The 60,948-nt window shown below is 36.7% G+C and overlaps 1 protein-coding gene across 3 annotated transcripts; it reads right to left on the minus strand.

Moving 5' to 3' along the window:
• Window positions 1-9,109: 9,109 nt before the first annotated feature.
• Window positions 9,110-59,567, minus strand: LOC134541739 (ubiquitin-protein ligase E3B). 3 transcript variants are annotated; one of them, XM_063385390.1, is made up of 19 exons: window positions 59,551-59,567; window positions 58,920-59,086; window positions 58,627-58,767; window positions 58,214-58,541; window positions 56,545-56,733; window positions 55,230-55,421; window positions 49,534-49,811; window positions 48,408-48,556; window positions 43,245-43,416; window positions 42,101-42,219; window positions 39,975-40,147; window positions 38,594-38,739; window positions 35,434-35,570; window positions 29,809-29,972; window positions 27,818-28,080; window positions 20,256-20,385; window positions 17,681-17,845; window positions 16,724-16,835; window positions 9,110-15,013 (listed from the first exon to the last, which is right to left on the minus strand). In XM_063385390.1, exons 2-19 carry the CDS (start codon window positions 59,075-59,077, stop codon window positions 14,841-14,843), a joined length of 3,189 nt encoding a protein of 1,062 aa, XP_063241460.1. In that variant the 5' UTR covers window positions 59,078-59,086; window positions 59,551-59,567; the 3' UTR covers window positions 9,110-14,840. The 3 variants fall into 3 exon arrangements, with proteins under 3 accessions (XP_063241460.1, XP_063241458.1, XP_063241461.1); XM_063385388.1 differs by lacking the exon at window positions 59,551-59,567 and adding an exon at window positions 59,310-59,437; XM_063385391.1 differs by lacking the exon at window positions 59,551-59,567 and having other exon boundaries at window positions 9,110-15,069; window positions 58,920-59,437.
• Between the last annotated feature and the right edge of the window lie 1,381 nt (window positions 59,568-60,948).

Raw genomic sequence — 60,948 nt, forward strand, 5'->3', positions numbered from 1 at the left:
TAAGGTTACAATTTGTTTGTAGGAAGTAATTACATACTGAGTTCAGTCATTTAAGCAAAAACATATACTTAGTGTTAAAATGTGTGTTTTGAAATGTTAATATTTTATTATTAAAAATTATACGTTAAATAGTTCTGTATAATAAGTGTATTTGCAATATGAGAACACTTGAATTTGCTCATTACAGTGGTTATATGTTACACATCTTTGGCAAGTACTTAAGATTCACTCATTTTTTTTTATAACTTTTTAAAAATGTATGTTTAGCTCACTTTCTTCCCATATACTTCCATTTAAAAGTACCTATTGTTCTGTCTTTTCTACCTGTGTTCATTTTTCAACATGTCAAGAAATGACTCAACATATTAAAGCACAAATTTCACTTGAAAAAAGTGCAGTACTGCAATCCCTGCAGACAGGAGGTAAGTTCCTTCATGTGACTTTGAGATCGTCATTATTTCTTTAAACATTATTGTAGAAATTTGTGGCATTGACAAAAAAATTGAAATACATTTCGCTGTATTTCTAGGTATTCTTCAGTATACAATACCACCCTCCTTCGTTGACATACTTTGTACATCGTAAAATTGCTAAATATTACTCTATTGTCATATCTCCTGAGCTCGCTGAATGATAGGGCCACTCATTTAAAGTCCTTTGGACATGTAATTGTAGATTAGAATTTTGCTATAGATTTTTTGTATTGTATAAAGCTTAGTTAAGTTTAACAAAATAAGTACATAATTTTTTGCTTATACTGAATATGATTCACTAAGAGTTCCCATGGTTACTGGATCTGTATGCTGATGATATTGTGTACACAGACGAACGAACTCCAAAAAAAATATTACAAAAACTATTTTTCTTGAAATATTTATCGGTATTTAATTACGTGACCTTGGCTTGATGTGAATGCTGATCTGTACTACAAGAACCTGCTCGCTAGTCCTCGAAAAAGCACGGTCATCGTCTACGACATTCACGATGGCTCAGCTGTATAGGCTACAGACCGTTACAAAATTACTGACTGAAGCTTGCCTCTGAAAGTTCTTCTCTGCAGTGAAACACGTCCGAACTACAAGTTTTCACCCACCGAGACGTTTGGTGTGTACATTATGTGGCGAGTAGTTTACAATAACCACCATCACATGTAACATACCTAGAAACTTGTCATTTTTTGAGGTGATTTTGTTAAGCATGTCTAATATCACACATAAAATAATCACCATTAACTATGTTAGATTACAGTGTTAAAATTTTGTAAACAAACGTTTTGAATACTACATGAACGAAGTCCAATATGAAGCACTTCTACTCCATGATTGTTAACAGAGTGAGCAGAAACTGTAAAACTATGAAGAAGAATTTTGAAAATAATTTAAATACCTATAATAGGCTACCTACTATATAATACCTACTCACAGACTTAAACATTCATTTTATGCCTTCTCTGAAGATGTAAATAACACATGAAAATACAAACCAAGGCATGTCTGTTTTTTTCTTTCATTGTCCTTTCCCATAAATATAGTTTAGAGTCATTCAAAAGTTTTAATAGAATTATTGTGTGAGAAAAATATAAATATTTACAAATTACATGATGCAGGCCTACACCGCTTGTTGAGTTCAAAAATATATTCCATCAATAAATCACTGCAATATGGTAGGAAACACGGTTGGGTATTATTGAGAATTGGACACTGAAGGTAAACAATAAAAACAATTGTATCCGTAAAACATTTTTATGTACAAAACCAATTGGTGCAGACAGTTCATTAAAAATTCACAAGCTCTAATTAGTTAACATATTTAGAATAATCACGTGAATATCATAGCCTTACACCATAAAAATTATATGATCTTCGGTTTACCAACTAGGAGGTAACATATTTGGTGTATAGCCTTGCGCAATACATTTTAACTAGTTTATTAATTGATGTACAAGGTATAAGATACTTCGATATGTACAACAGCACATTTGATAAATTAATTCATCAACTCGGCAGACATTTAAAATATTAATTACTGCTATTTTACATCTATACACACAATGACACTAGCTGATGAATCCTTGTTCAAACAAACATACTGCAATATACTTTACAGATTAAGCAGAACTGGAATGGCTAACAAAATTTACTAACTACTCTCACTAATAATGCAACACACAACACAATTGGTTAACTCAAAATATTACTTACAAAATGTTCTGAAATACCCTTCTTCCCTTCTAACTCATAGTCTAACAGAGGGCTGGAATTTTTGCAAATTAATTTGGTTACAAAATAGACTGTAAACATTTCTACTAATTGGACCATAATTATTTCAACATTCCCACTTACAACCATGGGCCAAATATTATTAGTTATCGAAAAAGTGAATTATTTCCTTCTCCAATAAAAGCACAAAACATTTCTTACAAAAGAAATCCGCTAATTGAAAAGCAAATAAGAGCAGATACAGACAACTGTAAATTTCATCCAGACACTAAATGAATCTGCTTAATTTACATAACTCTGTGCACATGACACAGACCTGAGTAAAAAGTTTCTGAGAAGTTGTGTAAAAAACACAAATTTTGAAAGAAAAGGACTCGACAGTTACTAAATCAACGAAACACAAACAAGTTTGTCATGTTTGTTGGCTTGCTTACGGACTGCTATTTAGGTTTAGTAGTACCAGAAGAACCCTGACAGCTGATAGAAAGAACAGGAGAGGAGGGGAAATAGCAGTGAGAGTCCCAACTCTTCCTTAACATACTTAGTTGGGATTGGTCACCTATAAGGTTTGGTCTTGCATGAATATTTATATTTCATTTTTTTGTCATTACTATTGATGGTGAAGGATTTCCTGTTAATAAATATTAATGATAATAAAAAAAAATAAAGGTGGCATGTGAGACATAGCCTTAAGTCCTTCTCATTACAAATTGTGAGCTTAACACCCCCCTTTGCGGTGGCATTTTATAATTTATTCAGCATAGTGTACAACTAGTTCAAGTGAGGCAAAGAAGAAAGGATATTTCCAAAATTCCTGCAAATGCTCAACAGCACCACAAATTATTTAAAAGTAAAACTAGTCAAAATTTAAGACAATAAACATATCTTAAAATTAACGCAAAAAATTATTATGAATGTTACGTATTTAATAGTACAAACATTTTTTTGTAATGATAATTTCATTGCAGTTGAAAGTGGTCTGTATCCTAGATGGTGGATTAAAGTTATTATTTGTATGTATAAACAGAAGTTTTCGCGGTCATAATCAGCATTCTTTATTTTGTATACCACTTAAACAATTTTTATGTGCCATAAATTATTCAAATGCTAATTTATTTTCTAGACAGATTGTAATATTCAAGAAGGTACTACACATCCAATTGTTACAAAACTTTTAGCCTTTTATTTTATTAAGAGATTGAAATAGAACTAACTTTAGTGACCAAAAGATAAATAATTATAGTTTGCTAGTAAACATGTTAAAGGAATCATTAAATAACAGGAATCAAGGTGACAAAAAATTCCTTTCGACACATCCTACAGGCATAGGAAGATTTTGAAGTACCTATTCCTTCTGAAAATGTTCTGGAAACTTCTATAAACTTTTGAAACATTTCACGAACATTACATATATCATATATGTTCTCCAATATTTCAAAATGATTGATTAAACCTTTTCTCATATTCCATGCAGCAAAAATAATTCGAATTATTTTCAATGAATGCTTCCAGCATTGAACAGCTTAAAACCAAATTCATATTATGCCTATTAAGGTAGTTATGCAAAATGTTTCACCTTCAAATGCTATTTTTCATCCCTTGAACTAAAAGGTGGTCAATAAATTTGCTTTGAACCTAGATTTATTATAATATAAAGATGGTTTAAAATAAATTTGAATGATTTTTATGGTAAGGAAGTTATGATTTTTTTTTACTTCAATACCTGTTTTTACAGAAATAGTTTGTCTCATCAAAAATGGTTTCAGACAAAGATTTTAGATAATGTTTAGGATTTTTACAATAATTTACAGTGGATTTAATAGCATACCTACCAAAAAAGTTATGATTTTTTTTTTCAACCTTGTTATTTTTCACCCCTTGAGTAATGGTTGGTTAAATAAAAAATCACTTTAGACAAAAGTTCTAGTTAATATTTATAAATTTAAAATAAATAAGAATGTATTCGATAGTGTACATAGTACGGAAGTTTTAATTTATTTTTATTCCAAACCCTGTTTTCTTCAAACCCAAGTAGTAATGGTTTGTCCTATCAAACCTGTAATTTTCCTTCCTACCAGTACTGGTTGGTTGCATAAATATAATTTCAGACGAAAGTTGTAAATAATATTTTGAGGTTTTATAATAAATACAAACTGATTAATAGTGTATATTGTATGGAAATTAATATGTAATAATGAAACAAACATCTTCAACCACAGCAAATTTTTTAATTTTTTCATTGGAATGATTGGGTGTCAACACCATTATTTTTCACATATTTTTGTGACATGTTACTACCCCCAATTATTTCAACGAAATAATTTTGCTACAGAGACAAAATTCACAGTGGTTGAAGAATTTCTTTCAATTAAACATAATCCAGATGCTCAAGTGTTCTACCTTAAATACTTTCCTTATTATTTACAATAATAAAGTTGCTCAGCCCCAACTTCAAAGACGTATACCAGCCTCGGGGAGAACTTTAGACAATAAGTCGACAAGTCGTATAAAGGTTTCAACTTAATTCGTCATGATGAAATTGCAGCTGAATTTTGTTAGCCGAATTCACTCTCATCCTGAATATAATTTTTTGAGTTGACAATGGTTTTGGTGTCCATGCACCATGAAACAAAAAACTATATAAATATTTTCTGGAAGTTGCAATATGGCAACGGCTACAAAGGTAGTCTTTCTTGGAAATCTACCTAAAACATTCTTCTGAGATGGACTACACAAACGGCATATCACAACATTTAAAACACACAGAAGAACTTCACAATTAAATGATTAGAAAAATAACATCTAATACAAGCTCGCAAACACAAATTTGCTCAAGTTGAGCCTAGATATGAGTTTAAATGTTGCAAAGTGATTCCCAATGAGAAATTAGGTTTAAAATGAACTTATTAATGTTTGTTCTGTGGTGAATATTAAGTGAATCAAGGGAATCTGAAAATTAAGTTTATATGCTTGATGGGATTTGTTAAAAAAAATATCATAAACTTATTAGGCTACGTATCATGAGACTAACAAAGTTTTCAATAATTTTCAATAGAACAAATATTACATATTTTAAATTTTTGTTGACTTTAATTTGCTTATATAATTTTCCTAGTTCATTGTGTAAATTAATTAATTTATCACTACCAAGTATTAATTTGCAAATTAAAATGGAACTTTCTCATGCAAGCCATGTGCAAGAAAATTACATATTTATGTTGAAATAAACCAAGGTATGATGCTTAATTTCTACAACTTTATTACACTTCCTGGAAAAAAAAAATTTTTTTTGAGAGTCATCTTTTGAAGTGAATCTCCCTATCATTTTAGGATAACCCAAGGTTTTTCATGTAATACAATAAAATCTGGATTAATATTTATATTATTTATCACACACATTACTGTTTAATATGACTACAAACATTTTTACTCATCTGGATAAAAAATGAATGGACGTAATTTAAACTGGAATTAGAATTTTTTTTATAAAGAAATACAACAAAGTTCCTGGAAAAAAACCACTTTCAACTAAAATTAACTTTTTCTCACATTTGCATTATATAAGAGTTTCTTTAACACAACTTTTTCTTAATTGCATGCTGAAAGAGGGCATCATTCTTTATTCACAGCAATAATTACAAACGTAAATATAAAAAATTTTGAATCTTTGTTTTATTCAATAATTTTTCACTTTGTCTGAAGAAGTTTAAACAAATTAAAATATTAATTACACATTTTTTTTACTTTATTTCCTGTGAGAAATCACTTCACAAACTAAACCATGCCAAATTTACTCATCAGTGTGTTTACGTCATTAAAACAATTACTATAAAGGAAACATTTTTTTAGTAGGTAGTCACAAAAATATGTACTGCATACACACAACATGGTACTTTTTTTTTCAGTGCTAGGATCTACATACCTTAAAACATATCACAGATATTTTCCTTACACCTCGCTTCTAACATCTAGGAAACATCAGGCAGATAAAACATATTTACTTGTTTATAGACATGAATTCTGTAATAAACATCCTTATAAATATTTACAATAAACACACAACAAAAAAATAATAATATTTTAGCATAATTCAGCATCTTGAATAGCAAACATTATCCATGCAGCACAGTCCAAGTGCCCTACAATTCACTTACTGTAAAAAGTGATACAGTAAAAAAGTTTATCTACAATATGTATATCCATTTACTGAGAGGTAATTTGCAAAATCATCTCAAGTTACAAGTTACCTCAGAGTATTATTTTTACACATTCTGTTGTTCTGTGTGTAAATAATGATCACGTTCATATGCTCACTAGCACAGCTATGCTATTCCTTTGATTTCATCATGTTGATATCTGTAAGTCATGGATTTAAATCAGTTCCCACAAATGATTTGTTCACTAATTTTACCTGCAAGATTCACTTTCAAGGGGCTCTGCACTCAATGTATAACAGGGAAACTTGAGTTCTATACACTACATACAGAGTAACATTGCATCACAATCCTCCATCGGGATATAAATGTCTCTGGCCTCAGACTAGCCATGAACATTTCTGTTAAGGAAAGTGTTATGCATACGAAAAATAAAAATTCAATAAAGACAAACAAAGTGTGGAACGAATTATACAGATTTAATTTTAACTAAAATATTTTATGACCTTTAAGCATTTATAATTTTGTCATTATTATTACTCATGTCATCAGTTATGAAAACTTTACCATGTTAATTAAAATATATATTTTTTTTATTTGTATACAAACTGTTCCCTTCAAAAAAATCAATTTGGATCATAAAAAAAAATTTGCCTTCTGTAAAATCTGAAACAAAATATTGATATAGGTATATACATAATATACTTACCAAAGGATGAAAATATATTTTCTTCAGGTAATTAAAAGCATTGCTAGACATGTCTTGCCCCTGAGGAAATGGCTACCTACATAAATATTAGGTTTCTTAAAAATAAATTATTTCTTTATTTCAGGTTAAAACCTGGTTTACCACTTTTAAATAATAATAATAAAAAAGCATGCAAATATATTGAACATGCACATTATTGAGTACATACTTTATATTCCTTTGTATTTCATGAATAAGTAATATAGTCCAGACAAAATAGACAAAAAAATATTCTGAGTTTGCATTGATTGCCAACAAGCTGGATTTTTGTACCTCATTACGAATGTTTTTAAAAGTCCCCATCGATCCCGCTTGTGCGTTGTTTTTTATTCGAGGTCAAAGGTCACCAATTTCTTCTGTTTTTTTTACGTGTATCTCTGAAACGATAAGAGCTACCGTAAAAATGAATCAAACAAAGATTGTACATAGCGAAATTCACTACAAAAAAGGTATCAATACTTTTTTCCTTATGAATCACCATTCTCGAGTTATCGCGATTTCAAACCTCGAAAATACTAATATGCACTCATATGCGGCCAGTATGCATCATAAGGTCTTCCATCTGAAGAAAAAAATATTGGAGTATTGGTTTTTGTGACACACACACTCAAATACAGGGAAAATATACCATTTTGAGTGGGTCAACTAACTGTCCCTAACTCCATTTGGTCTGTTGAACTTGAGCAACATCTGCTTGCCACACTCCATTGTTCGGGTAGAAACCGGCATATACCTGCTTTTTTCAAGGGACATAACTGTAGTAAATCCATTCAGTTTTGAACGGTTTTTCGTAGTGAATAGACTTGTTTGTAGATGATATTTTCATTTTAAACTGTGCTGTTACAAAATTTTATAAAAATGTCAGAAGTTTGTTTTATTTGCAGTGAATCTTTGACTGAAGGTGAAATTGTGGTTGTTGATCATGGAATGAAAACTTTGATCGATTCAAGTAATGAAAGGAGTGATGGGTTTGATGAGTATTTGAAAGACAAACAATCTGTAACAATCCATAAGCAGTGTCGTAAAGTGTACACCCGGAAGAGCAGCATTGCTGCAGCTAAAAGACAACGCAAGGTGGAAACAGCCAGTACATTTGGGATAAGTCTTCCTCGTACTAGAGCGCAAGGGAATGACTCTTCTTTTTTTTAAAAAAAATACTGCTTGTTTTGTGGCAATGAAGCAGATAAAGTGGCTGAAATAAAGAAAGTGCAGCATCTTCGGCGTAGAGTGTCCCAAGTTTCAACACTTTCATTTAAAAACGCCGTCTTGAAGGTAGCTCAGACTCGTTTTTATTAATAAAATATTGTCCCATCAAATTTCCTTGATCAAAATATATTGTGGGGTATTAATACTGGGGAAAACACGTTAAAAAAAGCGTCCAGTACACTACCTCATAGCGTAGTGCGGAAATATGTGCATATAATTGAAAATACAACATTCCTACGGTCTGAAGTCACAATATCTTGAAAGCGGTGCTTTGTAGGGAAAAAGTATTCATGCCTTTTTTGCAAAGAATTTCGCGATCTACCAACTTTATCTGATCCATTTTTACGGTAGCTCTTATCGTTTCAGAGATACACACAAAAAACAGAAATTGGTGATTTTTGACCTCAAATAAAAAACAACGCATAAGGATTGATGGGAACGTTTGACAAATCATTTGTATTTAGTAATGACGTATTCAAGACCTGTGCAAAAATCCAGCTTGTTGGGAATCAATGCAAACTCGAATGTCTATTTTGTCTCGACTAAAAATAGCCAAAGTATTACAATATACAGCAAAGTATAAAAAAAAGTGAAAATCTATATTACTTCAGCATTTTAATGAGACTGCAAAAAGTGCATAAAATGCAGCAAACTGTAAAATCAGGTCACAGAAAAAAGTTATTATATAATTCCTTGCAATAGCAAAAATGTTGTTTCCAAACTCCCTCCTAAAAAAATTAACAATTTTATGGGATACATGCATCTTCAGTTAATTGTGACTGCATTATTTTTTTTTTTTTTACTGATATCTTTGCAAACACAGTATTTAACACAACATTATCAAATTATATACACAACCCAGCTTACTCCATCATTAGGACAAATGTTAGCAATGGTCTAGGTAGACATTTTTTTACAAACTGTTCAGAGTAATTTGTGCAATAATTAATGACTAAAAATTCTAAATATGTATTTTTTCCCCCTGTAAAATAAAACTTTAAACACTTCTTCAAAAGACAGCTACATAATGTTAACCTATATGTAGTGTAAAAACATTCTGATGATTCATAATAAGTATTTAATAGGGGAAAAAAAAGGGGAATATCAAAATAAAAAACATTAAACATTAGACTTTTTTTTACATTGAACTTATTATCATCTTATAAAGAATCATATCTCATTAATACTTTAAAACATGAAGATCTGAATTAACCTAATAACTGAACTCTTTACTGAGGCAAGTTTACAGCAAGGAACCATTAATGTTCTGTACAAACAAATTAGCTAAGTACTCAAATAAATTAGCCACTGACAAAAATATGTATACTCTAGAGAAAAAAGTGATAAGAAACAAAACCTGTACGTACCTGCAATACTACTTAATTGTGGGACTAGGTATAACAATACTTCATTTAATGAAGTTAGCATTAGGTACTGTTAATGAGGATTAAAACTATGAGACTTAATTACACCAGTTTTTTTAGGGTGCATGAGTATCATTTCTTAATGTCGAGTCAAGTTGAGTATTATCAATCTAGTAGTCAGTTTAACTATTTATAAATATAAATATTTTTGCATTTTCTTTTTAAACTCTACTAACAGGGATTAGTGGCACAAAAGTGCACACTATATATAGTATCTCATGATGGTTTATAAATCACTATTATAATACTAAATGGATAATATCCTACAATGCCTATCAATAATATTTAGATTTACAAAATAATTTTATGTTATATTTCCATGTAATTTAGATATTTGATTTTTTCCTTAAAAAATTTTTTTTAAGAAACAAAAACCCACAAATAAAAAAAATAGAATTACAGTAACTCTTTCAAATTATATTATGAAGCACAAGGAAACTAAAATATGCTTGTCCAGTTACATTGCAATTAAAGACTTTAAATTTAGGCTGTTAATTTTTAACGTTAAAATTAAAACAATTTTTCACACCGATGTGGTGACACTATCATTTTATTGCTGTTTTAAATATTAAAATTTGATATTGCCCTATGCACTATACACCTAGTACAAGAATATTCAGGGTGTATGTACGATAATATTGTGCTTATGCTTGGTAGGTAAAGTAGCAGAACCGTAACATTTAAATATAAGGTTATTTACTGTAACTGTGGTGCATCTGTGGTAGTTATTTTTCATCTGTAGTAAATATGTTGCTTCTAAAGTAACTGTAGTTCTTTTATGGTACATGTGGTGCGTCATCCCTGTTTGTTAGTCACCCATTGTTCATTTTTTCTTTATGGTAATTGTTCCATATCACATATCCAAGGTTATCCCTTGATCCTGATGGCACAATCCTGTATACATTAATCCTGTGGTACATAATACTTGCTGTTTTAATTTAGTACGTCAAAAAATTCTGTAACAATGATTATGATCATAAATTAAATTGTGATATTAAAGTTTTCGGTTGGCCAGGATCTATTGACATACTAAATAAAACATAAGAAAATGTAAGCAGGATCATGCCATCAGGATCAAGGGATAAACTTGGATACGTGATAACGAACGTTTACCAACAATTGCAACTGAAGTGAATTCTAAAAAAATTTGAAGTATGACGCTTACATATAAATTATAATTTTTTGTGTTTGCATTATATATTTACATTAACAAAATTATGACGACGATGCGCTAAATGACAGCAAATACTACCAAACAAAAATGAAAATCATAAATGCAGTATGAGATTATGTAAAATCAGCCATCAAATTCAATACTTAACTATCTATACATTTGTTAGTAATAATGAAACAGCGGAAGAATATAAGCGTCAAGTTCTGAAGTACTTAAATTTTAACAAATATCTTTTTAATCAGCTCTGCATAAACTATTCATGTTTCCTACTGAACTGTGTTGTAGGAGTCTCACAATTACTAGGTATATAATACTAGATTAGGTACTCCAAGGTGTGTTAGTGGTGTTTTATAAGTGTTTTATTATTTCCGTAGACCAAACAGTGAACTACTCAAACTTTAATATAAGGCTTGAGTCGAGTACTTAAAACCCAACTCGACTCAAAATTTTGAGTACTCATGCACCTCCACCTGTTTTCTCAATACTTGACACTTATGTGAAAAATGTATTGACAGTTCTCGATACAAGATCTTCAAAACTCCACTACAACTACGGAATATCAATGATACTTGTGAGGAAAAAAAAGGAAATAAATTAATTGAAAAATTATTTCTTAAATAAGTACACCACAATCTGAACTAAAAACATGATTCAGAGATAAAAACACATACCTTTGTACTTAATTATGTACTTGTATTCTAACAACACTCAACCCCACTTTATGAATATGTATAAGATTTTTAGTTTGTATGAAATTTGAACACAAAATGAAAGTATATCTGATTCAAATAAAATTAATATAACAACACAACTACAAAATAACTACAGGATGTCCTGCAATCTGAAATTTAGCCATCCTGCAGTTCACTGTACACATATAGGAATACAGTATGGCTTGATGCAACAGGCACATTAATATATTAAAAATGGGTATGTAACACATTTCTGTTGTACAATGATCTCATAGTCGATAGTTGCATAAGGTGATATGAAACAGTATCACTATACTTCAAATAAAATCAAATATTTTTTAATTCAAAGAGAACTTTTTAAAATTTAATTGAATACAAATAATTAAATAATAATTTTTATGTTTGAAATTTCAAATCGCCTTCGAAGAATTTTTTTTTTAATTCAAATATTTGTGGCCAGCCACTGGCCTAATTAGAAGTTATTTACTACTATTAATGATTTTATAATCAGAGTACTGCTTTTGATAATTTTTTTATTTAATTTTAATTCATGTGCTATGGTTAATTTATATTTTAAATATTGTATTTAGTTAGTTAAATCATTCTTTTTTAAATTATTTAGCTAACTCCTTTTGTGGGTAGGCTTATATGCAGTTATGTAATTTTTATTTCTGTTAATAATTTTTTTACATCAATTTTAAATCTTGTGGAAAGAAAAAGAATTGTATGATAAATATGAATACTGCGGAGCGTGCAGGGGAGAGGTGGAAAACTTGGTTCAGTGACTAGAAACAACAGTTTGCAACACTGGTTCACTAAGTGCAAGGAAGACACATCTTTGCCGTGGCGCTGTGCTGTCGCGGACTCGTGTGCTGGGAGACAGTCTGGCGACGCGTGCGAGCAGAGCTCTGCGTAGGAGTCATCAGATCGGGGTTGTTGCGCGACCGTGGACGCAGTGGACTTAACTTGAGCGTGTGGCGTGTGTGCTAAGACTTTAACAAAGCCCGGATCAAGTTTGTTCGGGTGGGCGAGAGTTAGGTTTTAACATTAAACTGTGTTAAAACCTATTTGTGAGTGCCATGCCCTTTGGCGATATTTAGTGCCGAATTCGAGTGTTAAAGCTGAAATTGAAGAAAACTGTAAGTACTCTTTTGATGACGATTTTTAACACGGTTGGTGCAGAAAGCTTACTTCGCATGCGGACAGGTGTAACAGAAAAAGTTACTAAATTTGCTAACATACAGTTGCAATAATTTGTTATACGCATTTTGTTATGCAAAGGTGGAAAAGTGATTTGGACTCGCTTCAACGAATAAACAGATTTTTCGGGAACAATTTAATTAATTGGTCAGGTTGAGAACTGCAGCAATGAAGCATTCGACCGAGTGTAATGGCCGTTAAAAATTGTACGCAACTTCCCCAGTAAACAAGGTGATTTTTTAATAGAATGTTAAAGGTTCATGCAATTTTAATACTGTATTGTATTTTTATTGTAATTTAGGTGATTATTGAATTATAATTTTAGGTGTAAATCTTTTGTGAGCTAACTTGTTTATTTACCACTGGCGCCAGTAAGAGGATAATAACAACAACAACAACAACAACAACAACAACAATAATAATAATAATTCAGATAATCATTCTGTAATATTGTAATATTTCTTTTACTTGGATAGTATATATATATTATTTACTTTAGATTAATTTTGGAAATCTTTCTACAAGGATTGCTAAGAACCTTTGGTCGGTGATTGTACAGTTGAGCTCACAGTCTATAAAAAATAATTTTTAGGAAATTTTATAAGAAATAAAATTAGAGTATCATGTTAGTTAAAAAAAAGCTTTTGATTTAAGTGAATGCCCAATCCAAAACATCAATTTAGAATTTTTTTGCTAACTTTAATTTTTACCTTAGCACCTGGAGTTGGTTCACATGTATTACACATTTTGATATTAATTGGAATTTTTAAACGACATACTTGTAAGTTGCAAAGCCGCTGTGCTAAGATTGTGTGGCCGACTCTACAAGAGAAGAGGTCCTGCAGTATGCTTTAATAGATCATGTGCTAACATTTTTAAACTTCTTAGTACAAAATTTTTTTTAGTGGGATTTTCTTAAAAGGGTTTAAATGTAGTGATTTTAAAAGTTAAGACCATAAAACAGATCTAAGTACATATCATTTAATTTTTTAACTAACATATTCCAAAACACAAAAGGTCTATTACAAAAATCTATATTAAAAATGCAGTTATAACACATTCGCTAGCACTTTAGTTATCTAAATAGTATAGTACAAAGAATGGATCAAATGTTTCAGCTATATAATGATGGATGTAAAAACTTTAGATGCAAGTCATTTCAAAGTCAATTCTAAGTAGAGCAAGAAATATTTTGTTATTGAGCACTGTCAATACTTTTTTCAAGTAAGCACACACTACACTCGGTTCAAGATAAATAGAGATTCTTTGACTGGTAATTCAGCAAATCATATTTTGAGAGCCAAATACGTTTATATAATTATCAAAAACATTTTGATACATGATTACTAGTCCAGTGTTACACGAACCTGGGTATGTTCCATTTATAAGATCTCAAAATTCAACTGTCGAAAATCTGAATTTTCACTGAAGCCGACTGTCGTAGAAAAGTCTCGCATTATCTCGAAGAGTGTACTATAAAAAAAAACCTCGCATCATCTCACATCTGCAGATCATATCTATACATAAATAAATTCTCATATGGTTAAAATAAAAATATAGGCTAGCAGGAAATGAAGGTGTGATTTTTTTTTTGATGTAGTGTTTAGCAGGGGCGCAACAACAAAATTTCCAAAGGGGGGGCAATATAACTTTTTATAAAAAATCATCGATCCCCCCTATTTAAGCGGGAGGGGGGGGGGAGGTCCGGGGGTCCTCCCCCGGGAAGTGAAAATTTGTATTTCAAGGTGGAAAATGGTGCTATTTAAGCAGTTTTTATTATCTAAACATTGATTACACAGCACTTTCTTTGCCCCCGTTTGCCCCTACTTCAAGGTTTCAGAGGGGGGGGGGGGGGGGCAAAATACCATTCCCCCCCCCCCCTTTGTTGTGCCACTGGTGTTTAGAAGAGGTATGGAAGTGAGAACTCAGTTTGCAACAGTTCGGTCGAGGGTGTCGCTGTCTGAATGGGCGCGTGGATCGAGGGCAGCTCCCCGGGACGGGGGCCGGCCACCGGGCAGCTCCGCTACGACAGCTCGAAGCCGGTGTTGCTGGAGACGGCGTAGCGCAGCTTCTCCCTGAGCGTGGCCTTCTTCTGGTAGTTGGGCAGCTTCAGCAGGTTGAAGCAGGTGGAGGAGGTGGGCAGGCGGTTCTGCGGGTCCTTCTTGCGGATCGTGAAGAACCCCCGGATCACGCTGCCTGCTCCGCCCCAGGAACAATCCACTCACGCATCAGAGCAAGCCTCCACCAAAGCCCTGAATGTTTAGGAAGCAGGCACCACATCTACAAGCCAGCGATAGAAAAAAAGTAATACTTTTTCACGTGACAACGTCCAATAAATCGATGAACGCCGGCTGCACGCACGACAAAGTGTCCCGTTGCGCACGTTGTCCTGTTTCGCTCATTGCACGCTTACGCCGCATCTATCTCTCTTCCACACGATTGGAACAACCATCGATTTTACTTTTTCGAGGCACATTAAACTTGAAACACTCCCATTCGTTTCCTACTTTTCCTATCATTGTCCTATCCTTATCAGAATAACACAGATTGGAAGAAGTTAAATGGCAAACAGGTATAAAAGTTGTAGTTAAAATAATCTTTCCGTTAAAGTAATAAACATTATTTTAATTAATGAGTGCAAATAAAAGTAAATTTATCAATTAAATTGTAGGTTTCATTTCACTCCTTTTTTGTATCCATACAAAATAGTGATAATTCAATAAAAATGATTCAATTTTATTCATAAAAGTATGCAATCATTTCATCAATGTTTTGTTATGACCTTGTCACGTTAAACTATCGTTCGTAAACCAACTTTACAGACAACCAATTTTTTTTTGAGCAGATATATATATATTTTTTTTTAGATTTAATTTTAACATTAAAGTACTAAATAGTATCTGCATAGCAACTTGGAACGATATCAGTAATTAGAGTGAACTTCTTGCAATTTAAATACAGTCCCCATTTCTTGCACCCAGTCATTTTTGTACAGTATGATTTTCTAACAACAATGAAATGTTAAACGTCTTAGCAACCTGGCGCCTGGGATTTATAGAGCCTTGCAACAGAGAATTTGAATGTACATATATGAATATTCCAAATATAGGCTAACAAAAAACCATGCTATTAGTTCCAAAATTATTAAAAATATTTTCTGTATCTTGGGAAAAAATTTCCTGCACATATCCCAGCATTTTATTATGTTATGATAAAAAAAATAAGTGTTACATTTTTGACAGGTGCTTTAGTGAAAATTAACACTTTGAAAGCTGACAATTGTGACAAAATAAACACAAACAAAATCAGTTTCATGTAGAACCCTACTAGCTTATCAACTTATCATGTATCAATAACTATTTTATTTATGTACATCCAAGTCAAAACTTTCACTTAAGTTCCTTCAAAAAATGTTGCTCATATCTAATCTTGTACCAAAAATATTCTTTTGAAAAATTACCAAAATTAAGTGCATAAAAAGTAAGTACTTTAATTGACCAACATCAGATAAAAAAAATTATGACAAAGAACTATTTATTACCAAAGGAGACATGCAGTGCATAAATATGCGCTACCTCAGTTATTAGAATTTTAAGTGATGTAGGTAATTAACTTTCTTCATGTGTTCATCTTAACAGAAATTTCTGCAAGTTTCTTTTCATGTCTTTCATAAACTTTTTTATCTTGATTTCAAGATAACTTATTTCTTAGCCACCGTATTTACGGAAAGCTTTTTTTCTCTGTCTTCCTATCTTGTCGTCTACTCAAAGTAAAATAAGGTAATTCAATAATTTTGTCTAGGCAATTCAAATTAATACAACAAAATATGTACAATTACTTTAAACACATGTAATGGTTACTTTACCTTAAAATTTAGCACAACAATAATAATACAGTCATACTAACCTATTGTATCGCCCGTATCTTCGTCATCACCAACTTCTATACAACGGATCGAAAACGGTGGCTCGAGGTGGGCAAAACCAAGCAATGGTGGCTTCGAACAACTTGTAACAAACTACAGGGAAAAACAAAACACACACACACAAATAATTCAGTACATATTTACTACTCACTTTGGTACAAAAGTGCAGTTAGTTGTGCCTTTGTACTTGCGCATGTTGACTAGTCATCAGTTTTCAGTTTGAATACCTACATTAGGGATCGTCCATTAATCACGTGCAGCTCGAAAGAGGGGGGGGGAAGGGATTCGGGAAAAATCACGAAATATCACAAGGTGGGAGGGGGAGTGTAGAGAGATATCACGTGTATTAATTTTTTCGTGCAATATCTACTAAACCGAAAAGCGACGCGTGACCTGACTCGCCGTAGCCAGGCAACAATATCCCCGCCCGCCGCAACATGAACCACCCGGCTCGGCTTGCCAGTCGCCAGTAAGACTGTGATTTTGGCGCCAAATACATGCGTATATCACATATAAGCCTTTCCCTTATTATTTTTATGCCAGTGAGAATAAACCTGCAACCTTAATGTGTGTCTGGACATTTTTATCACTGTGCTTAATTTTCCAGAATTAAATTAGATCATACATTTATATAAAGATAATATTCTGAAATTTTTAAGAATATTTCGTACCAAAAAAATACACGTGATTTATTTGGGGGGGGGGGGGGGGGGGGTTAGTCTGAAACCTCACCACAAATCACTAGGGGGGAGGGGGGGTTAAAAATTTGCTAAGAAAACATCACGTGATTAATGGACGACCCCTTATGATGTTTAAAGATGTGAATACAGCATGTTCGGGACTACAGCCGAGCCGGAATTAACGACCCTCAATGACGGGAATAAAAACAGATGTGAACCTTGTGAGCTGTAACCCACTATCACTGGTCGCAGCCTCACCTTCAGGAAGAGCCTGCGCTCCTCCTCGTGGAAGTCCTTCTCCAGGACGTCCCAGAGCCAGCACACGACCCGGTGGGAGTCGTGGAAGCCCCCGTAGTAGTGCGTGTGGCGCCGCAGGTCCTTCAGGTCCAGCGGCACGTTGTCCCCGGAGATCAGGCGCTGCAGCTGGGGACCAACCGCAAGTACACTTCAGGACCTCCCACATCATTCTAGAAGTCATGATGCCCCTTTCCCCCTTTTTTTTTCTAACACAGATGAAAAAATGTTTTTTTTTTCTCACCTTTATGTACATTGTTTAAGTTATATATATATTATTAAACCTTTTCACAATTATTTTTAAAAACACATTAAAACTAGTTTTAAGTCAGTGTTTGGATTGTCAACGTAAATTTATGTTGAATGACGGCAAATAAATGAGTGTAACATGGTGTCACGTCAACTGGCGGTGGTTTTGGTTGCTCACAGTTGCAGATCCAGACACGTTCTGTACGCACAGCATATTTCCGAATAATATTACTCTGGTGTGATATTTCATCGGTAACTGAATTTAGGCTTTACTGTTTAATTGTTTTCTATGATTTATTTAAAATTGTCTACTCTTTAAGTTTTTTTTTCTTTACTTCGCAGGCCCCCCTAGACCCACGGGCCCCGTTGCCGTAGCAACGGTAGCACCGGCCATGTGGGGGCCCTGGTCCACTTACACATATACCTCACGCACAGCAGCAAGATTATGTGGTGAGTAGCAATCCGACTGCTGTCAATGCATGATCAGGGACAAGATCACATGGTGAATTGCAATAAAGCCGAAATAACACCGAAAAGCATGTCAACACACTATTCACCATCTCAAAAAAGTGAAATTGAGTTAAGATCGCCAATGGAAACAACATCTGCCAATCATACCAATGTAATAAGGCCACACCTGAATTTTGAAAAATAACGGTCAAAACACGATGTTGCGATGGACGCAAGTCTGAAATTTAACCATGTTATTGCAATAATATAGCCTCTTGTTTAATTGTGTTAAAAGTTACTACTTTTGACATGTGGCCGTATTACTTTGACAGTGCAATATAACACTGAAATGTAGGTAGTTTAAATAACCATAAAGCATCAAAATGCTACAAAAATAATGAAATTAATCAACACTAAACCAAAATTATAAATATGTAATCTTTTAATATATTAAATTCTATGAATGTAAATTATTTAGCATGGAGTAAGTACCAATATGTAGGTAATAAATAGATTAGAAAAATTTGTGGTTTTTTATATTGCAACTGTTATTAGTAACAATTTTTTAATTAATGACATTGGTACATTTCTAAAATGCACATATATTTGCTGATTTATTTGTATTTTTCTAAGTATGTAGTTTGACATGCTTATTACAAATCATTAAATAGTTAAAGTGCATCATGTATCAAAATGACACTGTTTTAGTACAGTAAATATCACTGAACATGAAATTTTCGTATTTGTTAGGGTTATCTTTATGAATAAATAGAGTTCACAAAAAATAAAAACAATAACTCCGAAATCTCCTTTTATCAAAAACGAAATTGGCTTAATAATTAAACCATAAAATCTTGTTCCTATGCATGAGTGATTCTTACTGAAAACAGATGCTTCTTCTCTTGAATCATTTAATGAACAGTCAATGGTAAATTTGCATTGTGGATTGTGGGTAATAAAAAAAAATTGTGATGTTCTAATGTTGATCTGTATTGGAAATACATGCCTTGTACCTGGTAAAATATGTTGTGAATTAGTGTGGCTTAAACACTGCACAACACCATAAAACATAATTCAACTGCAAAAGTGTTGCCTGCAGTTCTGCATCCCGTCTTGTTATGTGTACTTAACTCGGTTGGCACTACAGGGACAACCGACAGAAAGTGTCAAGGGTGCAAGATTCGTTCGGCACAATGAACGGTCTTGCACCAAAAACTGTCTCAACTGTCGAACTTTTGCATGCTCTGGCGGGGATTCGCTAACATCCTCGAATGAGACTTAGTTGCATCTCCCATGACTCGGTCGCAACTATGCTGGGCTTCCCGCCACTCGGCTGCCTTGTGGTGAGGTGGCCACTGACAATGAGGAGGGGAGCTCCGTAGAAGAGGCAAGCATCAGAGAAGGCCATCTCAATTTATAAACATTTTTTTTCTAAAGATACTAATTATTATAAAATGTAAAAACGTAATGTACTGCAAACTAGTCCTAATTTTTTTTTAAATCAAAAAGATCTAATAAATGTACAGGTGTTCACATAAAATCAATTGAAGAATACTTAAATGCATTCACGAGCAGATTGTGGTAATTTACAAGAGCTTTGCTATAAGTTTTGAGTCCAGTTGCCAAAGAAGTTAAAATATCCATTGGGTGAACATTTTTTTGACATACAGTAACACAATACACATATAAATTTTTTTTAATAAGAGTAAGGGCATTAGGTACTTTCACATGATTAGCTATCAAAAGCACATTTTTTTTTGTGTGGTACAAATAAGAAAACTCAAATAGAAACACTGTTGTACAAAACTTAATGTCAACTTCTATAAACTGCAAAATTTACCTCTGGTGCAGAAAACATCGACAGCCAATCTGGATTGACGATAGAACGAAAGCCTCGAATAAATGCTGCTGTCTGTTCTTTGATTTGAGTGTTCATTCGAAAATGAGCCATCAAGTGGATGTAATTTATTCTGTAAGAAAAAAATAAAATATACAAAAATAACAGCTACAAACTGAAACACAATACTCTTAAAAAATTATTGGGTATATAAAATATTCAACAGTCACAAGGTAGCAAATTTTCATAAAACTATAGTACCTACTATGTATTGTTGGCATGGCTGCTTAAATATGAGATCTCAGGAGATTCAGAATTTTATGTTTTAAAAGTAGACATACTGCCCCTTTAATAATGTCAGAGAAAACATTTGTTGATTCTAGATTTATCCTATAGAGTATATCAAGTAGTCACACCATAAAAGAAATGCTACATTAATATGTGCACAAGCAAAAAAAGGTTACACTGAAGTTAAATACTAGTAATTACTAAGGACCAGATTATACGGTGAATTGTGATAAAATCGAAAAACCTCCACAAACCATGCCAACACAACACACAATGCCGAAACATACGTTACTACACCATTTTAAACCAAAATGTAACTAAAACATTAAATCAATCAGCAATTTTAAAAAAACTTAACTTAAACCACAAAAATGTTATTTTTTACTACGGTAAATTCACTGAATGTAATTATGTATCTAGCATAAATTTTGTACCAACATGTAAAAACTAAATGGATTGGAAAAATTGATGTTTGAGCCTGCATCTATTATACTTTTTTTTACATTAATCAAATTGGAACATTTTTGAAGCAATCCAAAATATGCCGATTTATTTTTACTTTTCTGAGTGGTTCTTGTCTAGACATGCTTATTACAAATTATTTTACTTTATTATTGCATCATGTGACAATCAAAATGAGAGTATTTTTGGTGAAATAATTACTAAGAAATATTTAAGTTTAATATTTTTTTATGAATAAAAACAATGTATTAAAATAAAAACAATAACACTGAAATATTCTATTTGAAAAAAATAAAATAAAAAATTACCAACAAATAAAACAATAAAATCTTGCCCCTAATAATCACACATGGCAAACAGAAACCAAAGGTAAAGATTAACAACGGGAAAATTACAAGTTCAGTAGCCTGATGAATAGACTTTCATAGTTCTCTGAAAGTTAAGTGTCCAATGGCTGCGGCTACAAAGTGTATTTAGTGATTATGTTGATGCTGGGTTGGGCAGGAGTGAGTTGGTCTTCCAGCTGTTGTAGGTTTATAATGATATAGTCCAATACGGTCAAATGTTTAGTTCCCGCCAATAATGTAAGTTATTTTTATTTATTTATTTCCAGTTTAAGATGCTGCCCATAAACTTATTTTCCTGTATAAAATGCTGTATTTTAAAGCTGAAAACCATTATTGTTAGGATATTATTGGTTACAAATTAATTAACAGAAATACGAAGTAGGTAATGTGTAAAGCTTCTTTCATAGGCGTTTTCAATCTTATAGTCTTTATCTGCAGTGCATTCATGTTTGGTTAAATTGATTACTGTATACAGAGTGCGCTCGCGCAGTCCAATATCAATATCGATAGCTCGCCGACTGCATGCAACGCGCATGCTCTGTGTCTCGTGATCTACATTTAATAGCCCGCATTCTTTCATGTTTAGTCTGTACTACGATGATAAAATTATTTTATTTTTTATTTATTTATTTATTTGTATTTGTGACATGCCCACCGACAGCTAAAACACTTTTATGGTGGGCACGAAGAAAAAAAAACAAAAAAAAAAAAAAAAAAAATACAAAATACAGAAAAAAAAAAAAGCTTATAACAACACAGAAATACAAATACATAAACAAGACAAACAAAGATATATAGAAATAAGAACAATAACAACTAGGTCATTAACAAAAATAAAAAACAAATACAAACATAATTAATGCAGGTAAAATCAAATTATTAAATGTTAAGAGATATTGAAGGAAAAATAATATAGCTATGACAGACATAAATCAGAATATATATAATTAAACACTGTTGGAATTCAAATATATATTATTGTAATTTGTTTTAAGTCTATAAATAATATCATTATTAGTAATAAGAGTACACAGAGTAGAACGTAAGCGGGAATTGAATTGAGGAATTCTTAAGCCAGTATTTTCAAGAAGATAAGGGCATCTGAATTTATGAATGTAACAATTATGAATAAAAAGAGCATCAAGATAGGCCCTACGGTCTACCAGAGGTGTCCAATTGGGGCGTGGGAGGTTCCTTGTAATAATTAAATCTATAACTTTATTTTGAATACTTTCGATTTTTTCAGTATCTGTTAAGTTGTTACCATTCCAGATAACAGAGCCATATTCTAATTTTGATCTTATAAGTGCCATGTAAAGAGAGATAAGTGAGTCTGAGTTGGTTGCATAAGAAGTAATAAATTTTATAAGCGCTAGAGTTCTTCGTGCATAGGAATATATGTAATCTACATGTTTATGGAAATATAGTTTTGAATCAAGGATGATACCGAGATCCTTTGTGTAGTGGGCTTGAGAGATGATAGAATTCGCTAATTTGTATGAATATTTAATCGGATGGTATTTCCTAGTGAACGATATAACCTTGGTTTTATCTTTGTTGAGTTTGACCAAGTTTCTTAGACACCAATTATTAACTTTAATAATATCTTCTTGTAATAATTCACAATCCTCTAAGGAATAAATCATTTTATAAATTTTTAGGTCATCAGCAAAAAGAATTCCAGTAGAGTAGCAAAGTACTTGTGTAATGTCATTAATAAATATATTAAAGAGAAGAGGTGAAAGGGTACCTCCCTGGGGAACACCAGAACACGCATTATACTGAGAAGATCTATGATTGTTGATCGATACAAAAAAACTTCTGTTGGATAGGTAGCTTGAGAACCAATTGATATAGTTACCACAGAGACCAAAATGGGATAATTTAATAAGAAGTAAGGAATGGTTTACAGTATCAAAGGCTTTAGCCAAGTCGAAGTAACAGGCATCGGCCTGACCCCTATTTGTAACTATATTATATACAGGATTAAGAAAGGTAAGAAGATTAGTGGTAGTAGACATACCAGACCTGAAACCATGTTGATTATTGGCGAGAGTATTACTAAGTTGAAAATTTAAAAATTTAGCTATAATTTTTTCAAAAATTTTGGAGAACCCATTAAGTAATGATATTGGCCTGTAGTTTGAGACGTCTAATTTTGAACCATTTTTATGAATAGGAATCATTTTTGCTATTTTACAATTATTGGGAAATATATTCGTTTTCAGACTGGTGTTAAAAATGTGATAAAGTAGAGGTACTAAAAGATGGGCACAGCCTTTAAGAATAAAATTGGGAATGCCATCAGGACCTGTGGATTTAGTTGATTTTAAGTCCTTAATTGCCCAAAGTATTAGACTTTCAGAAATTTTAGGCACAGCTATAGTCTCAACAGACATGACCAATGTAGTTATTGGGGGAGAAGTATTTGGGGTTACATATACACTAGAGAAATACTGAGCAAACACATTCGGATCATTTGATATATCCCCATTTACTTTAAGAGAAAGTTGTTCATAATAACCATCTTTCATTAATTTAACATATCTCCAGAAACTTTTAGGGTTTTTCTTGATATTGTTGTTTGTCGATTGAGTCCAGTGGATTTTGTCGCGTTTAATTAGAGATTTCACAGATTTTCTAAAATGAGAGAACTTTGCATAGTAGAATAGATTATTATTTCTTTTGTAAAACTTGTGGAAATGTTTTTTAGATTTAAGAGCACTTATTAATTCGTTGGAAAACCAAAGGGGATATTTAGATTTTTTTTTAACAGAAAGAGGTATATAAGTATCAATTTTTTCAGAAATACAAGTTGTTAGTTGATCCACGAGATCATTAACATCAGTAGAACTATAAAAGTATGACCAGTCACATCATTAATAGAGTTGTAAAGACCAAGATAATTCCCTTTTTTGTAATTTCTGAACACAGAAGAGGGATTAATATTATTATGACATGTTTCTAACATGATGTTAATATTTAAAGCGGGATGGAATATATCTTCTTTGATAAGGATATCAGCAGAATGTGATACCAAACAATGAGGAAGATTAGAAAGACACAGATCTAAGAGATTTATAGCTGGTTGGGTACAATTAAATTGTGATAAACCAAGACTGGATGTGAAATTCAGTAGGTAACTGGCTTTAGATTTGACATGTGAGTGTATAATGTTATCAGGATTAGAATTAGACCAGTCAATGCCAGGCACATTAAAATCACCAAGAATCAATATATCATCACAACAGACTAGCAGTTTATCTTCCAAGGCTTCAAAATAATTCCGGTAAATATTAGGTGTGATATCTGGAGGTAAGTAGATAGTACCAAGTATTAATGATTTCGTAGGCGTTAGTTTTATTTTTAACCAGACAGCTTCGATGCCGGGGAAAACGTAATCATACAAAGGATGCACTGATAAGAATTTATGCTTATTGATGGCAGATAAGACACCTCCGCCTCTATTCTTCATTGTCAGTTGTGAGTTTTTATCGTCTCTAAAAACTAAATAACAGTCTGAAAAATAGTGAGAGTTTATATTATTTTTGTTAAACCATGTTTCTGTTAAACAAATAATATCAAAATGTGAACTAATTAGGTTTTCCTGAAATTCAATAGATTTGGTTGGTAAACCTCTCACATTTTGATACGCAACTGAATATTCTTCAAGAAACTGTTTCACAGGTGGAGATTAAGATGCTCCTCCAGGCACCAAGATTGAAGTAGATGTGGATGTGGAAATAGAAGTAGAGGTGGATGTGGAAGTGGATGCACTAGGCCTGATGATGGGTTCTTCAGATGCAGAGTTGTTGTTTAGAATTTGATCATGATGTAGTTTGCCGTAGAAGGGGCTTAACAAGCAGCCGTTTGGCTAAAATACAATGTTATTTATTCTAGAAAAGTCCTCTTCCAGCACGGAGATGTGGAAAGATGCGTAGGAGTTGAATTTAGTTTTGAGTTTAGTTACTTTAACTTGGGATAAGTTCAGTTCATTAGATATGTAATCAATGATGTCTTGTTCTTGCACGGTCGGATCAAACCTAGTTATAAAAAGTGCCTTCGTTTTTTTATAAATAGGTTTGGGAATAATTTTTAACGAGGATATATTTCTAATGCCCACTTTCATGGGTGTTTTTTTCATGACCAGTTCACGCTTCATTTCCGGATGGCTTGTTGACTTGGCTTTACGTGTGTGCTGTACCAGCGTAAAACCATCTGTGTCGTCACATTTGTTATTTTCCTTTGTGCTGTCGCGCTGAGTGGAATGTAGGTCAGAGGACAGGCTGCTATTACCGGCGCGGTTCTGTGGAATCACGCGGTCAGCTGGCTTGGCGATGAAAGGCTTCTTGAGGGCCTGGCTGTATGAAGATTCAGGATGAATGTCGGAGAATAGTTTTTCTTTAATATTAATTAGTTCCTGCCTGATTTCTGCTGTTTCCGCTCTGGAATCCATAAGCAGGGTTTTCAGTATACAGTTCTCATTTTTTAACTCTTCGATTTTTACACATACCGTATTCATTATTTTGAGCAGATCTTCCATGTTCACCGTGTTCCTGTTGATACTTTCAGAAGTGAGGGTGTCATTCGATGGTAGTTCCAGAGTGAACACAGGTTTTACCGGTGTTTTTTTAGGAGGTGACCGAAACATGGTCGCACAGACGTCACTGTCTAGTACTGATGTAGATACATCGTTACTTGATAGATCAAAACCAGCGAATTCCGATTGGTCTAGTATTGAGGAATTAATGATTAATGATCCTGAGCACTAAATAAAAAAGTTTAACACGGAATTAATCGCTTCAAAACATCGAAACCGAGGAGCGCGCCCGAAACACGTCCGCTCAGTCTGAACGCTCGTCCGCAACTGAACGCTCGTCCGCAACTGAACGCTCGTCCACAACTGAACCGGCGAGATTTCACCAAGAAGAATTAAATTACGCTTTATTATTTCGTTGTATCGAAATCTCACCTAGACAGTGACCTTCCCCTTGTTTTGAAGGTCAAGTGAGCAAAGTTTAAACTCAAATGGATGTACGATGAACAAGCATATAGAAGACAAACACACTAACATTCATTTTTATATATAAGATATATATAACACGAGTATATAAGCAAATATATCATATTATGAAATATATCTACTATTCGCAGGAACGTGCTAATTTTTAGGTTAGAAAGGTTAAAACCTTTTCAGAGATAATTTCTACATGATTTATGTTGTCAGTCTAACAGTATTTATTTTTGATGTGTAACCATAAACTGGAGAACACAAAAAAAAAAAAATGCAAGTGTGCAAGTCTGCAATGGGCTGCCGGAAATTAAAGTTTCACGGCTTCTAGCAACGTTATTGTTTATTTGAGGACTTATTTGTGAAATTCATGACCAGCCCTTCAGTTATGTTTACTTTTCTTTTGGTACCTGTAGACACTCTGCAGGACCAGTGCCGACGACAGAAATTATGCACTGGAAAGAGAGATTATCTTTGAAAGATTTGTGCAATGGGAGTGCATGACTTGATGTAGGCTTTTGGACATACGCCATTGCTGAGCACATGTTTGTCTGCAGAAGAAAACTACAAAAAAAAAAAAAAAACACAAATGACAAAACCACAAATTAAGCAAAAAATTTGCTGTTGTCAGGATTTAACACCACACAATACTCCACAACAGGAATATGGTCAATAAACAAAGAAAAACAAAGAAAAAATGGATTAACAGAACGAGAAAACCCCCACAAATGATGACAGCACAAAAATACCGAACCCAAAAAAATTCAGCACAACAGTTGAAACGAGACAAAAACACAGCTAAACGATAAGACGAAACAAACACAAATAATTTTCCAAAAAACAAAAGAGAAACGAAAAAAAAAAAAAACCCACAAATGATGACAGCACAAAAATATTGAACCCAAAAAATTTTCTAAAAGAGTGAAGTTACTTGATGAAATGACAAGTCAATGCCAAGAAGGCATCGTCATTACGTGACGTCCATAGGCCACAAGTAAACGACATCGACTCAACTTTGACAATCACTCGAGAAAGTTCCCTCAAGAGATTTTCGATTTTTACAGAAGCAAACAAATTTGGAATTTCGTTTCTGGAGAATGTGGTTCCGGAAGGTACTTTGTGCAATGGTTGAGACGACTGCACGAGTTTCTGGAAAAGTCTGTTTTCTACCGTAACAGACTGCCGTCCGCTCCCATCCCCGGGCGGAGACGCACAAGGCGCGACGGCCGGAAAGGGAGAGGAGAAAGGGAGATGCACTTGTTCTCGCCGGAGACGGGAAGTGCCGTCCGCTCCGGTCCCCGAGCGGAGACGCGCAGGGAGCGACGGCCGGAAAGGGAGAGGAGAAAGGGAGACGCACTTGTTCTCGCCGGAGACGGGAAGTGCCGTCCGCTCCGGTCCCCGGGCGGAGACGCGCAGGGCGCGACGGCCGGAAAGGGAGAGGAGAAAGGGAGACGCACTTGTTCTCGCCGGTGACGGGGACGGCCCGGCCGCCGGGCACCAGCTCGTGCGTCACCAGCGAGCCCATGCAGTCCTCGTCCACGGAGAAGGTGAGGTCCAGGTCGCGCACGTCGCTGCCGTGGTGCTTGATGAAGGTGAGGCTGCGGTAGAGGTCGCGGTCCAGCGAGGGCAGCTCGTCTATGGAGCTGTACAGGGCCTGGTGCTGGGCCCCCAGCAGCTGCGTCAGGAAGAAGGATGCGAACGGCACGTCCACCACGATGCCCTGTCGCACACACGCACACACACACATTACTAGGGACAAGATCTCATTGTTTTATTTTTTTGGTAATTTTTTATTTCATTTTTTTTTTCAAATAGAAGATTTCAGTGTTATTGTTTTTTTATTTTAACACATTGGTTTTATTCATAATAAAAGGGTGTATTATTTAAAAAAAAATATTAAACTTAAATATTTCTTAATGATTATTTCACCCAAAATACTCTCATTTTGATTATCACATGATGCAATAACAGCACTGGCCGTGGCAACATCGCTGAACGCGTCCTCATTGGCCATGATCGCTGACGTCCCACACTCATGTTTCGAGGGCCGTTTGCACGTCTGAGAAATAGATGAGCTGACTAGAGATGTTAAGTTTTTGTGAAAAGTATTTTCGGGTAAATTTTCCTTAAATTACCTGGAAAATGTTTCTGCAAAGCCGGAGAATTTTCCCAATAACACTTAAAAAAAAAAATATATACTATCCACTTATTTTTATGCCAACAGAACCAAATACATAAAACACACATCTGGTCTTTTTTTACAAAATAATGACTCACTGAACATTTGAAGAGTTGTGTACCCTCTACCAACTGACAGGAACGAATAATTGTTGTTTAAACTGTATCTACTAACTTGCAGAAAATGAATTATTCTATAATGTATATCAACTGATATTAAATTACGTCAATCTATGTAGGTATTGAAAAAAAAAAAGGAAAAATTTTTCTCTGGAAAATTTTCCGCCCACATCTCTAGTACTGACCAGAGACATTGTAATTGTAATCGATGGTGTGGGATGCCCCAGGTCTACAATGGGGTCTATAACATCCTGGTGTGCCTGCCAGCCAGTCAGTAAAACTCCCTTGATTATCAGCATGACAATTTATGAGCACTTCTTGAGTCAGTCAGTCAGTGATTCAGACCTCGTTATAATCTCACCTTCAACTACAGACTTACTAAATTCACATAATTTTCTGGGGCATGGTTAGACCTCACGAATCTTTGCGTATTCAAGTCACTGACACATGTTCATTAGTCCTTAAGGACATGTCAAATAAAAATAACCCATGATCAAATGATAAACCTCATTACTCATTAGATTGTACAAACATTTCCAATTTAGATTGTCGCTAAAAAATTATACTAGATTTTTCAGGTATTTACACATCAGAAAACTGTTCCCTATGCTTTCCAGGGAAACAAGCTAAGAATGTCGCAAAAGTAATGAGATGGAAGGTGTATGTGATCAAGTAAGCATGATACAGCAAAAAATGAAATGGCGGCGTGCTGGAAAAGAGGAAGGATGGGGGCCCAAAACAAAGGTTCTACCTTACTTTCAAGACCTGACACATGAAAACACATAAAATCTTAATGGGAATGGAATCCATTGTGAAAACACAAACATTTTTTAAGAACGTATTAATCACGCTACGTAAGGGATTGGTGTATAAAAATTTAAGATTTTGACTGGTAAGATTACATTATAAAATCAACAATTATATATGGTCGGCTATAGCCCATTAACAAACTCGATGGAGATTTTTCCACTCCTGTATTCTATGTATCAGTTTGGAAGTGATTGGTGAAAAATTGAGTTGACAATGGTTTTGGGGTCTACAGACCATGAAATGATAAACTATAGAAAAAATTTCCGGAAGTAGCATCAATGTAATGGCTACAATAGGTAGTATTTCATTGAAATCTAACTAAAACAGTGTAATAACTCACCTCGTAAACAGCTTTCCCCAACATGCGACCAACAAACTCAAACAGTTGCAGATGGTTCTCCTGCAGATAGGACGTGGGAGACGGGTACAGGCGTTCCTCGCTCGTGACTCGGAAAAAATTCAGAGACGGGTCGAACACCCGTTTTATCGTTTCTTCCAGAAATTCTGCAAAATAAATTGTGTACCTAGTTCAAAAATTGTATTTGGATGAATCACGTATGCAAAGCATCCATAGAATGACAACTGTTGTTCATTTTAACATACATACTCTTAGGTTCACATGACAAACACATAAATATTTTTACAGAATGAAACAGAAACACTGTATGGACGTGGTGCATTAGAGTAAAATAAACTTCTATATACTCATTTTATAGGGATAAAAAATTGGGGTATGCTGTGTTAGGACACACCCGCAAAACTTTTTAACGTGAATACGTAATGTAAATGAGAAGTTCAAAACAATACAGTAGTTCCAATCAATTTTAATGTAAATGTTATTTCTTTTTTTTTGTGCTGTTGTACCCCCCTTAGACCCAAAAATTTGCGGAAGGCAGGATACAAAGAATAGACAGCGAAATAGTGAGTTAGTTATGTATTATTTGGTTCTTTATATGACCATAAAACAAATATAAGCAGAACATGCCAAACAATATATAAGGATATTAAATTTAACAATTAACAACAGGGTATATCAGGCTTCGCCCCTCTTGACTAGAAGTACATAACACTATAAAATAACAAGTATACCTATAACCCCCCCCCCCCCCCCCCCCCCGGGTGCACCACGGGTGTCGCACATGAACTAGATGCTGTTCTGACTTGGTTAACATCAAAAACCACCACAATAAATATAAAATACAATATTACTTGAAAAAAAAACAATATCACTTAAAACTGCAACCTAAAATACGCACGCACGCACGCACGCACGCACGCACGCACGCACGCACGCACGCACGCACGCACGCACGCACGCACGCACGCACGCACGCACACACGCACGCACACACGCACGCACACACACACACACACACACACACACACACATATATATATATATATATATAGAAATATAAAATATTACCACCTTTCACAAAATAAATTAGGTGCTCGGTTCAGTTAATCTACTCATTCAATGTTTTTTGGCAAAATAATTACTTGTTGCCTCAAACTTTTCCAGTCCAATTCGAAAGTTCATAATCAGGCAGTAAAGAAAAAATATGTATATACGATAAATGATTATAATAGTTCACAGCCAATTTTCTGCCTCACAAAATACCCTATCGAGCACCTGAGTACACACCTTTCGAAATTAACTTGATAAATACCTACATAAAAATTTATAATGTTATAAAAATTGCAACAAAAAATTACAATAAAATCTCATTAAAAAACAAATTTACCCAGTACGCATAACTCGCATAAAGGGTACAAAATATTAACAATTTCCCTCCCAAATAGGTAACCACTCAATTCCAGACTTGACGACGTAGTTACTTGCGGCTGTGTCTAATAAAAAAAATTGCTTCAAAAAATTACAGTTATATTCAAACGTTATCTCGAAGGTGAAAAATACCGGCGTAGCGTAGGCCACAAAGTCTACCCAGCGAAGGTCCACAGAAGGTCCGTCTGACGTAATATAGACGAAGACTAAATTTCAAAACTTACAGTTTATCTGTTGCCATCTACTTCCGGAGATATCCAATCAAGAAGCCTCGCAGACAAGCCTTAACAGGGTTGAAGAAGGATCAGCAGCACGCACGGCACCATTTTATGTCCACGACATTAGCGACTAGGCCCACTCTACAAAATTTTTAAATTCTCGATATACTAAAAATAAAATTTTTCTCCTCATTGGTAATAACTGCGTAGAACACTGCTGCACTCGAACATGGTATAACCGACGGAGCAAAACCTGCCGTAACTTAAGTTCTTATATTCCACCAAGGATTTACCGAACTTCCACACTAAGTTACAGCCATGAAATTCATTCCCGCAGCCACTCCATCGGCAGTAAAAGGTAACCCACTCAGGCCATGGCTCGTAGCAGACAGACCCTCCTCAGAGAAAACTCGTCAACAACTCAGCGCGCCACAGGTACCAACCTCAACCCACCAAAAGGAAAACACATGACAAACGCAAACACTGAGTACCGAAAATAGCCGATCAGAGCCTCACGAAAGCACGAGCGGCTCTAGATCCTGACAATCTGAAACGTGCCCGCGCTCCTAGATCCACACCGGCCAAAACACCAAATCTGAGGGAACGGCTCGCGCCGCCACACGGCAAACGGTAAATAACACTGCGCCAGTACACAAAAATAACCGCCACCAAATGTGACGTGACACACACGTCACACTGTCATCATTTATTGTTTTTTTTTTGTTCTCTTCTGTTTTGAAAAACTATTGTTTGTTTCGTCTTTTTGTTTTGTCGTGTTTTTTTCTCGTTTCAACTGTTGGGCTGAATTTTTTTGGGTTCAAAATTTTTGTGCTATCATCATTTGTGGTTTTTTTTTCGTTTTCTTAGTCCATTTTTCTATGTTTTTCTTTGTTTGTTGACCATAATCCTGTTATGGAATATTCTGTGGTGTTTATATCCTGTTGACAACAGCAATTTTTTGCTGAATTTGTGTTTTTGTCTTTTGGGTATTTTTTAGTTTCCTTCTGCAGACATACATGTGCTTAGCAATGGCATATGTCCAAAAGCTTACATCAAGTCAATGTTATTTATGTTAGTGTCTCAGCAGTTGATTACTATCAGATATGCCTGCACTCGAACTAGGCCAAGGTGACATCCACCACCTTATCTTTCTTCCTCCCCCTGCAGAGTCTGGTCTGTTCGGTGCTCATGAGTGGCGTGTTTCTGGGATCTTGTGTGGCACCTGTTTGGAATCATCACAAGCTATTCTGCCTTCTAATCGTTGTTCCTTGCAATTCCGATTGTATAAATTCACCTTTTACCTCAACATTGTCATTTTTTTTTTTTTTTTCAAACTATTCATAATTTTGTCTCACAGTTGTTATATCGTAAACTTTACTAAAACTTTTCAAATGTAGTTTAAATAGTTTATAATTTTCTGCTCAAAATGAATTTCACTTGATTCCAATTGGTTAATGCGCAGGGATAAGATTATATGGTGAGTTGCAATAAAACTGAAATTACCAAAAGCATGTCACAGCATTGCATAACACCGAAATGTAAGTTATTGCACCATGTAGCATCAAAATGCAAGTTATATCATGGAAATAGTAGCATTTAACCAACACTTAATTCAAATTAAAAAAAAAAATTATGTTTAAAATTCAAGAAATGTAGTTACTGGACAAAATGTTGTACCAAAGTGCATGGATATAAAAATTAATTTTTTAATTGTGGACCTCTTATTAAATCACTTAAACTCGTTAATTTATTATTATTGCTCTGAATGTTTTGGTTTTAGACCAATTTCTTACAAATTATTTTATCGTAAAAAATGTAGTATATAAATTTTAACACTATTTTGGCAGAGTATGTATATGAAAACATTTTTTTTTAAAAAAAAAACCACAATACAGTGATCCTCTGTTTTAAAAACAAAATTGGACTAAGAATCAAACCATAAATTCTTGTCTTTTATTAATGTGCATGTCTACTATCTGCTCTGTAAGATGAGTAACCCGGAATCGAATGTTTGTAAAACTTGCCTAGTACTCATAGTGACCTGTAAATATACTAAAATGTTTATAATGGTGCATGCGTAAACATTTACCCTACATAAATATACACACAACTCAAATTTATTAAGCCCAGTTAATATTTTATTATGTTTCAAACTACTTACTATTATTGTTAAAATACTTTTTTTTTAAAATGGTACCTCTATTTATAATATGCATTCATGTCAAAAGTCCTTAAAGTCATTTAAATGGAAGTCTAGTAGCACAGAATTAGGTTTTCTTTTATTAAAATCCTTGCTTTCCTGCTCAAGAACAGGAATGAACTAGACTACCTTATAATTCATAATTAAAACTGTTTGTTTGACTAACTGAATCACAATCACTTATCAGAAGTTAATGTTCTGTTTTTCCACCTCTTGGTATTGCATACAAAAATCTTTCATAATCTCAACATCAATATGTTTCTTCCAAAAAAATATGTACCCATAATTAATTAAAATGGTGGATGCAGAGAAGAATAATAAGTTTATGTAAGGTAAAAGGAGTTTACTCATTTTTATAAGGCTCTATTACTAAAATAAACATTAACAAATCAAGTTACCAGGAACATTGTCTTTAAAATAACTTCATAGCACAACACAGACTGTCACCCATTATCCGAAACTTGAAAATAAAGTACATTAAAACACACTTCAGCAATCTGAGCACCAATAAATTTAAAATACATCAATCCCTCACTTAGCACGTCTTTAGATTGCGCCAATTCATTTAGCACAATGCTAATTTTACTGCCTCAGTCTTGAATAGCCGTTTGTAAATTTCTGTTATCTTAAAATTGCCAAAGGCAAAAAAAAAGTGGGGCATGGCACCACAAAGTCTAAGTCTATTTCTACTAGGTAAACCACAGATGTACCGGACTGGGTCATGATGAACTTCAGTTTAGTCAGTGGCCGAGAACTTGCACGCACAAACACAAATCAACGTCTGCCCATTCGTCTGCCGGTAACTGTACGTGCGCAAGCACCTGCACTTGGAATCATGGCTTCCAAGTGAGAGCGTAATGCATCGTGTTCAAGTATTATGACATGCAGAATGTCATGCAGGCCACACTTATGTTGGTTGCACTTTAGTTTTAAGCAAATCAACTGTGCGCACAATCATACGAAATAAGGACTCTAACAAATGTTTATATAAGTCTGATGCTATTGGTTGTACTAGTGGGAATATATTTTATATTAGATACCGGAACAGAAACGAACAGATGATTCACATGGAAAAGGTTGTTGTATGAAAGGTGCAATGAAAAAAAAAAAATCATGGGCGTGACAGGATTTGTGTGAACCAAACGGTGATAAGTGAATAAGCACTTATATTTTTAAAAAATTAAAATGTAAATATCCAGACAGTAATATAGGTTTCACTGCCAGAAAAGGAAAGTTTGTGAAAAGGTATGCCATGTTAGTTGAAGGTTATGCCCGGGCGGGCAAGCCAGTCGGATGACTGACGATAAGTACATAACCACCTTTCTCCCATTACGCGGTGTTGTATTTGTCATACAATGTATTCAATGGTATAATTATAGAGATAAATGGTGTGACATATTTATCATTGATTGTTATTCTACACATTTATATTACATAAAGAATAGATTCCTACACATTTTGGAACATATTAAGTAAATTAGCCTTGCTATTTATGGAGACTAATGCTTCAGAATACCCGATTTCGGATAACACAAACATTTTTTAAGAACCCATTAGTCGTGCTAAGTAAGGGATTGGTGTATAAAAATTTAAGATTTTGACTGGTAAGATTACATAGTAAAATAAACAATAATATTCATTAAACATTTACAGAACCAAATTTCAAGAAAAAATTACGCTTATAGTTTTATACCATTTAAAACATAATGCTACAATTTAAAGTTAGAAACAGAACAGTGACTCAATATGGTAGTACTCTACCTTTGAAAACACCATCTTGATCAATACCAGCTTCATCCAATCCTTGCTCATTGATAAATCTAACTCGAATCACACCTTTGAGAGCTTGCGAAGGTAATAAAGCTAGTTGTCTATAGCCATCTTCAACTATTCGAGATCTAAAAGAAGGGAAAAAAAAGAAGTGGTAATAAACGTTTCTTAATAAACCATGGAAGAAAAAGAATTATAGTAGAACCCTGTTATAATGTAACTACTGATGTGCGACATGCTGCGTACATCTGTATTTCCAAAGCCGTCAGCCCCTCCCTTCCTAAACACGTGTGCGGGCCACCACAGACGGTGCCGCCGACCACAGTTGCATCACCTGTTGACGGGGCAACCACTCCAAGGACCGGCGAAGCTGGCCGACCCTCCCCGATCTGCCGCTACCCCTCACCTATCCCCAATCTGACACTTCCTACTTTGAGGTGTGCCCATGGCCACAATTGCAGCCATGGCACCAGACAACCCTGCTACAGCCGTGATGCATGCAAACTTTTTACAATAAAAACCCCCGACCTAGAGTGTATAGGGCTTGCCCTGAAAAGCATCCGTACTCCAACCGAACCTAGCTACTAAAATGCATGCCAGAGGGCCCACAGATTTGTGAAGGGGCTCACACTGGCACAGCAGGATGAGAGGGCTCGCGAGAAAAAAAAAATATTGAGCTCAGGCAGTTGGTGCCCTAGAGGCACCGTGGCAGCCAAGCCTTGCTCACCGCATCGAACAGTGACCCAGCGCAAACTCACCGTGCTACGTAAGAAAGCATCGACTCGTCCGGAACGCACGTCTACCAGCCGTGGCAAACACTTCTCCGGCAGAAGTGTGACAAGTCCAGAGGACAAGAACGATGCTGAGTTAGAGTCCAGGACGCTAGTTAGGTTTGCCTCTGTATAGGCAGTACGGACAGAGTCTGTAGTGCGTGACAACAAACAATACCAGACCAGTGTGTATCGGAGACTATCTAGAGATTTAATGAGCAAGTGACAGTAAATGCCATTTGCCGAACCAGAGTCTGTCGATTCGGGGAAAAGGGACGTTCTCGGGGAACCCTTCGTCACGACATCCTACTGGGCTGGCTCCAGCTCCAGGGGAGGACCAGCACCCAGCAACCCCATCCACTTCAGCCAGCAGAGTGAGTATATCAGCATACGCCCTTCTCCTACCGAGGCGGGGAAAAGAAGCCTCTCCACACCCTACCGACTTGTTCGTCCCCCAAACCCCGACCACGAAACCGAGACCTGTTCCAGTGGAAGGGGACTACCCGACAAGGCCCCCTGGGTCCACGCTAAAGACCGAGACAGAGCCCGAGCCGCGGCTGAACGAATGAGGAGTGTAGCCACGACTCTGCAGCTGGTAGTCTTCTTTCCGACACCCATCAAGCCCACCCCCACTCTGACTCCCCATACCAGGGAAAGCCGCCCCTCAAAGCCTGCTCCAGTCAGCTCACAGGGATCCCTCGAAGGACAATTACAGGGCATCCCCCGCTGGGGATATCTGCCCGAAATCATCAGACCGTTCCCTCCACCTCTGGCAAGACAGTTGTCATAGGGCCAGCTCAACCACAGGCAGCAACCCTTTCGAACTGTCAAGTAAAGGTGCATTCCACACTAGTGGTACATTACGCCTCATCAGTAACGCGACACTGCTTATAACTTAATACTTTTTAAGTCCCAACATTTTTTCCATACGGACAATGTATTTATTTTCTGCGTAAAGTTTCACGAATGGTGCATTTCCTGCTTAAAACATTTGCTTTCTAAAATTCCTTAAATATACAAAAGTTAAAAAAAAAAAAAAAAAATACTCTAACACTCATCACATCTGTGAAGTTTAACATGTTCAACATTTCTCTTTACACTTTACAAACATTTTTATTTATAATCACTGTTATACCATCATAGAGGTAGATAGTTCAAAAAGATTGTCGCTCGTGGACGTGCTTTGAGGTGGGCGGTGGCATGAGAAGTGTAAACGGGTTTAATACAATGTCTTGGACATATGCCACTGCAGTTTTGTCCTGTTTGTCATTGACAAAAAAATTAAATGAATGCAAAATAAGAAATAGAAATGAAAACATAAACCCACCGAGAACAATTCTAAATCAGCTGATGATGAACAGATAAACCTACCCTAAATAGGTATTATGGACAATACAATGACGACAGCAAAGGCGATCACAATCAAACTTAAATATGAGAGAGCACAAGAATTCTGTGTGCGTTTACGTTTTCATTTTTATTTCTTATTTTGCATTCATGCCTTTTTTTCCTGTGACAAACAATGCAAAACTTCAATGGGTTATGTCCGAGAAATTGTATTAAATCAAAATTACCCACTGCATGATTCATTCAAAGAACACAGTGTTACCAGGGTCATTCTAAACCACGACTACTGCAAATTTCAAATTATTAAATTCTTATTTCAAATATTTATAATGTAGTGGGCTTAAGTGTAGTGTACAAATAATCTTTATTTGCAAGCAAAATACCGAACGATTTTCATGCCACTGCTTCCATTTTTCATGGGATTTCAAACACCCAAATCCCTCAAAAATCTGAACGCGAGCAGCTAAATCGGTGCTAGACTACAGACTGTACCGGGAAGAAGACCACCTACTGTATAGCAAATTCTACTGTATAGTAGAGATCAGATTATATGGTGAATTGCGATAAAACCGAAATTACACCAAAAAGCATGTCAAACACTGCATAGCACCAAATTGCAAGTTATATTATAGAATTAAGCAGCGTTTAACCAAAACTTAATTCAAATAAAAAAATCTTAATGTTTGAAATTCAAGGAATGTCACTATATTGTACCAAAGTGCACAGATCAGAAAAAAAAATGTAATAATTTTGTTTTATTGTGCGTATTTTATTAAATCAATTTTATACCACAAATTGTCGCTAATTTAAATTTCATTGTTCTGAATGTATCTGTTTTAGAACAATTTATTAAAAATTATTTTACTGAAAAAATGCAGCATCTACTTTGGTGGAGTAAGTTAAAAGAGTTTTTTTTATAAAGAAATAAAAGCAATAACACAGAAATCCCCTGTTTTAAAAACGAAATTTGACTGAAAATAGAAGCATGAAATGTTGCCTCTACTTAGCAGAGACCTTGCAGCGGTAAGCGGTACCTGTGCACCATGATGAGCGTCGACTGCAGGGACACGCAGGCCGACTCCGTGAGCCCCAGGACTGTCTTCTCCTTGGCCACCAGGCGTCGGAACAGCCTCACCCGCTCCTCGTGCGGGATGATGAACGGCATCTTCTGCAGGAGAATCTGCACGGACGAACACGCAACGCGTCTCGGTACTTTACTGCCGGCACTTTCATGTAGTTTTGCTTCATTTCATTTGTTTAATTACATCTGGGTACAAATCATTTCATTTGGATTGTGTCAAGTGTTTTTGTTTGTTGTATTAGGTTTCCGACACATTTAGGTATATATGTGGATGTATTTCATTTACCTACATTTGTATCGTTTAAGATTATTTCGGTTATTTCTCATTAATATGTTCAATTAGGTAACATTTACACAGATTTCAGTTCTTTCCTTTGATAAAATTTGTTACAATTCAAGCATTTAATCATTGAAATTCGATTCTATTGAAGTACACTTATTTCGTTATAAATTGGGTTCTTTTGATGCTTTTGCATGTAATTTTTATTTAATATTATATTTTTTATTACATTACTTGGGTCCTGTTTACACTTGACACTGTTTACATGCGACATATACCACACATATTGAAATACTGCATGGGAAGCAAGTAAAGTTTGGCGAAGGCTGACTTTCAGCTCATCAATCGATTTATGTATGTATTAACACTACTGGTAGTCACAAAATATACTTAAAGGGAACATACCCCATCATTTTGCATTTGGTAATTTATTTTTTGATGGTAACTTCTATTTACAAACATCTATCCCAATTATTAGCCCCAAAATACATAAATTAGAATTTTATAAGCTTTTATTACACACATTTGTTAGGTAATACTGAAATGGTTCTGCTGCTATAAAATCACAGATTCCTTCACATAAGCTCCTTCAAGTGACATAATTTATAGTCGCATCAGGACACCAATACTGATGCCAAAGTTCCAAAGTAAGGTCTTTTGGTAAAATTAAAAAATATATGTACTATATATATGACAAATTTGTTAAATATGCCAATTTTACATACATCTCTATGGCCACATGGCACTCTTTTTAAAGCTCTAGCAAAAAGATCAAGCCATAATGAAATGCTCAGCGTAAAAAACACTTTTAGTTGAAAGAAGTTTCAAACTTCATTTTTATGTACGTAACTGACGATACTGTGTTTTATGCAAATGAGATGGTTTAGAGCTACTGTGCACAAGTAAAAAAAACATAAACAGCTAAGAAAATAGACCAAAAATACAAAAAGGTATTCAACTATTCATAGAAACTAATATTTGTCATCCACAATCATTGAAAGCAAAATGAATCAGTTTGTTATTTGGTTCAGAACCAATCTATTGAACAAGTTACCTGAGGTGTCTTCTTCCCTTTCTCTAGATCATTGATGAATGTGCTGACCCGTATGTCTTTAATGAGCCAGTGATTGTCTGGTGTGTAGCTACGGCGACAGTCTCTCCTGTACAGCACCATATGCAGTGTGTGCGCGGATTGGAACAAGGGGTTTGTATTCAAGCTCTTTACGTCTGGAACAGTTAACACACTTGACATTAGTACCACATACAGTTCTTTATAGTAGTGGCAAAACAATCAGGTAAACTGCAGGATATCCAAAACCATGGCGACAGTTGAATTTACTCTTAAACAAGGAAAAAAAAAATAGTAGTCAATGTCTGTAGTTTCTGTAAATAAGTTATTAAACTACAAACACTTTATAAAAAAAAACATTGTGTAAGAATGATTTCATCTTTTGCCAGGCAGATATTCCGCATCTACTGAGCTGGTTACCTACAAACTTTTTTTTATTGCTTTTCAAAAAGTTTAACATATGCATACAAAAATCCTTATAATCAATTTAGTTTTAGACCAAGATCAATGTTTTTAAATCAAAAGTTAGTATTCTGAAACTATATTATGAACACAAAGCATAACAATTCAGAAAATAAACAAAAATTATTATATCTTAACTGTTTCTGAAACAAATAAAAATTTGTATCCAGTGGCCAACAAATTCCAACCACAATATAAGCCACAAATTATAAATTAACCATACAAGCAAGCACCAACAAACACTCAACAACAAAAAATCTTACCAAAGTTTTTAACGTTAGAGACAGAGATGTTTAACACCACACATCAGTAAATTGGGGAAAGAATAGTCTAGGATAAAGCATGGAAAAGTGAAATCAGGATGGCTGCATTAGAATTCAAACCCAGGTACTGCTGATTGAGGGTAAAATGTTTTAGCACTCAAGCCACCTCACTCAGTTCGTTTTCATTCAAGTCGCGAATAGTAAAGCTTACACTGTCCTCGTAAACAGCTGCAGTGGCCCATCGTTTTTTCCGTAGGGAGAGGACGTTTAATTAGTGGCTGACAGTTTGGAGAAGGTGTTGCACATCTTTCCCTGTGACTGACTGGCTAAGAGAGACAACTCATGGACAAGGAAACACATCACAAAATGCACTTAAGCATAAGCAATAAGTAATAAGCAATAAGTAATGGTTCGAAGTTCTGACACCACCAGAGTAAATGCTGGAAATAAGAGGATAAGAAGGAAGGGGGAAAGGAAGAGTGAAGTTCTTGATCGGAATGGACTCAGTTCTGGATCTCTGGATTTTCCCACTTATCAGGTAAGTATTTCCTTAGTCTGGAGCACGGTCATATAGATAGGTCTGGCAACTTACCTTCATTCTCCATCAACTTAGTGAAGCTCATGGCGGCTTGCTAACTAATGATGCTAGTAGTAGGTGCCTCCTTCATTATCATTGGATTAAATGGGAGTTTCATATGAAAGTAGGTATATTTACAAAAAAAAAAAAACTGTTTTGTTTTAAACATTGGGACAAGTTTAGGGTTTTTAATTTATTTGGAAGCTTTGTAGGGTTTGAATACATAGCAATAACTTGTAACTTTGCCACAATTGTCAGTTAAAGTTTTAATCTGACAAGATACTATTTGACCAATATTTTTTCTTTAATTTTTAAGTCAGCGGCATGGTGGTGTAGTGTTAAAATGCATTGGCTGATTAATTATTACAGAAATTAAATATATTCAAACAAAATTCTAGCAAGTAATTGGCTACTCTGCTTTTTATTTATTATCAGAAGAAACATTACATTTATCCATTTTCCAATAAAATAATACGTATTTAACTGTTAAAAAGTATTATCTTGTATTTAATTTTTTGGCAGAATAAAATCCAATATTAAGTTCCCTTATATAAGTTTAAAAATAAGATATTATTATATGTGAATCACACGAGAACAAGGAATGGTGATTTAAAACTTAGGAAAGAGATAAATTTATTTTGTGTCTCAAACTAATGAAATTTAAGCCCAGGATTTACAAATGTACAGCATACACTATTGTTCTATTTAATAAGTAGGCAACAAAAAATTGTTCTGTTAGGATATATACCTAGTTATTATTATTAACACACACAGTAATTACCTACTATACAAACCACAATAGTACTTACTGAGCAAATTTGTTGTAATTCCTCTGTACAGGAAATAGTTGAGAAAGTATGACATATTAACAAAGTCTGCTAGTCGAAATGGTTCCTGCTGTTCATACATCTCTATGTCATCTAAAATCCTATTTAAAAAAAAGAAACATCATTTAACCAAATAATTACTGCAAAATTAGTAAAGAATAAGTAGCTTTGCAATTCAATTTTATGGTTTAAAAGACTTGAATGTGTATGCAAGAAATGACAAGACTATTTGGAAGGCTTTTATGTAAAATGCCACCAAGCAACATTTAACAATTTTTTTGAGTTACCTACACCAATAACATTTGTTCTAATAAATATAACACAGCTACTTGTACCCTGTGCATCGTCTGCAATGCGTTGCCCCAACCACCGTCTAGCTAGATTTAATACAACAACCATAACCTTACAACCTGTTTTTTTTTTTTTTTCATTTTATGCCTAAGTTGCTTGGTTCCTTTTATATAAAAAACTATCCATTTAATATCTTGCCATACATGATGTAGCATCATACTCAACTGAAGCATCAATGGTAGTAATTTGAGTATTAATTTTAATTCAGAGTTCGAACCTTTTTTCAGAAAATTGTGACATTATACACTCAATACATCAGGGACGTCGGGACAGGGGGGGCAGCAGGGGCGAGTCGCCCCCGTGCTGTTATGCATGGGGGGAGCGAGAGTAGCATTTCCCCCCCCCTTTTCCCAGAATAAATGTTTGGTCCTAGTAGTATTTTTCTCAACCAGTAGTTACTAACATTGCATTGGTGATCACATTGATTAGAAAATCAAATTTATGATTGTCAATATACTGTAAAATGATTGCAAATTCCTAGATGGTATTTTATTTAAAATGTAATTCATCTACTGTCAGATACTATGTCATCAAATTCTTGGAATGGTATATTTAATATTTTGCTTCGGAAACTCATTGAATAGCACAATTTTGCATCTAAAATTCCAAAATTTTCCGGGGGAGGGCCTCCGGACCCCCTACTCTAGGACTGAGGTAAGTGTGATACATCTTTTCGCCCTCCCACTCATGAAAACGTTCCGACGTCCCTGCAATCCAAAGCAATTCTCCATGAGAAAAACGTCGAGAGATGGTTGAACACACGCTCGGCACTCACGTGACGTAGTGGGTCATGCAGTCGCAGAACAGCATGAGCATCTGGAACTCGGGGGCAGAGCACTTGGTGTTGACGGCCAGCAGGTCCAGGAAGGACCTGAGGCCGCAGTTGGGCCCCAGGCTGCAGAGGAACTGCCACAGGTTGTAGAGCAGCCGATCCTGGTAGCACAGCCCTGCACCACACCGCTGACACTTGGCTCACCGCACTCCGCTGCCTTCTGCCAGGTGCACACAGTTTCTTGGACATACGCCCATTGCAGTTGTGCACTGTTTGATATTGAAGAAAGGGGGTCGTCTGTAAAGTCGGTTTACGGACGATAGTTTAACGTGACAACGTCATAACATAAAAATTGATGTAATGATTGCACACTTTTATGAATAAAATTGAATTATTTTTATTTTAATAATAAAAGAATTAATACTTGAAATTATACTAGTAATCAGATTTTTAAAATGCAAGAATAATTAACCTTTATTGCCGAAATTGTTGTTGTAATAAGCAATGAACACCACATTAACTTTTCACTTCACTTTATAAACTGTCGACGTAACAGTTCACGTGTAGATGAATTGTAATTATTTTTAAAAACTGGCGTTTAGCTATAAAGTTTAAATATAATTATGAACAAGTTTTCATATAAATAAGTTGTAATCAAATATCTATCATCAATTATATGAATCATCATAATTTTTTAGTCAATTGTAACATAACCTATTATTACTGCACTCGCCGACAGCGTAACGGAACAATGAGCATAACGGGACTCAGCGTAACGGAACAATGAGCGTAACGGAACAATGAGCGTAACGGGACACAGCGTAACGGAACAATGTGCATAACGGGACACTTTTTTGTGCGTGCAGCCGGAATTCATCGATTTATTAGACGTTTTCACGTCAAACAATTCCAAGAATAAAAATGAAAACACAAACCCACAGAGAACAAGCTGATGTCAAACAGAACAACCCAATGATCAACCTAAACAGGTATTATGGACAATACTAGGACAACAGCACTGGCAAAAACATTTGAATTTAACTGTGCTGTCGTCGTAGTGTTGTCCATAATACCTGTTTAGGTTCATCATTGGGTTCATCTGTTTGACATCAGCTGATTTAGGCTCATTCTCTGTGGGTATTCATTTTTATTTCTTGATTTGCATTCCTGAATTTTTTTTCCATGACAAACATTGAAAAACTGCAATGATGTATATCCAAGAAATTGTGTTAAATCGAAATTCCCCAGTGCATGAATAATTTAAAGAACCCTCAAGTACTCCTGCAAACTCACTGCAGCCAAAATTCCTGATTTTCCCTGTCTCATCTGTCCACCTGGCAAAATAGCAGATACATTACAATACTCATTATTACAAAAACACATTTCAAATAACAAACACAACATGCAAAATTGACTACAAAATGTTTTTTTGCAAAATATACATATCTCATCAACATAAATTCTATCAATACTATGTAACCACCGTATTTACTCGCACATAGGTCGCCATCGCAGATAGGTCGCACCCATAATTTGAGGTCTTGAATTTGGTATTTAAGATTCCCCTCATAAAGGTCGCACCGGTAATTCATTACCGCGCCGTACGCCCTGCACCGTGCGCGGAGAAAGGTCATTGTACTCGATCAGCTGCTGTTACGGCGCACCTGCTGGCTCTCATTGTTCACTGAGCTGCGCATGCGCAGTATAACTCACTCAACGCTCCGCCCAGACTCGTGACCTTGCATCAGCAGCCAGCCAATAGATGCGAGCTTAGCGGAAAAAAAATATATAAGCTCCACCTCCCGTGTACCAGTTTTGTCCAGTTCTAATACCAGTTTATTGGTATACGCACCAGTTTTCTCGCTGCCGTGACATGTTCAAGTTTACGTCCATCTTGATGTCTTGATACCAATAATTAATTAATTACGATCCCCAGAAATAAATTGTTAGTTTAAAAAATATGCGTCAACTGTACAATACTTCTGAAATTATAAAATACGTATAAAACAGTTACCAAGACTCCGCTTATTTTATATTGTGAAGTTTGTCTCGTACCAGTATTTCGGCTAAGTTGTGACATAAATACAGTATCAGAAATTAACAATCAGCCACGTTCATACATTCGTGAGTTTACGTTTTTCCCTCGTGCATTTTAGATTGTCTCCTGCTATAATTACTCAGACTTTTACACGCCTAGGCTTAAATTATTACAAGTTTAGAAATAAAAGCAACTTTTCATGTTATAAAATATGTATATTTTGTGATTTAAAATGTTCATTGCCGCCTATAAACGTTACGTTTCTCACAATGTTTTTAGGCCTACTAGCTAATCTTATCTACTCTTAAAGTACCCACGGTATTTTCTGGTTGTTTATGGTTGTTACGTGACGTAAATAGCGGGATGGATTCTATTTTTGAGTCGTAATTTGCGTGAAAGTATTGTATTGGACTAAATGGGAACTAAACGGAACCTGAAGAATATAGTGCAAATAACGGGAAAAAGTAAATAACGGTAACGTAAATATAGGGTTTCTCTGTATGTGTACATTGTAAATAAATTTGCCTATACCTATAGAAACTTCTTTTTCGCATTTTAAAGCAAAATATTGCAAAAAAAATTCCTCAAAAATTTTTAAAAATTTTTTCTTCACATATGGGTCGCACTTCATTTTTTCCCCATCAAATCTGGTAAAATTGCCGCGACCTATATGCGAGTAAATACGGTAACACTGCAATTTTGAAGTGGAGGGAGGGAACTAACATGGTTGTGTGATCAAATTTTTAATTGCTACATTAATGTTTATGATCAGCCTAAATACTATGGATATTTAACTGTGCTTCAAATTAATACAGTTTTTTGTAATGTTTGCATCACTTTAGTTTAATTTATGTTAGAAAAAGTCAAATAAACAAATTTGTGATTAAAATACATTCAGTTTTAAGACTTTAAGATACTGCTCGGCATAAAAATTTATTGTTACTGTTCTGTAACTAAAATAGTGTTAATTTCCTTGTGTTTTCAAGGCTTTGAAGAAAAAGTTTCAATTCCCAGAACTTTCTTGTCTGCAGAAGCCCTGCATTATCAAAAACACTAAAAATGATATCATTAAAGACTGTACAATGCCTGACCAGATCATTGTTCATACCATAGTATACAGCGTGTGAGTTGTACCATTGCATGCTACTACCCTCTCCAATTTCACAGAGTATTCTTATGACATAATATTTTTCACTAAGGCAGTTTATTATAAAGTTTGTCATGCAGACCTAGTTTTGTTTTAGTACTTTAGTCATTAATATTTTTTTGTAAAATTTAATTATTTTATTTAGAAAAGCCACTTAAATACAATTTGACTGGTTTTCACGCTGCTTGCTTGGTTATCATAAACGTAATTTTCATTATTTTATTTCATTTAAATGTTATTTTTATAACTACATTTAAGTGTGTATTTCCTTGAGTGTTTTTAACATTTCCAGAACATTTGGTATTGTTTTGGTAAAAGCAAGGATGAAAGGAGCGGGTCAAGGTGCTGCCCATTTTCCAGACAGTTCACCATTCGCCGAGATGTTCCGGTGCTTTCTCTAAAAATTCTTATGATGGGAAAAACTGCAGGTGTTGCTCATACGGGAAGCTGTAAACATATCAGGTTATTGTTGCAGCCAATCAGATAGGACTTTTGTCATTTGTATGTTTTCCTTTTTACATAAACGGCTAGATGTAACTATACTATAATTGGTGTAGTATTGTGTCCTTGCATGTAATAGCTGTGCTATGATTGGTCTGTGAGGACACGCGGCTGCCTCTAGGCAGTTACATCATCTCGTCAGTCGTTGTTCGAGTGTTTGGCCGCTCACAAAAATAAATTAAAGGATAGGGCATACAATTTCACGTCTGGGTGCCGGGGCTGTGACGCTGCTAAGCTAAACTCTTGTTTTTTTTTTCCATTTTCGGACATTTCTGACTAGAAGCTAGGCCCCAGATGTGCAGTACAGGCCCAGGCTGGTCTGTTGGTCCATCAGGATGTAATTCTTTTTTTTTTCGTAACTAGACGACTGGGTTGCTAGTAATGGTGGGAGCAGCGACAAATTTTGTCCCTGTGACAAGCTGCGATGTGGCTTGGTACAGAATTTTTTTTGCCTTTTTTTTTATTTAATAAGAGTACATTTTGTATGTGAGTTTTGTATCTTGCGGTTAGCCAAGGTTGAACAACGACCCAAAGGGTACTTAAATGAACGTCCCTACCTTCAGCTAGTTCAGAAGCTGGGCTATAATTTAGAGGTACAGTATATTTTTTTTTTAAGTGAAGTTGAAACAATTTTTCATATAATTAAGTAAATTAACTTTTCAATTAAATTCTGAATCTATTTAATTATAAAGTTGGAGGGGTAATGTTAATGACCCGGACTCACTTGCTACACAATTTAGTTAACAATTTGGTATGTTGTCTGATCATGTGCAGTACTGTGGTTAGTTTATTCAATATAATTCAAATAATAGCTTTTTATTCTTTTTTATAAGTATTCTTGTGTTTGTCATATGTTTTATGATATAATTTACATTGTTTAGTGGTTTTTTAAATGTACTGACAATTTGCTCACTTTAAGGTAAATAAGCCTCTAGGCACTACCATGTATGATCAACCTCATGCTTTGGAACTTGCACCTAGAATTTTGTGACCACAGTTGTCTGTATCAGCCCACAAACAAGGATCCAGTAAATGTTGTCCATTGTTCAGAGACACGAGTCCTTTGGCTTTGTACCGTGAGTTTGTGGGCAAACACGAGATTTACTTGCGAAATATATATTTTAATAATCAACCCTTGAAAATACAAGGAGGAACCTGAAGTGGAGTCAGTGAAGAGGTTGTGCGACTTGCCTGTAAATTTTAACATGTATCTGTTCTTGCGGTCTGAAAATGGCGGCCATGACGACTCATAAATATTAGTGAAATATTAATAAAATAAGTTAATATAAATTGGTGTCCGAGAAACGTTATTCCGGTAACCAATCATTGACACTAATACCGTATTTTAGAACATTATTTTTTTCCCTCCAGAGCTTAACTAATGTCTGCAAGTGTTCACGGACGTCCACTGAAGACGGAATGTTTGAGCTAGCTGGGAGGTCCGGAGTGTGACGGCTTCACCGCCTCTAAGTGACGCTACCTGTGAGGATGTCCAGCCTCAGCTGAGTCATGGTGCCGAGCGCCACCTGGTAGAGGGAGCACAGCAGCGCCACCTTCGTGCACTCGGGGCTGCCCAGCTTGCGCTGGTGCTTGCTGGCGCTGGTTCGGTTCGAGCGATGCTCCAGCGCTCTGAACATTACACATTACAAACCACGGTGAGCTAGACTGACTGGTACATCATACCTTCTACACTAAGCAATAATGGGTCTTTGATCCCAATATTCTCAAGTCTAAATATTGAATTCAAATAATGAAAAAAACAACTTTACATCTACCTTTTTATCTGAATCTAACAGGGTTGCTACTAACTTTAGATTCCATAATTCCCTGATGTTTGCAGCTTCTCCAGATATGAATCAACAAGTTTCCCTGATCTTTAAGACACAAATTATTCCGCGGCTTACTTGGTGTTGCTATTTGGAGGAAAAAGATGTACATGATTTCCCATGAGTCACGATTCTTTAAATGGTACGATCCCTCCTAACAACTTGTGAATCGACGGTTCTGATTCCATGTATAATCAGTGGGATTGAAGTACCAAAGAATCGACATGTCCATCCCTACTTAAAACTAAACTCATAACTCCGAATCCATCTGTACAAAAGTCTGTACTTTCAGATCCATTACTTCATTCGTAATGAAATACATACGTCAACTAGTAAAAATTGAAGACATTTCGTCATCAATAATCCACCAGATGACTAAAAAGTAATAAAAAAATTCCGATAGAATTACAATTATTTAAAGTTAGAAATAAAATTTTTTAAATAACATAACATCCTGAACAACTCGAATAATTTTTCAATCTAGCATATCCACTACTATAATATGAATTTTAAAAAAATGTAGAAAAAAATGTTATCAACTGGAGAGAAATATCCTTTATGCACAAATAATAGAAGAGCCTTGCTGGAACCAGAGCTGCTATTGGTACGCACTGTTCAAGATAAAGTCACACTTTTTTTTTTAAGTCAAAAATAAAACTTTGAAATTCGAGACATAAAAAATGTAAGATTATTGTAAGTATGAAGTTACTCTGCCGATAGATAGTGCCACGTCATCTGGACCAGAGCGTACAGGGGGAAGGGGGGGGGGGGGACAGGGACCTGCGCAGGATGTTGCCGCTGGTGCCCGCGGAGAAGCCCGGGCTCTCCACGTCGTGGTTGGCCTCCGCGAGCCGGGCCAGCGGCCGGGACACCAGCCCCTCCACCATGCTGTCGCTCCACAACAGGAACAGCTGCTCCTTCACGTGGGGCATGGCCTCGTACACGCTGTAGTCCACGCTCTGGGCGAACCACCCCAGCACCGGGTTCCAGAAGGTCGTCTTGGACCGCTTCGACACCACGTAGTTCTGGATGCTCTCCAGCAGCCTCGAGATCACCGTCTGCGCAGCGTCGCCACGCACTTGCGGCCGTTATCCGTCACCGTTCAAGGTTCCTCCACAACATTTGCAAACTAGGTACATTTAAAGGCAATATGGGGGATCTGAATTGTTGCCCCTTGGAAGGGCAGCCCCTCAGGATTTTTCTGACACTGGTTAGTTTAGGTTAGGATAGGATAGGATAGGTTAGTTTAGGTTAGGTTAGGTTAGGTTAGGTTAGGTTAGGTTAGGTCACTTTACAAACTAACCAGTGTCAGGAAAATCCTGAAGGGCTGCCCATCCAAGGGGCAACAATTCAGACAACCTTTCATAAAACACTACTGTCAGAAAAATCCTGATGGACTGCCCTTCCAAGGGGCCAGTTTTCAGGATTATTTAAACACTTAAAGAAACATGTTTTCAGAAATTGGATGGGCTGCCCTTCCAGTCGCTGTACAAACAAACCATTGCCAGAAAAATCCTGATGGGCTGCCCTTCCAAGGGGCAGCATTTCAGTCGCCCCGGCAATATTATAGTAGATTTCACACAACTACATAATCACTTATTCTCATAACACCAAAAAGCTGAACGAATACACTTATGACAGGTAATTTGTACCTAAAACTAGTTTAATTCCACAGGCGTTACATCATGTCTTTGTGATTATCAGTTGAATCAAAAATATATATTTGTAATTATAATTATGTTATTTTTTTTTAAGTTTAAAAATTGAAAAATATTATTGAAGCTAAAAACATTAGTGATAGGACGAATCACAATATTCTCCAATCAGAATCTCGAATTAAAATCGCAAAGTATCTCAAATCTACCCCTCGTATCTGAATTTAGGTCTCATGGGTCTAAAATATATTAATGCACAAGACATAAAATAAATTAACTATGTTGTCAAAACTTTGCACCCCTTTAAATGTTTGTTTCACAAACTAAATTTAAATAATCAATACATACTGTAATTAGTAATTATGTATATTTACAACGTTACCATTAAAATTATAATATTTTGGAAAATAGTAATAGGATAGGTACAATGAAAAACGCAACTAAACCTAGTAAACTTTAAAGTAGTCAGCGAATTTCTGTATTTAATAAATTTGTTCTGATATTTTTCGTAGAATATTGTTCCTCGAATTTCAAATCTTTCAAATACTAGAGATGTGATAGTATTAAAAGGTTCAGGGATTCAACTGGACAATCCGTATTAAGAATATTTAACTTTGCATTAGTCACTATTAAGGTTCTGGTCCACATGCGGAGTTTTCCTGTCATTACTCTTAATTAAGAGAATCCCTGTAAATTAATTCTGATAGCCCTCTTGCATTTGTGGTTGGATCACAAATTTTCTCATCACATATATATTAATCATAACTTTCAAGCTTAATTATATATGTACTCACTACTTATGTACATTTATGTGAAATTGAACCACTATTAAATAATATTTATGAAAAAAATCTGTTCATAAAATTGAGGTGAAACATAAAGAAAGAGAACTAACATAATAAATTTAAAGGAATATCCCTTAAATTAATAGCAGAGAAAAGAAAAGAAAATAACCAATTCAGCATGTGAGATTGAGCCTTAAGTACATTCATGAACAAAATCAAAATTTTGTTTAAGTAACTTACTAATCCAATAAAGCTAGGAAAAACAAAATGTAGCTTAGCCATTTTGAACTATATATAACAACTATAATACTCAAGTGCCATTTAAAGATCTATTATAATGCTTTTCAGTGGCTTATACTATAACTAGTTCTTCCATTCATTCATCATTTCCTTATCTCCATAGATGACAGTTAAGTCACAAAAACACATGCACTTATTTTGAAAATACATTTAAGTTACGATAAATACGAATAGTGTCTGGTGACATATTATATCTAATGAAATGAATAGTTATCTACTCATTTAAGTATCATAAATAGTTTTATATAGCAGGAAACCTGAGGTAGTCGGTTTTATTATCATTCCCTCAATATTATGGGGTGATGTTTGAGAAGAAATGGACTGTGGCATACTGTAAAGTAATACCCCAGCATTTGACAAGTGAAATCTGAATACCGTGAAGAAACTGACATCAAGATGGCTAGACCAGGATTCGAACCCAGGACATTTTGAATATGCATCCCCTGTTTCACCATTCCACAGCATTATAGTGACAAGAAGATTTATCTACCCCAAATGTAGGGTTCAACAAAGCGGAGAATGGCACAAACATGATTTGTGCGCATGTGCGCATGCATGAGGGGCAAGGGGGTGAGAACTGGAGGAATGAAAAGACAGCGAGAGTTAGTAGAGTGGGAGAGCGAAAGGACAAAGAAAAAAGAGAGAAACAATGACAAAGAGGGCATGTGTAGGAGAGAGGGGGTAGAGATAGAGAGATAGAGAGAGGGTAAGAGAGAGAGGGAGTGAGGTAGGAGAGGGAGATGGAGCAGAGAGAGGAAGAGGGGAAGATATAGAGGGAGAGAGTGGCACAGTGAGACGGAAGTTAAGAGGGAGGTAAGGTAAGAAGAAGGGAAGGAGAGGGAGTGAGAGAGAGTGGAAGAGATAGAGGGAGAGAGTGGCACAGTGAGAGGGAAATGGAGAGGGAGGTAAGGTAAGAAGGGAAGGAGAGGGAGTGAGAGAGAAAGTGTGGAAGAGATGAAGGGAGACAGTGACACCGTGAGAGGGAAATTAAAAGGGAGGGAAGGTAAGAAGAAGGGAAGGAGAGAGAGTGGAAGAGATAAAGGGAGACAGTGATACAGTGAGAGGGAGGGAAGGTAAGAAGAAGGGAAGGAGAGGGAGTGAGTGAGAGAGAATGTGACACAGTGAGAGGGAGGGAAGGTAAGAAGAGGGAAGGATGGGAGTGAAAGAGAGAAAGAAAGGAAGAGATAGAGGGAGACAGTGACACAGTGAGAGGGAGGGAAGGTAAGAAGAAGGGAAGGAGAGGGAGTGAGAGAGAGAGAGAAAGGAAGAGATAGAGGGAGATAGTGACACAGTGAGAGGGAGGGAAGGTAAGAAGAAGGGAAGGAGAAGGAGTGATAGAGAGAGAAAGGAAGAGATAGAGGGAGACAGTGACCCAGTGAGAGAGAGGGAAGGTAAGAAGAAGGGAAGGAGAGGGAGTGAGAGAGAGAAAGGAAGAGATAAAGGGCGACAGTGACACAGTGAGATAGGAAATTAAGAGGGAGGGAAGGTAAGAAGAAAGGGAGAGGGAGCGAGACAGAGACAGTGACACAGTAAGAGGGAGGGAAGGTAAGAAGGAGGGAAGGAGAGGGAGTGAGAGAGAGAGAAAGGAAGAGATAGAGAGAAACAGTGACACAGTGAGAGGGAGGGAAGGTAAGAAGAGGGAAGGGGAGGGAGTGAGAGAGGAAGACAGTGACACAATGAGAGGGAGGGAAGGTAAGAAGAAGGGAAGGAGAGGGAGTGAGAGAGAGAGACAGTGGCACAGCGAGAGGGAGGGAAGGTAAGAAGGAGGGAAGGAGATGGAGTGAGAGAGAGAGAAAGGAAGATATAGAGAGAAACAGTGACACAGTGAGAGGGAGGGAAGGTAAGAAGAGGGAAGGGGAGGGAGTGAGAGGGAGAGAAAGGAAGAGATAGAGAGAAACAGTGACACAGTGAGAGGGAGGGAAGGTAAGAAGAGGGAAGGGGAGGGAGTGAGAGAGGAATACAGTGACACAATGAGAGGGAGGGAAGGTAAGAAGAAGGGAAGGAGAGGGAGTGAGAGAGAGAGACAGTGGCACAGCGAGAGGGAGGGAAGGTAAGAAGGAGGGAAGGAGATGGAGTGAGAGAGAGAGAAAGGAAGATATAGAGGGAGACGGTGACACAGCGAGAGGGAGGGAAGGTAAGAATAAGGGAAGGAGAGGGAGAGAGAGGGAGACAGTGGCACAGCAAGAGGGAGGGAAGGTAAGAAGAAAGGAAGGAGAGGGTGTGAAAGAGAGACGGTGGCACAGCATGAGGGAGGGATGGTAAGAAGAAAGGAAGGGGAGGGAGTGAGAGAGAGAGAGAAAGGAAGAGATAGAGGGAGACCTTGTCACAGTGAGAGGGAGGGAAGGTAAGGAGGGAAGGAGAGGGAGTGAGAGAGACTGTGGCACAGCGGGAGGGAGGGAAGGGAAGACGAAGGGAAGGGGAGTGAGAGAGAGGGAGACAGTGGCACAGCAAGAGGGAGGGAAGGTAAGAAGAAGGGAAGGGGAGGGAGTGAGAGAGGGAGTGAGAGAGGGATACATATACACAGCGAGAGGGTGGGAAGGTAAGAAGAAGGGCAGGGGAGGGAGGGAGACGGTGACGCAGCGAGAGGGAGGGAAGGTAAGAAGAAGGGAAGGGGAGGGAGTGAGAGAGGGAGACGGTGACGCAGCGAGAGGGAGGGAAGGTAAGAAGAAGGGAAGGGGAGGGAGTGAGAGAGGGAGACGGTGACGCAGCGAGAGGGAGGGAAGGTAAGAAGAAGGGAAGGGGAGGGAGTGAGAGAGGGAGACGGTGACGCAGCGAGAGGGAGGGAAGGTAAGAAGAAGGGAAGGGGAGGGAGTGAGAGAGGGAGACGGTGACGCAGCGAGAGGGAGGGAAGGTAAGAAGAAGGGAAGGGGAGGGAGTGAGAGAGGGAGACGGTGATGCAGCGAGAGGGAGGGAAGGTAAGAAGAAGGGAAGGGGAGGGAGTGAGAGAGGGAGTGAGAGAGGGATACATATACGCAGCGAGAGGGTGGGAAGGTAAGAAGAAGGGCAGGGGAGGGAGGGAGACGGTGACACAGCGAGAGGGAGGGAAGGTAAGAAGAAGGGAAGGGGAGGGAGTGAGAGAGGGAGACGGTGATGCAGCGAGAGGGAGGGAAGGTAAGAAGAAGGGAAGGGGAGGGAGTGAGAGAGGGAGACGGTGACGCAGCGAGAGGGAGGGAAGGTAAGAAGAAGGGAAGGGGAGGGAGTGAGAGAGGGAGACGGTGACACAGCGAGAGGGAGGGAAGGTAAGAAGAAGGGAAGGGGAGGGAGTGCAAGAGGGAGACGGTGATGCAGCGAGAGGGAGGGAAGGTAAGAAGAAGGGAAGGGGAGGGAGTGAGAGAGGGAGACGGTGACGCAGCGAGAGGGAGGGAAGGTAAGAAGAAGGGAAGGGGAGGGAGTGAGGAAGGGAGACGGTGATGCAGCGAGAGGGAGGGAAGGTAAGAAGAAGGGAAGGGGAGGGAGGGAGAGAGGGAGACGGTGATGCAGCGAGAGGGAGGGAAGGTAAAAAGAAGGGAAGGGGAGGGAGTGAGAGAGGGAGATGGTGACGCAGCGAGAGGGAGGGAAGGTAAGAAGAAGGGAAGGGGAGGGAGTGAGAGAGGGAGATGGTGACGCAGCGAGAGGGAGGGAAGGTAAGAAGAAGGGAAGGGGAGGGAGTGAGAGAGGGAGACGGTGACGCAGCGAGAGGGAGGGAAGGTAAGAAGAAGGGAAGGGGAGGGAGTGAGAGAGGGAGACGGTGACGCACCGTGAAGGCCGGGTAGTACAGCTCTCGGAGCGCGTCGTCGCGCTGGATGTCGGCCAGGTGGACCAGGTTGCCCACGAGGCACAGGGCGTAGTTGCCCTCCAGGCTGTTGAACACGATCCTCATGTTCTGCTCCGAGCCCAGCAGGTCCAGGCTCTTCTCCAGCACGCCGTGGCCCACCAGCATCTGCACGCACTGCCCACAAGCGTGCTCACCTCCAGGCCGTTACACTCGTTCACATCACAGTCCTTGGCTGAGAGCAGCACAGAGCACTGGCGTAATTCCGAGAGTACCCTGAACAATACCCACGACTTACGGCCACATCCAACACGTTTCCCACTGTCCAATCTCACTGGGTCTGGCCTCACCTGGAATGAACATAACCATTGTTCTCCCGTGTCAAGAAATTTACAAAATATTGCAGTGTGATCAAAAAATTAAATTTTACAGAAAAATTTCAGCGGTATCGGTGGAAAAAAAAACATCACCAGATGTACATATAGGCATTTGTGCAAACATGAAGTTTAAATGCAAGACGCACTAGCAGTGTAATAGCAATAAGTAAATGAAAAATTATATTAATAGCATGAAATATATAAATTAATAAATTTAGATAAAGAACGATGGAATTATTAGAAGCATTAAAACAAAGAAATGAAAATAAAATGGTGTTGAAATCAAGAAATTAAAGTGAATGCAAACAAAATCAAAAACTAAAATAATGCTAAATATATAAAACCACCTAAAACTGCAATTTGCAACATTATTTTCTTTTCCATTTGTTTGATTACACAACTCAAACAAAAAATGTCAGGTATTGTGGAAAATTGTTCATTCATATTGAACTTACAATCATAAATAATCGTTATATCGCAAGTTTTTGATATGTCCAGGACATTTCGACGTGCCAATTAAAAAAGGAAGCATCAAGTATGTACCAAAGTATCAATGTATACAGTATCATGCCAACGGGATCAAGGGCTGAACCTGGATACGTTATACCTAGAGACTGGAAAATTTCACGGGTTCAATGACCTCCAGGATAGACTCCAATATCCTCTACACACTCGGGCAAATGCCACCTGTACATTGGCTGCTGACTTGTGAGTCGTCTCGACTGGGCGGCCTGTGATTCGACACTTCTATTTAGTGAAGTTCTCTAATAGGCCCTCAGTCCTCCAGATTAACAGTGAACCGATGGCAGAAGCCGCACTGAGGTGTAATTATTTGCATTTTAGCATAACACGAAATGAACCCGCGAATTTTTCAGGTCTCTAGTTATACCACATGTTCACCAAGCAGTGATGAGGCCACTCACTTCAGGCACGACATTCTGCAAGTGCAGGACCAGCGCCGGGACACTGAGGACGTGGATGACGAACATGGTCATCAGGATCTCCGTGAAGCCAGCCAGCAGCAGCGGCCGCAAGGCGAGCGTCATCAGCGCCAGCAGAGACGCGTGCTTCAGGACTATCTTCGCCTGGCCCAGGCCCTTCACCAGCACACCCTGCGAAGAGGGGAAAACCCCGGCGCAACGTTCGGGTCAGGACGTGCAGTGGTTCTCAAACTTTTTGAAGTCGGGCGCATCCAAAATCCTACTCATGACCGTAGGTACACCACATTCAAAATTCCTAAGAAATATGTTAAAATAATTAGTACTTCACAGACATATGCTGATGGGTCAACTCAAGGCTCATGTACAAACTTTAAAAGAGCGACTACAGTTTCTTACTGTGAACTAAATCACAGTTTCAGCAAAACATGTAGGTAGTCGTTCAAAAAAACACACAATGATGTGTTAAAAAAAAAAGAACGATATATATCCGTGATGAAATGGAACAATAGAGTAACGATATTCATTTTTATGTCTGGACACACATTTCTCTGGAAGACCACAGGAAGCACCCACATATATTGTTTACATGCATATATAACTCTCAACTATTGGGATAAGTCACACAAACAGCTAAAAATTTACATAACCAAATTTCCTTAGTAAATAATGTGTTCAATGCATAGGATTTCAAATTTATATTTTCATCACAACACTTTGATTATGTAAGTCAAATTACCACTTTTTTGACTGAATTGAATTTACATCTACATTCAAATTCAAAACTTAAGTTTACTTAGAACATAAGAGCTACCGAAAATTCTACCAAATACGATAATAGGGTAATTGTTCTGTATCACATACTGATGACATGATCCTGTGATGCATTATGCTGGCTGTTTTAATTTAGTACGTCAAAAGATCTTAGCCAAACAAAAATATCACAATACTATAAAATTATGTCAGGTCTTGTGAAATTTTTCTTTTAAATTCAACTTACAATCATAATTAAATTTTAATATATCACAAATTGTTGAAATATCCAGGATCTTTCAATGAACTAAACTAAAAATAGGAAGTATTAAGAATCACAGGATCAGTGTATTCAGTATAATGTTATTAGGATCTAAGTATAAACTTGATATGTGATACAAAACTTTTAACATAATTAGAATTATATTAAATCTTTTCCAGCCAGATTTAGAGACGAGAGTGGAAAATTTTAAAGCTCGAAAGGTTCTGGAAAAATATAACCACTTATTTTTCCAGAAAATTTTCTCTTTTGATTTTACCAACATAGATTTTAGAAAGGGTTGACATACTTTACACAATAATTTATTTTCTACAGATCAGTAGGTACTGTTTAAACAATATTTATTTTGTTCCTATTAGTTGGTAGCTAGGGTAAAATGGGTCCTACCCAACTCTCGAATGTTATGAGAGCAATTAGGTAGTAACTAAAGACTAAATGTATGTTTACTTAGGTCCTTTTTTTTTATATAAAAATTTGATAAAATATATATATATATATATTTGTGTTTCAAAAAAGGAATTTTTTTTTTAAATTATTGGAAAATTTGTACAAAAATAAGTACTTTTCCGGAACACTAAATCTCTTAAACTATACATACAAGTATGTTATAGAATTCCTTACTTTGAGAGTGACATAGAAACCCTTCGTGACGAGATGTCCCACGATGTTCGAGCACAGCTGGTTCATGGCCGGCTTCAGCGCGTCCACATGCTTGTCTAGCATGATCCTCCATGTGCCGGTGGAAGTGAACGCCACGAGCGTGTGGAGATGCAACGACATGGCTCGCATGTCCGAGGGCAGCTTCGGCTTCAGTTCTGCCAGGTACTCGCAGCACTTCATCAAGATGTCCTTCATGTGTGCGATCCACGCCAACGAGTGCTTCTTGTTCAACATCACTCCCACGTAGCTCTTCTTCACCGAGTCTGACTCCAAGGAAAGAACCAGGTACCTGCGACACACACACACTCCAATCTCCAAAAAACGAAAAGACTCGAGAATACAAATGAGAGAACACAACTGATAATATTACCAACCTGCAGAGTTTCTCAAATCTCTCTCTGTCCCTATGCTTACGCCACACCAGCAGAAATCTTCTGACGATTTGGTACACGTGGGATGCTGTCTGGAGTTCCGATTTCCCTTCATTCTCTGGAAATACTTCATCAAATTCTTTTCTGTAAGAAGCCACATAAAAATACAATCTTAAATTACTCCCAAATATATAGCTTCATATGTTCGAGTACATGAATAAAATACCCCATACAAAAGCAGATGGAGCAAAAAGATATATCATGTTGAAACTTAAGCAATTTTCAACATAACTTACAGCACTTCCTGTGTGTAGGTTTTTCTTGCCAACCAACCCTTCACATGTGCTTGAATGGTAATAGCAGCTGTTAATCTTCGCTTTTCTTGAGCTCTTTCTTCACGGGCAGCTTTGGTCTGTTCTAAAAAATTGTCTTTCGATGATTCGGCTTTGAACATCTTCGACTCCTGTACCGAGCATTTAGTATCAATGTTTTATTTTATTATGTATCAAAGAAAGTATTTAAATTCAACAGTTTTTTTATATTAAAACAATTTTTTAGCTATTAAAGGAAAAGCCAAATCAAAACCCTGGGTGCTAAGACAAGAATTTATATTAACTAAAACTTTTAATATTTATTTTTACATTTGAGCGAACATATATAAACATCACCCACACAAACACACACACCTGACGTTTCCATAAACATACAAATAGTACCAACAAAAACACCGATAAAGAAGAGATTAAACAAATTCCCTAAAATAATACAAGGAGTATATGAAGGATAAGAGTTACAACTCAACGTTAATAGAGAGGGAAGCCTAAGATGCACATAAAGTTCTGATTATATTTTTTTTTTTCCTAACCTAACTAAAACTAAGTGTATTTTGGAGGGTTCCGGGTTAGGGAGGGACCAACGACCATATACCTGCGCAAAAATAAAACCAATCCCGAAGTTGGCCGAAGGTGAATTGTTCGGGTGTATTCGGGAATGACAGAACTTGATGTGCATCTTATGCTGACTGGCGGCGGAGTGAGTGGTCAGTGCAACCACTCACCACCAGGAGCGCTTGCGTCCCTGGTCACTAAATCCAGTACTGGACAATTAGCAAAGAGGACCACGAGTCCAAGTACCCAACCCCCGCATGTTAGACTCTTTTCTACTCTGTCCAACACTTCATCCAGACCATCCTCTGTCTCCTGTAAATTCCTACACGTAATGCATGCCAATTTGCATCCCGCATGAATGTGCCCAAGGTTTTCCCTGTGTCTATGCAGGTTTTACCTGGGCCCACCCTATCTCTAGTTATAGTCTAGATTTAAGAGTGAGGGGAGTTAGTCATAGCGCCAATCGCTGCCATGGCTGGCCAATCCCCTCCTAGCACATGATGCATGCGACCCTCTCCTTGCATGGCTAATCCCAGCATGACTAGGCGTATAGGCTTCGGCCTGAGATGCACCTAGGTCCCTCCCTAACCCGGACCCCTCCAAAATACGCTTAGTTTTAGTTAGGTTAGAAAAAAAATTGTGCATCTTAGATCTTCCTAATAGAGAGAACCTTATTGAGCTCATTTGTTTCCGAACATAATAGAAGTTGGGGCTACCATACTGCCAACCTTCAAACTCAAATTAACAAAGTGTTAATGTTATCAGGTTAGTCGCTGTAGTTTCTTTCTATGCAGCAAAGTTTAATTCAACTACAATTTGGGAAGATCAGTGTGTCGTCACCCACTGTCTCGGGTTCGAAACCCAGGGGAGATTACTGGTTGCTGGGGAAGGTTCAAGCTATGTTTTGTCCGGATGGGTGGCATCGTGGAGCCTATATGGGTCTGCGTGCCACCTTGGCCACTGTAGTGACGGGTAGGTCTCTGATAGTGGCTTTGTGGCACCTGTTGTGGAGCATTAGGGCACGGCCTCGGTGTCGGCTGTGGCAGTTGAGCCAAGCTGTGGCGGCATCTTGGCGTCTGTGAGGGCACGTAAACTCATCTCCTCGGTGACTGCTGTGGCAGTAGAGTCGGGTGGTGGTGGAGGTGATGTGGCGCCATTAAGTGCCGGTGGCCATGTGTTGTCATCGTGCATGGTTCTAGCTGCCCCCCATGATGCAATAGTCTACGTATCCCGAGCGTCTGTGGTTCCTCCGTGGTCGCGTTGGTGGGAGGTACCTGGGTTCGAGCCTCGAGTGGGGTGTTGGTTATGATGTTTGGGTGATGCTGGGGCTCCTGGGCCCGGGAGTTGCCCAGCAAATGGTCAGATTGTTGGAGTCAGCAGCATGGTCTGGCGATGTCTTCCTCCTTAGCTCCTCGATTCGGACTCTGAAATTTGCATC

The sequence above is a fragment of the Bacillus rossius genome (genome assembly GCF_032445375.1).
Source record: "Bacillus rossius redtenbacheri isolate Brsri chromosome 4 unlocalized genomic scaffold, Brsri_v3 Brsri_v3_scf4_1, whole genome shotgun sequence".
NCBI classification, from domain to species: domain Eukaryota; kingdom Metazoa; phylum Arthropoda; class Insecta; order Phasmatodea; family Bacillidae; genus Bacillus; species Bacillus rossius.

Coding starts and splice junctions, on each gene's coding strand:
- LOC134541739 (XM_063385390.1), bottom strand. CDS start 59,077: ATGTTCAAAGCCGAATCATCGAAAGACAATTTTTTAGAACAGACCAAA. Junction 56,734..58,213: donor GTTTCTATGTCACTCTCAAA/GTAAGGAATTCT, acceptor CCCTCTTCGCAG/GGTGTGCTGGTGAAGGGCCT. Junction 38,740..39,974: donor AAGGGAAGAAGACACCTCAG/GTAACTTGTTCA, acceptor TCGTCCGTGCAG/ATTCTCCTGCAGAAGATGCC.